Genomic DNA, 72,089 nt, shown 5'->3' on the forward strand with positions numbered 1-72,089 from the left:
CGGTCCAGCTCACCAGAGCTCCAGCGCGTCGATCCAGCGCGGCGACCCAGGCAAGGCATCGCCCACTCCGCGATGGCGCTCCAGCGCTGTGCCGCCACCGAAGCCGAGGTTCTGGGCGGTCCCCACCAGGAAACGGCGCACCAAGCCCGCTGGTAGGCCACGAGGATGGGTCGATGGGCAGCCCAGAGAAAAAGCTGCCTCACCGACCAGGTAGGGACCTAGAAGTAAGGTTACCTCCTTCCCCCCACAATAAGAAGTCCATTTCTCCGAAAAAACGACGAACAAAACTAACTAAAAACTGGAAAAAAAAAAGAATTAAACGGACGGCTGCTGGTTAGCAGCCGTTCCCCAAGATGGCTCCTCCTCCTCCTGATCTGTTCTGTATTCATGCCTACCATATTCTGTTGTGCTGAAACAAAGCAAGAATTTCATTGTCCTATCTGGGACACATGACAATAAACTCTCTTGAATCTTCTCATCCCTCTTGATTTGTCCCTTCAATCTGTTCATCACCAGGTTGGCTGTGTTGGGTTCCTTGTGAGGCCAAATATACTTGGCTGGTAGATGTATCAGCTAATACTGGGATTTTTATAAAGAAGACTTGTACTCGAAAAATTGTTCATCCCTGTCTGGCGAAAAAATAAAACGGGGAAGGCGGCTCAACCGTGGCTAATAAGGGAAACCAAGGATTGTGTTAAATCCAAGGAAACGGCATATAAATTGGCCAGAAGAAGCAGCAAACCGGTGCACTGGGAGAAATTTAGAAATTAACAAAGGAGGACAAAGGGGTTAATTAAGAGGGGGAATAAAGAGCATGAAAGAAAGCTTGCAGGGAATATAAAAACTGACACTAAAAGCTTCTTTAGATATGTAAAAAGAAAAAGATCAGTGAAGCCAAGTAGGTTCATCACAGTCAGAGACAGGCGAATTTATAATGGGAAACAAAAAATGGCAGAACAGTTAAACGAGTACTTTGGTTCTTTCTTCACTAAGGAAGACACAAATAATCTCAGAAATACTCTCCCAGAAATACTAGAGGACTAAGGATCTAGTGGGAGGGAGGAACTGAAGCGAATCCACATTAGTCAGGAAATGGTGTTAGGTAAACTGTTGGGACTGAAGGCAGATAAATCCCCAAGGCCTGATGGTCTGCATCCTAAAGTACTCAAGGAGGTGGCCCTAGAAATCGTGGATGCATTGGTGATCATTTTCCAATGTTCTCTCGACTCTGGATCAGTTTCTGTGGACTGGAGGGTAGCCAATGTAACCCCACTTTTAAAGAAAGGAGGGAGAGAGTAGTGCGGAAGATACTTGAGTTGATTGTTAAAGATGTTATAGCAGCGTATTTGGAAAGCAGTGACGACAGGATCTGTCAAAGTTAGCATGGATTTATGGTGGGGAAATCATGCTTGACTAATCTTCTAGAATTTTTTGAGGATGTAACAAGGGTGGATAAGGGAGAGCCAGTGGATTTGGTGTATCTGGACTTTCAAAAAGCATTTTGACAAGGTCCCACACAAGAAATTAGTGTGCAAAATTAGAGCACATGATATTGGGGGTAGGGAAGTACATGGATAGAGATCTGGTTGGCAGACAGGAAGCAAAGAGTAGGAATTAATGGGTCCTTTTCAGAATGGCAGGCAGTGACTAGTGGGTGCTACAAGGCTCGGTGCTGGGACCCCAGTTATTTACAATCTATATAAACGATTTAGACGAGGGAATTAAATCTGACATCTCCAAGTTCGTGGATGACACAAAGCTGGGTGGCAGTGCGTGCTGCAATGAGGATGTTATGAGGCTGCAGGGTGACTTGGATAGGTTGGGTGAGTGGACCGATGCATGGCAGATGCAGTATAATGTAGATAAATATGAGGCAAGAACAGGAAGGCAGATTATTATCTGAATAGTGTCAGATTAGTAAAAGGGGAGGTGCAATGAGACCTGGGTGTACTTGTATATCAGTCACTAAAAGTAAGTATGCAGGTACAACAGGCAGTGAAGAAAGCGAATGGCATGTTGGCATTCATTGCGAGAGGATTTGTGTTCAGGAGCAAGGAGGTCCAACTGCAGTTGTACAGGGACCTGGTGAGACCGCACCTGGAGAATTGTGTGCAATTTTGGTTTCCTAATTTGAGGAAGGACATTATTGCTATTGAGGGAATACAGCGTAGGTTCACCAGGTTCATTCCCGGGATGGCGGGACTGACATATGATGAGAATTGGTCGACTGGGCTTGTATTCACTGGAATTAGAGGAGATCTTATAGAAACATATAAAATTCTTAAAGGATTGGACAGGGTGGATGCAAGAAAAATGTTCCCGATGTTGGAGAAGTCCAGAACCAGGGGTCACAGTTTAAGAATAAAGGGTAGGCCATCTAGGACTAAGATTAGGAAAAACATCTTCACCCAGAAAGTTGTGAATCTGTGGAATTCTCTGCCACAAAAGGCAGTGGAGGCCAATTCACTGGATGTTTTCTAGAGAGAGATTTAGCTCTTAGGGCTTAAGGAATCAAGGGATATGGGGAAATAGCAGGAACGGCAGATGATCAGCCATGATCATATTGAATGGTTGTGCTGACTCAAAGGGCTGAATGGCCTACTCCGGCACCTATTTTTCTCCATTTCTATGTTTGTCTAGACCACCATCACCATCCCCCTACTCCCCATTCTACCAAGACTCTCCCTCTGTAAATGCACCAGGATATTCCCACCTCAAGCCCAGATCAATTTCTTCCACATGCGAACCTCCCAACTTCACCCCAACTAGTCTGGAGAGACCCTATCCATCCAGCCCATTTCTCAGTCAGGACAGTATTACTCACACTGTTCATTCCTGATCACGAACAGGTGCCTTCAGTTTAGCTCCAATTCTGCACTCCTTCCCATCCCACTGCCTTGTTCTGCGCTGATCCCACTTAATTCTTTCCCTAGATGTCCCATTTAAGCTAGTCCCATTTGCCTGTAGTTAGACCATATCCTTCTAAGACTTTCCTATCCATGTACCTGTCCAAATATCGTTTAAATGCAATTATTGTATCTGCCTCTCTGGTAGATTGATCCATATACCCACCACTTTCTGTGTGAAAAGGTTGCCCTCATATTCCTATTAAATCTTTCCACTCTCACCTTAAACCTATGCCCTTGATTCTACTTACCTTGGAAAACGATTCCTTACGTCCACCCTTTCTGTTCTACTCATTATTTTATACACCTCTATAAGATCATCCCTCAGCCTGCTGCTCTTCAAGGAATAAAATCCCAGCTTGTCCAACCTCTCCCAATAGCTCAGGAATCCTCGAGTCCTGCCAACATCCTCATAAATCTTCTCAGCACTCTTTCCATCTTAATGGCATCTTTCCTGAGCTGGGTGACCAAAGCTGAACACAATATTTCAAGTGAGGCCTCACCAGCTGTAACATAACATCCCGACATCTATGCTCAACTCCCTGACTTAACTGTTTAAGAAGGAACTGCAGATGCTGGAAAATTGAAGGTACACAAAAATGCTGGAGAAACTCAGCGGGTGCAGCATCATCAATGGAGCGAAGGAAATAGGCAACGTTTTGGGCCAAAACATTGCCTATTTCCTTCGCTCCATAGATGCTGCTGCACCCGCTGAGTTTCTCCAGCATTGTTGTGTACCTCCCTGACATCTTCCTTTCCAGATTGTACTTTGTTGTCCTCACTCGCACTCACACGCACTCGCACCGCCCCCCCCCCCCCCCCAATTTAGAGCTGAGGCCAATGATTTAGTGCAATCAGCCCTCCCTTATACTATGAAGCTGGTTTCAGTTAGTAAACAAAACTCATGGCAAGATGATGATGTTCAATCATGCACTAAGTCAAAACAATCATTTATTCTGACAGCTTTATTAGGAACTTCAACGCACAAAAAAAGTATTTAAAAAAAAGTCTAAGAGCATACAATCTCTAATTAGCTAACGAGGCACTTGTGGTTGAGCCAGGAATCCTACTGACTCATCCAGTATTAAGGTTGGATTGGTGTCAGGCTACAAAGGATAATCCACCTCATAGTACAGTACTGATTGTGTCAAACTCCTTGGTGATCTGTGTACTGGGAAGGGACTTCAGGTACTCAAGGTGCCGCCTGGCATCTTCCTGATTCTGGTGCACATAATACACGATGTAGGATATGACCATGGTGAACCAGCCAAACATGGTGATGAACATGGCGATGTCAGTCGTCTTCTGATGAATGTTGCAGAAGTTGATACCTGAATTGAGAATCTGAATGATTGGCTTTCCTGTGTATTCCTCCTGCACGGAGGACTGGCAGATGAAGTCGTTGACTGTCTCTGGGTCCAGTGTCAACTCTTTGATGACCTGCTGCAGCGTACATTCACAGTGCCATGGGTTGTTGGAGAGTCGGATCTTCGCTTTAATTTTACCAAAGACCTCCTTCGGTACACTCTGGATCTGATTGTTCGACAGATCGAGCATCTTGAGGCCATCTGGGATTCCTTTAAATGCTCCAGTATCTATTGACTCAATGGCATTTTTGGATAAATCCAGCTCCTTGAGTAGGTTTAAGTCCTTGAAGGCATTGTTGGGTATTTTGGTTATCCTGTTGGAGTTTAGGTGTAAGGACACAGTATCAGCAGGGAGGTCTTTGGGAATTTCTTTCAGGTTCTTGCCAGTGCAGCGTACAAACTTGCCATTCTTTGCAAAACACTGGCAGCTTCTGGGACATGTGGTGGTGGCCGCTTGAACTGAAGATAACAGCAGCAAGAGACCACTCAAGGCCAAAGATGGTGCAGTCTTGAGCTGGAGCCATGGCATGCATATCTGCAACATGGTGAGGATATCTCTGCACCGTTCATCAACGTACCTCACCCATTCTGACAAGAGTGGGTGCACTCAAAGGCCAGCTTCAACCTCCAGAAGAAAACCTGCAGACTAAAGGAAAGTAATAGCATGTTGAAAACCAAGGGCACACTGGCAACCATTCCTTCTTTCCTTTGAATGGTACCAGAGATTATTAAAAAAAAATGTTTATTTTGGTGCTTATCCACCACACAAGTGATGCCGCTGTTTCCCCATGCAACATGCCTTCACTTCTTTCCTTTCTCAAACGTTCTTTTACCGTTCATTATCTTTCTTCATAGGGTACTTCAACCACTCCATGTAGCAGCACCAAGTTTCTGCTAAATTTCATATATTGGGTATTAATAATTATCTTGTAGTTACATTTTAAATGTTTACTCCATCCACTTCCTATCCAAGCATTTTCATCATCTCAAAGAGCACCATCAAATACATTTTAACACAGCCACATAAATAGAGATTAAACCTGGTAGGTGGCTTGTAAAGAATCTTATAGGAGAAGACGTAGAGAGGTGGAAAGATGGAAAGTGTGAACTCCAGAGCTTGTAAATTCATGCAATCATCATTGCTCATCTTATTTGCATCTGTCCAGCATCAACTTGTTCTTTTGCAGCTGGATCATGAAGGGACAAACAGGAGAGATCAACCTCAGACTAATAGTCTGGTACCTAGACTGTGAACCCTGTTAGTGCCTGAGAACTTACACAGTGCCCGTACTAATGGCACTCAACCTACTTCAAATTCTCAGTGCAGAATCATAGTTAAAATAAGCGTGACCTGCAATGTCCTGCTAATTTTCAGGATGGGTCAGCTAGGTGTTACTATTGGCATTGCAATCTTGAAAGCATGAAAGACCATGATAAACCAGGCTGGGCAGTTCCATTTATCACAGCAATTCTTTGTACAGATCCTCCCAAGGTTACAAACACCCGACTTATGTATACTCTGTTCACGCGATGGAGCATTCTGGAGACTGGCAGGATGGATTTGCCAGTTGCTGCTGGGCTGCTGGTATCCTCTGTCATGTGAGAACTGGATTCTCAGCAATATCTGTGGTTAAACACTTTGATTTAATCACGCATGGCCTATGTTTCTATTTCAATATATTGCCAGATGGCCACATATCTGACATAACTGGGTTATGAACAGTTCTCAGGAATGGAAACTTGTTGTAACCTGGGGAGACAGGTAGTTAAACTGATGTGTCCCTCTAAAGCTCTGGCCAGCAGCGGCCTCTGCAGTCTGTCCACGTTTTTATTATTTTCTGTCTGTGTTTTAATGTAGTTTTTGTTATTTTTTGTTGGGGTGTGTGTGTGGGGGGGGGGGGGGTGGGGTGGGAGGGGGGGGAAACTTTTTAAATCTCTCCCTGCACTGGAGACCCGACCTTTTTTCTCGTCGGGTTCCATTGTCGTTGAGGCCGCAACGAGGAGCGGCCTCCAACAGGAAGAAGCCGGGGACTCAGGTGTCGACTCACCGTTGCCGTCGCGGAGCTGGCCGAGACCGGAGCGGTGGAGGAGCGCTGCTGCTGCTGCTGCTGCTGCTGCTGCCGATGCCGCTGCTGAGTCGGGGGCTGCTGCTGCGGGTCTGCGGACAGCGGCGCCGGGAGCCCGCGGCTCCCTGGAGAGAGACCGCTTTTCGGGGCTCCTGCAACGGAGAATTCTCCCGCCCGTGTTGCGGGGTTGGGGAGCTACTGGAGCGGGGCCTCACTACACCGCCCCGCGCGGCTGGAATGGCCGCGGGTACTTGCGAGCGCACACCGGGGGCTCCAACATCAAGACCCGGTGTGCGACCTCGCACCACCCGGCGTGGCTTTAATGGCCGCGGGACAATCGCCATCGCCAGCCGGGGGCTTTGACTTTGACTCTGACATCGGGGGGGGGAGAGTGCAGTGGAGAGATAAGTTTTTTTTGGCCTTCCATCACAGCTATGTGATGGATGTTTATGTAAAATTGTAATTATGTTGTGTCTGGGTCTATTTGTGTGTAATGTATGGCTGCAGAAACGGCATTTCGTTTGGACCTCTAGGGGTCCAAATGACAATTAAATTGACTCTAAAGGACACAAAGTACTGGTGTAACTCCACAGGTCAGGCAGTATCTATGGAGAACATGGATGGTGACGTTTCGGGTATGATCGTGGGGAAGGAGAGAGAAGAAAGCTGGAAAAGGGGAAGCAGTTCTGCCCTGGCAGGTAATACATTGACACATGCAAGGGAGTGGGGTTTTGATAGGCATCTGGTTGGAATAAAGGCCAATGCTAAGAAAGAAAGGAAGGTGTGAGACAGTTTAAAGAGTTGCAGATTGTAAAGCCAGAGGGAGGAAATTGGCAGGAATGGGGGGAGGGTGGGTGAGTGGAAGGAAATGGGTGAGAGTGCAGGTGGGGCACAGGGAAGGGAAGGGAAGGGTGGGGGGAGGGGTTAACAGAGGGGAGCAATTTGGGGGGAAATGGTGGGGGGGAAGGTCCCAGATACTACCGACTTCACAATTCCTCTAAAATCCACAATCTCCACCACCTGGAAGAACAAGGACAACAGGCACATGGAAACACCACCACTTCGGAGTTCCTCTACAGGTTACATACCCATACCAACATGGATGCACAAGTGCAAATACTTGATTATCATGAGATCGAGGCTCTGGTCCATCATCTGCTCCTCTCCCCCCTGGGGATGGGAATGCGGGGAGGATAAAATTGGTTACAATAGTTTTGGTGAAAAAACATGTGTGGTTGTCAGTACGGACATAGTGGGTGAAGGGCCTATTTCTGTGCTGTATCTCTCAATGACTCTGCGACTGTTATCTTTATGACTATATTAGGGACAGGCCATGAAAGCTAGCTGTGCTGGTGACGTACAGATTTTTTTTTTTAATTCACATTTTTATTAGAGATAAAACATGGAAACAGGCCCAATGACCCTCCGCGTCTATGCCAACCTTACCCATTCACAGTATTTCTATGTTATCCCACTATGTCTCATCTACTCCCTACACACAAGGGGCAATTTTACAGAGGTCATATCACCTATAAATCCCCACATCTTTGGGATGTGGGAGAAAACTGGAGCACCCAGAGGAAAGTGGGAGGAGCTGGCAAGGTAGACTGGCAAAGGATCCGAGCAGGAATTATGGAGGAACAGCAATGGCAGGGATTTCAGGGCATAATCCAGAAGACGCAGGATCATTTCATTCCAAAAAGGAAGAAAGATTCTAAGGGGAGTAGGATTTATTAGCATGGATTTATGAAAGGAAAATCATGCTTGACTAATCTTCTGGCATTTTTTGAGGATGTGACAAGTAAAATGGATAAAGGGGAGCCAGTGGATTTAGTGTATCTAGACTTTCAGAAAGCCTTTGATAATTTCCTGCACGGGAGACTGGTGGCTAAAGTTAGAGCCCATGGTATTGGGGGTAGGGTGTTGACATGGATAGAAAATTGGTTGGCAGACAGGAAGCAAAGAGTAGGAGTGAACGGGTCCTTTTCAGAATGGCCTGCAGTGACAAGTGGAGTGCCGCAAGGCTCGGAGTTGGTGCCGCAACTGTTTACCATATATATTATTGATTTGGAAGAGGGAATTAGGAGCAACACTAGCAAGTTTGCGGATGACACAAAGCTGGGTGGCAATGTGAACTGTGAAGAGGATGTTAGGAGGTTGCAGGGTGACCTGGACAGGTTGGGTGAGTGGGCAGATGCGTGGCAGATGCTGTATAATATAGATAAAAGTGAGGTTATAGACTTTGGTGGCAAAAACAAGGGGGCAGATTATTATCTCAATGGGGTTAAGTTAGGTAAGCAGGAGGTACAATTAGACCTGGGTGTCCTTGTACACCGGTCACTGAAAGTTGGCGTGCAGGTACAGCAGGCAGTGAAGAAAGCTAATGGAATCTTGGCCTTCAGAACAAGATGATTTCAGTATCGGAGTAGAGAGGTTCTTCTGCAGTTGTATAGGGCTCTGATAAGACCACATCTGGAGTATTGTGTACAGTTTTGGTCTCCTAATTTGAGGAAGGACATCCTTGTGATTGAGGCCGTGCAGCTTAGGTTCACGAGATTGATCCCTCGGATGGCAGAACTGTCATATGAGGAAAGATTGAAAAGACTAGGCTTGTATTCACTGGAGTTTAGAAGGATAAGGGGGATCTTATAGAAACATATACAATTATAAAAGGACTGGACAAGCAACGTGCAGGAAAAATGTTCCCAATGTAGAGCGAGTCCAGAACCAGGGGCCACAGTCTTAGAATAAAGGAGAGGCCATTTCAAAGTCAAAGTCAAAGTCAAAGTCCCTTATTGTCTGAGATGAGAAAAAACTTTTTCACCCAGAGAGTTGTGAATTTGTGGAATTCCCTGGCACAGAGGGCAGTGGAGGCCAAATCACTGGATGGAGCTCTAGGGGCTAGTGGAATCAAGGGATATGGGGAGAAGGCAGGCAAGGGTTATTGATTGGGGACGATCAGCCATGATCACAATGAATGGCAGTGCTGGCTCGAAGGGCCAAATGGCCTCCTCCTGCACCTATTTTCTATTTTTTTATGTTTCTATGAAACCCACGTGGTCAGAGGAGGAATGTGCATGCACCACACAGACAGGAGCAGAGGTCGGGATCAAATCCAGGTCTGTAGCAGCGAGGCAGCAGTTCCATCAGCGGTGCCACTGTGCCACCCTAATCAAATTGCAAAATGTTTTATTTGTCAAAAACTTTACTAATGTCCATGTAGACAACATCCACTGCCATATCAATCATCTTTTTCACTGTGTTTGCATGCAGCATGGCCATGTACACCCCTGCCACACATTGGCCAGAGACTAACCATCTCCAACAAGAGATTATACAGTGGGATATAGATCAGCTAGAGAAATGGCAAATGGAGTTTAATCCGAGCAAGTGGGAGGTGTTGCACTTTGGGAAAACAAATGTAAGGGGAAAAAAATACAATTAATGCATGCCCCTTAACTGTATTGATGAACAGAGGGATCTTGGGGTCCAAGTTCATAACTCCCTGAAAATGACAACACAAGTAGATAGAATAGTAAAGAGGGCATATTGTACGTTTGTTTTCATTGGTCATGGCAATTAATATAAGAGTTAGGAAGTCATCATGCAGCTTTATAGGACTTTGTTTTGGCCATATTTGGAGTATTGTGTGCAGTCTGGTTGCCGATTTACGGTTATGATGTGGAGGCTTTGAAAAGGGTGCAGAGGAGGTTTACCAGAATGATGCCAGGATTAGGCGGTATTAGCTGCGGGAAGTGGTGGGACAGACAGATTGTTTTTACTGGAATGATGGAGGTTATGGGGAGACCTGATTAAACAAAATTAAATGAGAGGCAAAGATAGAAAAAATAGTCATAACCTTTTTCCCAGAATGGACAAATCAAATATTAGAGGCTTTGCTTTAAGATAAAAGGGGCAAAGTGTAAAGGAGATGTGTGGGACAAGCTTTTTACACAGAGGATGGGGAGTGTCTGGAAGGCGCTGCCAGAGATGGGGGTTGAGGCGATGCCAATGGTGGCATTTGAGACCTTTGGATGGGCATATAGATATTCAGGGAATGGAGGGAAATTGAGTATATGTAGGCAGAGTTGGTCTTGGCATCATGTTTGGCACAGATATTGTGGGCCAAAGGCCCTATTTTTTGCTGTACCATTCTAAGTTCTAAGACAGAGTCAAAGCTTTTTCATTCAATGGCTTTACCATCGCCAAGAGTAGTGGATGTGGAGAGGATTTTTCCACAAGTGATTGAATCTAAAATTAGAAGGCACAGCTTTACTTTAGAAAGGAGATGAGGAGGAATTCTTGTTAGTCAGGGGGTGGTGAATCTGTGGAATTCATTGTCCAGATGGTTGGTTGGTATTTTTAAGTCGGAGATTGATGGATGGTTGATTAGTAAGGGCCTCAAGTGTTATGATTACAATATACAGTATATATAACTTTTTTTCCTTTATTATATTGTTGACAGAGTATTATGTTGAGATATTATGTTGTGCTGATGCAAGTAAGAATTTAATTGCTCTGTTGGGACACCTGTACATAACTAAAGCTCTGATCTTGTGCTCATTCGGTTTGCGCGGTTTTTTCTATTTGCGCAAAAACTGTACGCGATAGAGCTATAATTTTCGCCAGCTGACTCACCGTTCTCCTGAGCTGCAAGTGCAACAAGTTGCTTTCCGATCGGTGGTATATTGTAAAAGTTAGCGAGGTTTAAAAATCTTCAAAACTGCGCAATCTCCTCTCCTGCCAGTTAGCACCATGCAGATTGGTCTCCTCTCCTGCCACTTCCTGCGCCATTGCGTCTTTACTGGAGCTGAGGGGCGCTATGAATGGAGGTGGAGGTCTCCAATCGGACACAAATTTCGGAGGGATCGAAAGCGGTACGGTAGATGTCGCCGAACGGAAAGTGGCGAATTTGATCCCAGCGGAGAAGAGCATCCAGCACCCACTGAGTCCCAAACGCACCGTCATCACAATGCCCCGAAGATCCAGCCCCTTCCCCTCTGATCCCCCTCGATGGCTCCTGCCCCCTCCTCCATGATACCCCCCTCTCCTTCATGGCTCTTCCCCCACCTTTTCTCTGAGCTCTCCCCCCCACCCCCCCTCCCACACACACCCCTTCTGCCCACATGCTTCCGGGCCGATCCGAGGCCTGGCTCTGAAGGCGCCAAAGGCTGATGCTCCTCCGGGGCACACAAGAAGGGAGAGGAGCAGCAACCTCGAGATCCTGGGGAGGGAGAGTGGGGGAGGGGAGGGCATAGAGGGAGGAGGGTAGTATGGAGGGGAGAGGAGTTATGGAGGGAGGGAATGAGTGACTGAGGGTAGGGGAAATGAGAGGAGAGGGATTGGGGGAGGGTAGTAGGAGAGGGAAAAGAAGAGGGATCAGGTGAGGTGGGAGAGTGTGGGAGGAGGGGGAATAGAGGGAGAGGAGGGGGGAGTAGAGGAGGGGGGAATGGGGGAGGTAGGGATTGGGGAATAGAGGGAAAGGTGAGGAGTGGGGGAGGTGGGGGATAGAGGGATAGGAGGAGGGTAGGGAGGGGAGAGGAGTTATGGAGGGAGGGAGGGAGTAACTGAGGGTAAGGAGAGGTAGAGAGCAGTGAGGGAGGGGTGGGGAGGGGAGGAGGAGAGGGGAAAGACGAGGGAGGGTGAAAAGGAGAGGGGGAGAGTGCTGGGGATGAGGGGAAATGAGCTGCGCCTGTGCAGTTGGGGGCTATGGGTGAGTGGTGGAATATTGCGTTGGGCCCAGCGTGCGACAGGGAACCAACACGTTTTATATTTTATTTATTTGCTTCTGGGATGCAGATTCATTGGCAATGTCAACATTTATTGCCCATTCCTAATTTCCCCTGAACTGAGAGGCAATTAAGTATCAACCATATTGGAGGTCTTGGTGTACATGTAGGTCAAATTCAGTAAGAATGCCAAACTTCCTTCTCTGATGACATGATTTAAACAGATGTGATTAACTTTATTTTCAATAATTTAAATTTCTTAGCTGTCATGGGTGATTTGAGTTGCTTAAAATTCACTGGTCTTTAACTCTATTAGTCAAATAACTGGACCACCGCACATCCATACATTGGCTCCCCAGTCATCACTCCAAATGACTCGAGCAAACTACTCTACAGCACACTCCATGTTGACACTCCCAGTATGGATCCGAGTAGCAACTGAACGGTTGGTGACATGGCCTTTAGGTGAGACCTGCAGTTCATGTGACTGCCATTGGAGCTCTTACAACACAATGTGGATCAGTGCCTTCAAAAAAATAGGAAGGATCTACGGATTCCAACAGATTTTATGTCTCTTCTTTAGGCTTAAAATTTTGGTCACTTTATATTATGGAAGCAAAACCTCCAGCACTTAAAGCAGAAGATAATTCAAAGGTAATTCAAAGATAATTCAAATGGCAATCTTTTTGGCATATATTAGCAGGAGAGAAGTGGGTATGATAAGGGCAGATTCCAAACCACTTTTCTTCAGATGAATTGAATGAATGCCAATTTTTACACTGAGGCACAATCAGTTGCTTAGCAATCATAACAACCAGGCACTAAAATTAGCAAAAACGGAGGTTATTTAATATGCTAATGTTAATGTAATACGGGAATAAAAGTCACAGTTCGTCATGCAGACTGCATTGGAAATATATGTTGGAAAGTAACACGCAACAGGACACCAGGAGTAATTTGTATTTTCCACATGGAACTACAAAGGACATTGCTGATTTTAACTTGTTAGGTACTCTGGACTGACTGCAGTAAATTTTATGGAAAAGTTTAATATACTCAGAACAGAATACTAAATCCGATTTAAAAACAGAACAAAAAATATAATTGCTTAGCATCTGTGGAAAGAGGAAATAATGTATTCTCTTAGGTTAGTGGCCTCTGTCATTTTTGATGAAAGGTCATTGCTCCCTACCGCTGAGCATTTCTAATATTTTACATCCTGATTTATTTGAAATGCATTGCACCACATTCCTTTTTTGCAATCTTTGTTTCTTGGCTCCCCTACTTGCAGCATAAGCTTTTTGAGAGATCAGAGTCAGCGGGAACACTGTGAATGCTCACTGCACCACGACTAGAGAATGACTCTGGGCGATATCAGCATCATCAATATGATGACGAGCACAGAGAATGGAAACAAATGTGATTCTGCACTCCAGTTATTCTTATAACGTGGAAACACATCTGATAATCTGACGCAGCAGCCTCCTGCAATTAGCAATATCACACGACAAAAGCAAAATATTGGGGTGTAGAAAATCTTAAATAAAAACCAAAGACAGAGAGGAGGTACCACTTCAGCATGTCATGTAGTGCCTGTGGTGAGAAAATCTCTTAATGTTGCTGGTGGATTAATTTTCATCAGTTCTAACAAAACTTTCTTCTTTCAGTACAACACCTCTGTAAGGGAATGCTGTCAACTGACTGGCACATTCCAGGCTGCAGGAGTACATACTGAGGGATGCACGATAGCATGGTGCAACCAATGACAAGATTCTATGTTCATATATACGCTTCTTTCCGGCGGCTGTCACTCTACTAAACAACGTACCTCGGTGACTGCCAATCACCCCCCCCACCCCGGACACTTATTATTATTATTATTATTTTTTATTTATTTATTTATTATTATTTTTTTTTAAATTCAAATCGTTTGCTATGTCGCTCTTCAAGGGAGATGCTAAATGCATTTCGTTGTCTCTGTACTGTACACTGACAATGACAATTAAAATTGAATCTGAATCTGAATCTGAATAAATGATAGGAGCATCAAGTTATTTAGCCCATCAAGTCTACTCTGCCATTCATTCATGACTGATCTATCTTTCCCTCTCAACCCCATTCCCCTGCCTTCTCCCATAATCCCTGACACCCGTGCTAATCAAGAATCTATCAATCTCTGCGTTAAAAATATCTATTGACTTGGCCTCCACAGCCTGATATAGCAATGAATTCCACAGATTCACCACCCTCTGACTAAATAAATTCCTCCTCATCTCCTTCCTAAAGGTACGCCCTTTTATTCTGAGGCTATGGCCTCTGGTCCTAGACTCTCCCACTAGTGGAAACATCCTCTACACATCCACCATATCCAGGCCTTTCACTATTCGGTAAGTTTCAATGAGGACCCCCTCATCCTTCTAAAGTCCAGCGAGTACAGGCTCAGTCTCGTCAAACGCTCATCTGATGTTAACCCATTAATTCCTGGGATCATTCTCGTAAACCTTCTCTGGACCTTCTCCAGCACCAGCACATCCTTCCTCAAATATGGGGCCCAAAATTATGTGGGGAATGACTGCAATCTGAGGTCCTGCTACCACTAGACACGGAGGGACCAGACTCTGTCTGTGTATTGTCAAGTTCAAGTTTGCATTTATTGTCACTTAGCCAATTAAGATAGAGTGAAATTTGAGTTACCATAAGCCATACTAAGTGAAAAGAACACAATCCACACATAAAATGTGTGATGATCCAAAAAGGCCATATGTGTGATGATTGGTGCTTTGTACATAGAATGCATTAGCTTGATGGCACTACAAATGTATAAATTGGACAGCACTATACATGCAAAGATAGCAATGCACTGTTTCTGTACCTTTTATATATATTTTTTGAATGAGTTTTTGAATTGATTCTTAATTTTTTTTAAAGTTATTGATGTGAGATGTTATTTCTGTGTTTTTTCTCTCCGAAAATCTGATTGAACTGTTCAGTAATGTGATAATGGACAGTTAATCGCATTTTTAATGGTGATGATTTTGAGATAAATGTTGGCAGGGCCATTAAAGGCAATTCCTTATCCACTCCACTTAAGAGAGGAACTGACTGAGTGCCCATTTACAGAGAGGCACAGCCAATTGCTTAACAATCTAATAATAGTCCATTCTTTGGCATTTGATTTAACAAATTTATTTGAAATTCTTCCTCTTCTACTTTAACCTAGGTTTATGCCAGCTTGTTGCAAGATGAAAAGAAACTGAGAATTTATGGGAACCTAGGGGTAAGAGCGTTGTAAAAACAAGCCTGAAGGCTTTGTGTCTCAATGCAAGGAGTATTCGTAATAAGGTGGATGAGTTGAACGTGCAGATAGCCATTAATGATTATGATATAGTTGGGATCACGGAGACATGGCTCCAGGGTGACCAAGGCTGGGAGCTGAACATCACGGGATATTCAATATTCAGGAGGGATAGAGAGAAAGGAAAAGGAGGTGGGGTAGTGTTGCTGGTTAGAGAGGAGATTAACGCAATGGAAAGGAAGGACATTAGTTTGGAGGATGTGGAATCGGTATGGGTAGAGCTGCGAAACAATAAGGGGCAGAAAACGCTGGTGGGTGTTGTGTACAGGCCACCTAACAGTAGTAGTGAAGTTGGGGATGGCATCAAACAGGAAATTAGAAATGCTTGCGACAAAGGCAAAGCAGTTATAATGGGTGACTTCAATCTACATATAGATTGGGTGAATCAAACTGGCAGGGGTGCTGAGGAAGAGGATTTCTTGGAATGTATACGGGATAGTTATCTAAACCAACATGTAGAGGAACCAACGAGAGAGCTGGCTATTTTAGACTGGGTATTGAGTAATGAGGAAGGGTTAGTTAGTAGTCTTGTTGTGCGTGGCCCCTTGGGCAAGAGTGACCATAATATGGTTGAGTTCTTCATTAGGATGGAGAGTGACATTGTTAATTCAGAAACAATGGTTTTGAACTTAAAGAAAGGTAACTTTGAGGGTATGAGACGTGAATTGGCCAAGATTGACTGGCAATTAATTCTAAAAGGGTTGACGGTGGATATGCAATGGAAGGCATTTAAAGACTGCATGGATGAACTACAAAAATTGTTCATCCCAGTTTGGCAAAAGAATAAATCAGGGAAGGTAGTGCATCCATGGATAACAAGGGAAATCAGGGATAGTATCAAAGCAAAGGATGATGCGTACAAACTAGCCAGAAAAAGCAGCATACCGGAGGACTGGGAGAAATTCAGAGGCCAGCAGAGGAGGACGAAGGGCTTAATTAGAAAAGGAAAAATGGATTATGAAAGAAAACTGGCAGTGAACATAAAATCTGACTGCAAAAGTTTTTATAGATATGTGAAAAGAAAGAGATTAGTTAAAACAAATGTAGGTCCCTTGCAGTCAGAAACAGGTGAGTTGATCATGGGGAACCAGGATATGGCGGACCAATTGAATAACTACTTTGGTTCCGTCTTCACTAAGGAAGACATAAATGATCTGCCGGAAATAGCAGGGGCCCGCGGGTCAAAGGAGGTGGAGGAATTGAGTGAAATCCAGGTTAGTCGGGAAGTGGTGTTGGGTAAATTGAATGGATTAAAGGCCGATAAATCCCCAGGGCCAGATAGGCTGCATCCCAGAGTACTTAAGGAAGTAGCTCCGGAAATAGTGGATGCATTAGTAATAATCTTTCAAAACTCCTTAGATTCTGGAGTAGTTCCAGAGGATTGGCGGGTAGCAAACGTAACCCCACTTTTTAAGAAGGGAGGGAGAGAGAAAACGGGGAATTACAGACCAGTTAGCCTAACATCGGTAGTGGGGAAACTGCTAGAGTCAGTTATTAAAGATGGGATAGCAGCACATTTAGAAAGTGGTGAAATCATTGGACAAAGTCAGCATGGATTTACGAAAGGTAAATCATGTCTGACGAATCTTATAGAATTTTTCGAGGATGTAACTAGTAGCGTGGATAGGGGAGAACCAGTGGATGTGGTGTATCTGGACTTCCAGAAGGCTTTCGACAAGGTCCCACATAAGAGATTAGTATACAAACTTAAAGCACATGGCATTGGGGGTTCAGTATTGATGTGGATAGAGAACTGGCTGGAAGCAAAGTGTAGGAGTAAACGGGTCCTTTTCACAATGGCAGGCAGTGACTAGTGGGGTACCGCAAGGCTCAGTACTGGGACCCCAGCTATTTACAATATATATTAATGATCTGGATGAGGGAATTGAAGGCAATATCTCCAAGTTTGCGGATGACACTAAGCTGGGGGGCAGTGTTAGGTGTGAGGAGGATGCTAGGAGACTGCAAGGTGACTTGGATAGGCTGGGTGAGTGGGCAAATGTTTGGCAGATGCAGTTTAATGTGGATAAATGTGAGGTTATCCATTTTGGTGGCAAAAACGGGAAAGCAGATTATTATCTAAACGGTGGCCGATTGGGAAAGGGGGAGATGCAGCGAGACCTGGGTGTCATGGTACACCAGTCATTGAAGGTAGGCATGCAGGTGCAGCAGGCAGTAAAGAAAGCGAATGGCATGTTGGCTTTCATAGCAAGAGGATTTGAGTATAGGAGCAGGGAGGTTCTACTGCAGTTGTATAGGGTCTTGGTGAGACCACACCTGGAGTATTGCGTGCAGTTTTGGTCTCCAAATCTGAGGAAGGACATTATTGCCATAGAGGGAGTGCAGAGAAGGTTCACCAGACTGATTCCTGGGATGTCAGGACTGTCTTATGAAGAAAGACTGGATAGACTTGGTTTATACTCTCTAGAGTTTAGGAGATTGAGAGGGGATCTTATGGAAACTTGCAGAGTTCTTGGGGGGTTGGACGGGCTAGATGCAGGAAGATTGTTCCCGATGTTGGGGAAGTCCAGGACAAGGGGTCACAGCTTAAGGATAAGGGGGAAATCCTTTAAAACCGAGATGGGAAGAACTTTTTTCACACAGAGAGTGGTGAATCTCTGGAACTCTCTGCCACAGAGGGTAGTTGGGGCCAGTTCATTGGCTATATTTAAGAGGGAGTTAGATGTGGCCCTTGTGGCCAAGGGGATCAGAGGGTATGGAGAAAAGGCAGGTACGGGATACTGAGTTGGATGATCAGCCATGATCATATTAAATGGCGGTGCAGGCTCGAAGGGCCGAATGGCCTACTCCTGCACCTAATTTCTATGTTTCTATGTTTCTATGTTTCTATTTAACGTCCAAACACTAGCAATGGAATCTTATGCACTGTGGCAAATAACTGAATATACTGTAACTCGTCTTTTACCTTATGGCTTATTTTAGCCACCCCAATGAACAATCTGCTGGAGGAATTTAATGGGTCAAGCAGCATCTGAGGAGGGAAAGGAATTGTCAATGTTTCTGGTCTAGACCATGCATCTGGGTCTGAGATCTGAGAGTGTAGAGGGAAGGGGAATGCAAAGAGGAAATGGGAGGTGGTGAGACATGGGCCAATAGATGATGGATGTATCCAGGATGGCTGATGGATGATGGACAATAACTTTGAAGTTATGTCCTTAAGACCCCACTTCCTTGATCTTGCTCCAGATGTGGTATCGGAGCTCATTATTGATGAGCTAGGGTAAATCTAATATTCAACTCTTCTCTCATCACACACACTTCCCACCACCCTTCAAACTCAAATCCATTTAAATCAACACCATCTTGCATACCAGCAATGTCTTCTTCTAGTGTTCATGAACTCTTGCCTTCTGTCACCTAATTCCTGATATGGTGTGAGCTCAATATTGATGAGCTGGGGTAAATCCAATATCTAACTTTTCTCTCACTACCCACTCTTCCCACTACCCTTCAAGCTCAAATCAATTTAAATGGGAAAGAATATTTTTCACTATATTAATATTAAACAGTCTGAGTACCACGATCACCCAAATTTTGGGCAACTGATGAAAGTTGAATGAGCCATCTCCCACTGTAATAGCTATAGAATGAATTCAGAAAATGAAAGAACCTTCTGTACTATTTAAAAAAAATCTATTTAATCCCAATACCTTGTTATTTCAACAACCATTTCCATTTATATACTGTAAGAACAACTTCCAAGGCACTTCATAAGTGTGTGCAAGCAACCAAAAAATAACATTGAGCCTTCACTGGAGAATTTAAGCCAGATGGTTAAATGCTTGGTCAATGATGTAGGATCTTAAAGGAGAAAACAAAGCAGTACAGAGGGTTAGAGAGGGAATTCCAGATCTTAAGGCTTTGGATATGAAGGCAATTGTGGGAAATTATATTTGGGGATGACTGAGATAACAGAATTAGCGATATTTCTAAGATTGACAATCAAAAAATCTGTGGATGCTGGGAATCCAAAACAAAAATAGAAAATGTTGGAAACACTGAGAAAATCAGGCAACATCTGTGGAAAGAGAAACAGAGTTAACATTTCAGGTCAAAGAATTAAAAGAATGGTTAAAAGCTAATGTACACCAAGCAAATAAACTGGTTCAGTTTCAGACATTTGCCCGGGATGTGCGCTTGGTCATGGACTGAGAACATGGCTCACCGTAACTGGGAGGAATTTCTCTTTATCCAATCCTGGGCGCCAGATAAGCTGCCCAACTATTTAAATTAATGGAAGGACCTAGAGAGGAGTGTGATGAGGTATTTGGATCCTGTCAGTGGAAATTGGCCAAATGGTCTTGTTTGTTTATTACTGTTGCAAATTATGCTGCATGCTACTGACTTTCCTGTCCCAACATTATTTACTCGTCCATGATTTTCAATACCTCCATCAAATCTTTCCTTAACCTTCTTTCTAAGGAGAACAGTGGTAACTTCTCCAGTCATGCCGAGCAACTGAAAACACTCATCCCTTAGCAACACATTACACGGATAAAGAAACGTAATCGTCCATTTAATAGCCACATAATTTCATTCTATTACAGGCATTTTAGTTTAGAGATGCAGCACGGAAACAGGCCCTACGGCCCACCGGGTCCGCACCGACCAGTGATTCCTGCACATTAACACTATCCTACGCCCACTGGGGACAATTTTTACATTTACCAAGCCAATTAACCTACAAACCTGTACGTCTTTGGAGTGTGGGAGGAAACCGAAGATCTTGGAGAAAACCCACGCAGGTCACGGGGAGAACGTACAAATTCCGTACAGACAGCACCCGTAGTCAGGATCGAACCCGGGTATCCGGCGCTGCATTCGCTGTAAGGCAGTAACTCTATGGCTGCACCACTGCTCCTACCCTTCTTGGCCTCCCCACCTTCTCTAGTACGCAGACTAACTTGCTTTCTCTCTTTTTTCAGTTCTGATAGAGTCCCGGATCTGAAAAGTTAAATATTTCATTCTCCATATAGAAGCTGCCCGACTTGTTGAGTGTTTCAACCATTTCCTGGTTAATTTCACTCATCCCTGGCACTACTCCGTAACCTTTTTTTCCAGTATCCCCCTCCCTTAGTCTTTTTAAACTGTGCCATTTAGTTCATATTGCCTCCTCTAGTAGGGAAACAATAGGGACATTTTTATGCTGCTTGGAGTCATATCTTGCAGCAAGGAAGGTGATTGTGATTTTTGGAGGTCAATTGTTCAAACTCCAGGGTGTGGAAACAAATTAATGGAGCAGAAATAAAATATGCTGGAAATACTCAGCAGGTCAGGCAACATATGCGGGAGGAGAACAAATGTGACATATCAAGTCGAAGACTGGGAGACTTGTCAGAACCGGGATGGGGAGAAAGGAGACAAAAGAAGCCTATTAAACTGCAGGAAGAGTGGGAGAAGGGGAATATGCCAGAGAGGGTAAAACCAGAGTGACCATTGGGATAAACTGTATACCACATAACCTTGTCAGACGTTTTGTCAAAACTGGGAAGGAGACAAGTTTATTTTAACGTCTCCGACCTGAAACATTAATTCTATTTTTTTATGGCCAGACGAGTGAACTGACCTACTGAATATATCCAGCATTTTCCACTTTTACTTTAGATATCTAGCATCTGCAGTTGTTTAAAAGAATGGATGCAGAAATCAAGAATTCAGACACACGGAAAATTTGTGAATGTTCTTGTAAGGGCAGAAAAGATTGTAACGTGCTGACAATCACCACAGATTTACAGAAACTGAATAAAGACAAGCTTCTGGAGACAACGGAACTGCAGATGCTAAAAGAACTAAAAGCTTCTGTCTTCAGCAGGGGGAGTCAAAAAACAAGAGTCAATAATTTAAAGCAATGGATAAAAGAGCCAAGGGTGAGATAAGGAAACAAGGAGACAAGACACAACACATGGTGGTGATCTGAAAATAAAACAGAAAATATTCAGCAGGTCATATAGCATCTGTAACGGTGAAACAGAGTTAATGTTTAAGACTGATGACCTTTCAACAGCTCTTACAAGATGACATCCATTTTTCACTCAGGAGCAGCCATAATCTGGAAATCACTGCCTGTGGGAGTGGTGAAAGTAGATTTAACTATAGTTTTCATAAGGAAACTTGACAAAAACTCATGTAGGAGTGTAATATAAAAATAATTAAAATTATTTAATTGTAACGTCTGTTTTAAAGTAACATAGCTTCCAGTCAGAAGATAAATGCAAAATGCTGGAATAACTCAGCGGGTCAGGCAGCATCTCTGGAGAAAGAAAAATGGGTGACATTTCTGGTCGGAACCATTCTTCAGAATAAATGTTTGAAGTTTAAGTCTGAACAAGGGTTCCGACCCGAAACGTCACCTATTATTTTTCTCCAGAGATGCTGCCAGACCTGCTGAGTTACTCCAGCATTTTGTGTCTATCTTCAGTATAAACCAGCATCTGCAGTTCCTTCTTACACGTAGCTTTTAGTCACTTGAGAAAACTATAGAATATTGCTTAATCTCTGGGTAAAGTGGTGTGAAATCATCTGCAACAGAGAATGGGACATTGAAATCAGATAAGGACTTTGTGAAGACTGAATAAACAAGGAGAAAAAACATAGTGGGACAAGAGATGGGCACTTTGATTGAATTGGTCAAGAGGAGGCATGTATTCCTCGATAAAATATCTTTGTTCTCACTGAATAAAAAGCAGCAGACAATCCAAGTTCAGAGGGTTCCAATAAAGACAAAATCCGTGCACTCTTGAAACACCAGTACACATATTTAAACCTCAAAAATGACTGTGAATTATTAAATGAATACAAACCAGGAAATTGACATGACTGTAGTTTGGCGTCTTACGGATTAAGTAATATCATGATCTACTGCACAAAGAGAAAAGATCTGAGCAATATGATGAACTAGACAGTCAACATGGTTTATTTTTAATTTAGTTTTATTATTGTCATATGTACCGAGGTACAGTGAAAAAAAATTGCTATTACATTCTAATGGTATTCTGTATATTTCCTATTTCACCAGTCTATAACCTACTGACTCTTTTTTACTCCCCAGTATTTTTTGCTACCATAACCGATGGATTGAAACTAATCACTGAATATATATATATATGAATTATGATTAGAAAAATAATGTAAGGTGGGTGCGTTATTTTTCAGTCATTGTCATTATCCTCAGCTGGATTACTGTGTATGTTGTTTTGTATTTCTACGAGCTATGTCCATGTGTGTGTATTTATTTGAGTCGGTATTTGTTACTGTCATTTATTAACATTTATCAATATTGCTATTTCGTGCAGGTCGCTATGTACATGCGTGTGCATGTACATATGCCTATTGGAGACAACTACAGGCAGTAACACCATCTTTGATCCAATTTCGGCTGGGTTTCCATTGTTTCCCAGAAACGTTGGAAGCCTGCATGTAACGGATATCAATAATCTAAAGACCCCTCGTTGCCTGGTTGCAGATTTCAAAGGGAACCTCTGGAGGATTAGTTGCATCCCACAACCCCCCTTCTATGTTCAGTGTTGTAAACAGGACAGCTTAGGAGACAGCTATATTTCCACACTGCATTGTATACGAAGTGTTACTGCGGATAAATCTCTCACAGTGCTTTTGCTGCAGACACCAGTGTACTGACTAAGGAATTAGTAGCTGCTACAATAAATCATTAATAGCCCAATTCTGGAAAGAATTAAATGAAATCATAATTGCACTCATATACTGCTGTCACTTCTGGGATGACTGCAGAAGTGGGAAGCAAAATTTCGGGATTCACTCAGGGGGCCAAAACGATCGATCATATTAAGGGATATCATATGATCGATTGCATCCAGTTTTATCTGTTTTCAGCAGTGGGATCAGGTGAGGGATTTCATTTGAAACCAAAAATTTGTGAACATTTTAAAGAACTTCAAAAGCACTTCACTGTCAGTAAAATATATTTTCTACGAAGTTCATGTTATGTAGAAAATGCAATATTCAACTCTACATTCAACAACAAAGCAATGGTCTCCACTGATTTAGTTAGAAGACAGCCATACAATTATATATATTTTGGTTGATTCAGCTATCAGAAAATCATTCAATATTAGGCCTCTCTCAGAGGATACTTTGGTCAGATCTGTAGTTGGATAGCGCAAGCAAATGCATGACATGTGATATATATACACACACATATATATATACATATATATATATATATATATATACACATATATATATACACACATACATACACACACACACACATATATATATACATATACACACACACACACATATATATATATATATATATATATGTGTGTGTGTGTATATATATACATATATATATATATGTGTGTGTGTGTGTGTGTGTATATGTATGTATGTATATATATGTGTGTATATATATATATATATATATATATATTATGTGTGTGTGTATATATATCACATGTCATGCATTTGCTTGCGCTATCCAACTACAGATCTGACCAAAGTATCCTCTGAGAGAGGCCTAATATTGAATGATTTTCTGATAGCTACCGGATGACTCATCCATAGATGGGATATGTATAGCCTCTATTCTATCACTGATCTTCCAGTTCCCACTTTAAATATTACTCACTCTTGCTCTGTCTGCTCCCTGGTAAATTCCTCATCTCCAATCTTTTAAGTCTAAGCGACGACGTGACTGGCAAAAATCACAGTGATTAACTCAATGTTTGAATCATTCCTACCAGGTTTCTGTCACTGCCATTTATAAGGAACACCAATGATATCCAAAATAATTGCTGCAAAAATAATCTAACCCTCCCCATCTTTCTCAATCTATTGGTAACCTTTAATACATTGCACCGCCTCTCTGTCATTGTTCAACCACCATTGACTGCCAGTTAATCAGTGCCTCAATATTATAATTGTAAAACTCTTGAAGGGTCATTGACCTGAAATTTTGCTCTGTGTCTCTCTGCCTAGATGTGATGTGATATGCTGAGTATCTCCAGCATTTTCTGGTTTATTTCCGATTTCTAGCATCAGCAGCTTTTAAAAAAATATAATGTTAAACTTATTTTCCCATTCCCCATCTCCCTCACACTCATCCTCTTCCATTTCTGGTCTCTTAGCCACTCCTAAATGTAATCTCTCCACCATTAACAGCTGAGCTCGGCTCCCAAGTTGTCCATCCCTAAATCTCTCCAACTCTACCTTTTTTCAGATACTCTTAAAAACCCTAAATTAAGGGTTCTGAATTGATACATTCTTAGAACTAAGAATGTATCAATTCTTAAATGTATCTACTCTTAAAAACCCTAAACTAAGAACATCTGAATTGATACATTCTTTTGTAGCTTGACATCCATTTTTTTATAACTCTACTCGAAAGCATCTTGGAAGGTTTTTGTGCATTAAATATAAATTGTTGGTTTGTGTTGCGTAATCCTGTTGGTCTCAATCCAGCATATCTAAAAGCAATGTTTTGTTGTCCGTATACACTCATTGAAAAATTTTAATGCTAATATATAAGGGATAAATTATATTTTAAAACCAGGGATGAAAGACCAGTGTGTCAAACTTCCCTGGGGAAGTGAAATTCATCTTGAACATTTGTCCTTTGTACAATATTTCTGAAATTGGCTTCCAATGGGAAATGTGTTTTCGTTGTGACCTTCTAGCTTCACATTTGATTCATTCCAAGCAGAAATGGCTAGATAGGACCAGCTAAATACTGGCTAGAACGTTTACGATCTGTGCTCCACAACAATTTCTACGCTGTTCCAGTATAGTTTCAATTCCGGCATATACTTGGCAATGTGGAATATTGCTTAGGTATATTCTGCTCACAAAAAAAAATCTTATCTGGCCAGTTATTGCCTAATTAGTCTACTCCCAATCAGCAGCTAACTGTCGTTGGAAAGACTGTTACACCCATAGCCAGTTTGTGTTTTGCCACTAAAAAACTAAATTGAGGAATGACAAATGAAGTTTAATTCAGATAATTATGAAGTGTTGCATTTTGGGAAGTCAAATCAGGGCAGGAACTGTAGGGCCCAGAGGAATGTTATAGAGCAGATAGATCTAGGATTACAATTAAGTAATTCTCTAAAAGTGGCCTCACAGGTAGATGGGGTGGTGAATGTTCTTTTGGCATATTTGCCTTCATCAGTCAGGGAACTGAGCACAGAATTTGGGATGTTATGTCACAGTTGTACTAGATTGTTGGTGCGGCTGAACTTGGACTATTGTGATCAGTTTTGGTCACCCTCCTATAGGAAAGATGCTCTTAAGCTGGAAAAATGTACAGAAAAATATAAAGGACGGTGCCAGGACTTGATTGCCAGAGTTATAGGGAAATGTTGGCCATAATAGTCTCCTATGTTCCAAGAAATAAAGTGCTAAGTGGTGACCTTATAGAGGTGTATAAAATCATGATGGGAATAGATAGGGTGAATGCACAGATAATTTTTTTCCCAGGGCAGAGAAATAAAAAACTAGAGGGCATTGATTTTAGGTGAGAGGGGAAATATTTTGTAGGTACCTCAGTGGCAATATTTTTACTGTGGTGGGTTCAAGCTGCCAGAGAAAGTATTTGAGGCAGGTAGTATAACAGCATCTAAAATGCTTTGTACAGTTACATGGATAGGAAAGGTTGAGAGCGATATGGGCCAAATGTGGGTAAATGGGACTAGTTTGGTCAGCATGGACGAGTTGGGCCAAAGTGCCTGTTTCTGTGCACAACTCTACTAGCCAAACAAATAACAACAGGTGCATGGGCATACATCAGAGGCTCTTTATCCTGTGGCAAATGACTCATCTTGTGCAATTCAATGTGCTCCCATAGTGCTGTTGCGGAGGAGGTTCCGGGATTTAGTCCCAGTGATGATAAGCAACAAGTCAGGATGATATGCGACCTGGAGGGGTGGTTTTTCACAGAGGGTGAGGGACCTGTACAACAAGCTGCCAGAGATAGAGGAAGTGGTAGAGGTGGGGACAATTCCAATGTTTAAAAGACATTTGGGCTATTCATGGATAGATAAGGGTTAGAGGATATGGGCTAAATGCAGGCAAATGGGACAAAAAACCTTAAAGACACCTTGGTCAGTGAGAGACTGTTTAAATGTTGTATAAATCTGACTCTATGTCTCCTTGACTAAATCTTGGATGTGAAGGGAAATTCTCCACTTGTCTGGATGAGTGCACCTCCAACAACTGTCAGGAAGCTCAATGCTATCCCACCCTAAACATTGATGCCCTCCACTACCAGCCCACAGCAGTTGTAGTGTACTTCAGATAGCTAATGCATCGTAGTTACACACCTTGACTACTCTGACTGCATTTCCTAAACACGCATCCCCTACCTTCAAGACAAGGGCATAAGGTTTACCATTGACAGATTCCTTCAAAGTTGCATTTATATTGCAAAGGCTAAGCATCACTTTTTTTAAGGACGACCATAGAAGGGCAATACGTGCAGGCCTACAAAATGAATAAAACCAATTTGCCATTGTATTTTCAAAGCTACCATACAGAACTCTCAATATCAAAGCAAGAAATAAATAAGAAAGAAATGTGGGGTCAGGCAGATAAGTCATAAGATCACGTGATAGGAACAGAATTAGGCCTTTCGGCCCATCGTCTACTCCATCATTTAATCATGGCTGATCTAACTCTCCCCCCCAATCCCATTCTCCTGCCTTTTCCACATAACCTTGGACACCAGTACTAATCAAGAATCTATCTATCTCTGCCTTAAATATATACACTGACTAGGCCTCCACAGCCTTCTGTGGCAAAGAATTCCACAGATTCACCGCCTCTGACTAAAGCACTTCTTCCTCGTCTCCTTCCTAAAATAACTAAAGGAAAGGAGATTGTATGAGATTGTGGGTGGAGTATAAAGAGAAATTCAGCAAATAAGAGAAAACAGGAGAAGGCAAAAATGAAAAGAGGAAAAAGGTGAAGATAAAAAGTTAGTGAGAAAAATTAGGGGAAGGAAGAAGAGAATCAGAGAAATATGTAAGAGAAAATTTGATATATTGTGAGGCAGAAGAGATTAAATGGTAAAATTGGTAATGCAAGAAAGTAGGTAATAGTGAAATGCTCTTTCTCTAAAATAGTTGGCCTGTTTCGAGTCCAAAACTTGTAACATGTCTAATCAGAATATAACGTGCTTTCCTTAAACTTAGCTAGAGCATCACATTAGATGTGTGGCAAGCTAAGGAGCAAGAAGTCAGATTGGGAGTTGCCAAAAAATTAAATGGGAATTGCCAAAGATTTAACAAATTAAAGTGATGGCAACTGGAAGCGTATCATTATGTTTCCAGATGTAGGCAGCACAGTAGTGCAACTGATAGAGCTGTTATCCCATAGGTCCAGTGACCCACATTCAGTTCAGATCTAATCTGATGTTTCTGCAGAGTATGTATGGCCTGGGTTAACTGGCCTCTGTACTTCATAGGGAATGGTAGAATCTAGTGGCGAGGTTGGGGAGGGAGTTGATGCAAATACATGGAAAATAAAAATGGGATTGGTGTAGGATTATTGCTTGAAGATCAGTGAGGACTGGCTGGGCTGAAGATCCTGTTTCTATGTTGTTTGTCTCTGGCCTCCTTGCCATGGGTGATCAGCAAAGTGCTGGCCAAAGTGGTCCCCTCGGTGTTTATGGGACTGCAGTTGTGAGGAGTGCATACAAATGACTGGATTGAAAGATGTTCAAGTTAATCGTTATTTCAGGGGGAACAATGTTTGGCGACATTGTTGGTGAAAAGGGATGAAGAGCAAAGGTTGCAGCTTCTGTAGATGTACAGAATGGTGATATAGGAAGGTCATGTGATTATTTAGACTTTAAAGATATAGCGTGGAAGCAGACCATTCGGCCCAACGAGCACACACTAACCAGCGATTACCCCATACTCAAGCTCTATTCTGTACACTAGGAACAATTTACAAATTTCTTACCAAAGCCAGTTAACCTACAAACCTGTGTGTCTTTGGAGTGTGGTAGGAAACCGGAACCCCCGGAGAAAACCCACGCAGTTACAGAGAGAAAGTACAAACTCCGTACAGACAGTACTTTTAGTCAGGATCAAGCCCGGTTCTCTGGTGCTGTAAGGCAGCAGCTATACCGCTGCGTCACTGTGCCACGCCAGAATGAGTATTATTGGACTATAATACATAGACCTGGAATAATGATTTGGAGAATGTGAGTTCAAATCCTACTGAGGAGGTTTAGGAGTGGTATGTATAGAGAACGAGTTGCCAGAGGAAGTGGTTGAGGCAGGTACAATAACAACATTTAAAAGACATTTGGACAAGTACATGAGTAGGAAAGTTTTAGAGAGATATGGGTCAAATATAGGCAAATTGGACTAGATAGGTGGGCATATTACTCCACATGGAAGAGTTCAGCCAAAGGGCCTGTTTCCGTGCTGTATGACTCAATGGCTGTCATTTGAAGTTTCTTGTGGAAATCTGGAAATAAGAAATAGTATCAGTGATCAAAAACTGCAGGTTGTTTCAAAAATCAAATGTCTAACAGATATCTTTTTGGGAAGGATCCCTGAAAATCTTACCCATTATAGCTGATACAGTACAGTGTATAATTCCAGTTCCAATCCTACGCCAGCGTGTACTTTCCTTGGAAATCTTTGCAGAAAATATTGGGGCTGATCAAGAAATACTAATATCTCTGGAGTGCAAAGGGAAATGGAAAATACTTCATCTTGAGACTGCATAAACTGGACTCGAAAAAAGGGCAGATAAGTTGGGAGAGAAAAGAGAGGATAAGAGATGATGTAGTAATTATAGGGAGAAAAAATGGAAATATTGCAGAAGAGAATAGGGAAGGTGAGAGGAGAAGAGAGTATATGAAAGAGAGATGAGAATTGAATGAGGATATCCCCATTTCTGAACTCACAAATTTGTCATAGCATCAAACAGTTCCATTCCATGTCATTACTCTGTGTTCGATACGGCTTCCAAATGACATTGTTCGAGTCCAGCCTACACCCATTCCTTGTATCATAAGTGTGTTAAATCATAATTCAGGGTGCCACATAATAACAAGAAACCACAGAGGTCAGAAAAATAAAGACCCAATCCATATTCCATTAGTTATCTTATTGATGTTAACAAGGCTTGGGTTAATTGATTGGGATTTATTCACCCATGACTCAGCATGCTTAAGGAAAGCCCCATATCAAACCGCTGGGACTCTGTATTCAAACAGGTCAAATGAGTGGACATGCAATTTCACCACAAATATCACTGATACCTGGATAACTGATAAAGCAATTGCTAGGTTCCTAGGCCATGTAACCCCTTACTGTGAGAGTGGGCAGAGCTGTCATATGGTCAATGCAGAAGAACTGCCAGATACCACACAGTGTGTCACCTGTCTATACCGGCAATGGAGTGAATCTCCTGATTGCTATCAGACAATGATAATAGTTACTGTGTGAATGGGGAGCTTTAACCTCCCTGAAAGATAACATGTCCATCAATAATTATTTAATTAGAGGTGTCTTAAACTACAAATGGGTTTGATAGATTAAATAAAACGAAACTGTTTCCACTCGGTTGGTAACAAAAGGACTGAATAGTTAAAAAAATAAAGCCAGGGGGGACTTCTTTAACACACCGAAATGTGATCAGGTAGAAATAATTCTAGTGGAAAATTTCAAAAAGGAATTGGAGAAGTCCTTGAAGAGGAAATCTTACAGGTCTATGGGATGGGGCAGGGTGGGACCAATCCGATAACTCTCAAAGAACTGGTACAAGATCAATGGATAGGTGGACTAATTCCCTGCCTTGCCAAAGAATGTATGAAAATAGCATAATTTTAGAAATCATTGATGATGAAATTAATAGATGAAAGCTTCTCTATCTATAACATTTCTCTGCCTGTTTCTTTCATGGTGAATTATATTGGTTAATAGTTGCAGCAAAAGGGTGGCTAGAACAACGTTGGCTGCTAATGTCCACTTAAAATAATATCTGTTTTAATTGCCATTAAGTGAAATGGATTATTAGTCCTGCTGTTCGGGGAACGTCACAGACCATGCATTTATTTGGGGGGGGGGGCAGAATTTCACCTAACTGGCCTCAATAATCAATCATGAAACTAGCAACCACATCCATCAATATCACAAAGGGTGCTATTGGCATTGATCACAGTGATGTCCAAATGACGACACACTTGCCAGAGACCCACTTTTTGCCTCGCTGCTTACCGTCCAAGCTCTCCTGTCTCCATGTACCCTTCCCCCTGGAACTGTGTTTGTTAGGAGCCCCATAAACAACACCAGGGGCCCTGTAAACAACACTAAGGACCTCAGAAACAACACAAGTGGCTCCGTAATTAATACTACGAGCCCCAGAGACAACATTAGGAGCCCCAGAAACAACACGAGGAGCCCCATGAACAACAGTGAGATTTATGGGATCTGGATAAAGCAGGTGAAGGAACAGGGAACATACAATGGCCAGCGAGGGAATCCTCCCATCAGGGGATTCCCTTCCTTTACACGTATTCCAGAGTGACAGGACCAGATGTCAACATCTGTAATGACGTATGTAGATCAGTCACAAGTGCACAGGGAGCCCCAAAGGGGCCATTTATGCACAATAGGAAGCATGCCTGCTTCTTGCTGGCAATGAATATTTCCGGGATGCGGATATAGCAGCAAGCGCTCCTTTAGAATTCATGCTAACAGCTTTTATTCTCCCTTCCTCCAAGACTATGCTCATTCCATCGTCAGAGATTAAACCAAACCAACAAAAACATTTTTGATTGCATGTTTTTTTTAAACTGATGCCATTTGACAAATTAATTATTCTCTGTAAACCAGCACTAATAGCACATAATTCACTTTAAGATATAAATAAGTAAGCAAGAGAGCTTACAAGTCGCAGTGCAGAATATCTTGTTAACAGCAGCTGTTAACTTGTTCACATTATCAGCAAAAAAGCAAATTATAGAAGCCGTAATATCCAACATAAAGATTTCCATCCGGCAGCATGTTACAGTACCTGTACAAGATTCCAGTTGTTTTCACTGAGATCCAATTCTACTTGTTGCAGCTGTTTATTTTATTTCAAATCCTATTCTCTCTGTTGTCCTCTCTCTTCTCCATTCTCACACTCCCTCAGTCAAAGACCTTCACCTGAATGTCCCTTCTCCACAGCTCTTAGCATTGGACAGCCCCTTCTCTCTTCTGTCCAATGGCAAGATCCCCAGATTTTGACTGGCATATCTTTGTGCCACTGAGAGTTATGAAGTACCGTGCAGTTTGCACTGTATTAATAAGTGTATCTTATTTGCAGCCTGTCGCATTTATCTCTGTCGGATGTCTCTCCTTTACCCCCACCCTTCCTGTACCCTGCATTTCGTGTCTCTTTTGGTGACACTAGAGGTTATCTATTTCACCGGAATCTGCCACGAAAACTGCAGCATACCCAACTTGTTGGCAGGGCATCAAAGATGGTAATTTAAATCATTTATTCCCTTTGCCTAAATCAAACCACACTGCTGAATTAGAAAGCTTCAGTTTAAAAATGCGAACAAAATGCGAACAAAATGAATCATTATGTAACACAAGAGGAGACAGTTTAGCCCATTGTGTATTCAGAAATCCAATTAGTTCTACAATCCCTGCTTTCTCTCTATAGCCTCACAAATTTCCATCAACCAGCAGATTTCATTTTTCTTTCCAACGAGGCTCACATTGATGTCAGAGTCCAAAATTAAACTTAGAATTGTCCAACACATCCACTTATTGTCTATTCTGCAAATAAATCAACAACCTGAATGTCACAGATTATTTTCCTCATAAATGGCATTTAAAATAAATCAACAAGCAGAAATTGTATCACAAATAAGAGTAGAAAAAGTTGCATTTATATTGCTTTTCATGACCTTAATACATTTATGGTCAGAGATAGTTTTAAAATGCAGTCACTATTGTGCTATCAGTAAAGCTGTGATAATAAGGCATTCAATTGTCCGGTTATCCTGATGGTTCATCATCACATTTCTCTAGAAAGAGAGCCGGGGTTGGTATCTGGAACATCAGGAATGTAGGCCAGAGTCACAGAGTTATACAGCATGAAAACAGGCCCTTTGGCCCAACTTGCTCATGTTGACGAAGGTGTCTGTCTGAGCTAGTCCAATTCGTCTGCATTGGGCCCATTAACCTCTGCTTTTACTACCAATGTATTTTAAACATAATTGTACTGGCCTCTACCACTTCATCTGACAGCTTGTTCCATCTACCCACTAGGGGAAAACACTGTCCCTCAGACCTCTGTAAATCTTTCCCCTCTCACCTTAAACCTATGCCCTCCAGTGTTAGAATCACCTATCCTGGGAGAAATACTTTCCCTCCCCCTTATCTATGCCAGGGTAAGTAATTAGCAGAAGGAAAGAGGAAAAAAACAATAAAGGATCTTCTGAATGCATCCTTGTATAAGTAATAACGCCACCCGCTCCTGGGAATCCCTGACCCATGCTCATTCAGTTTGAAGAGAGTAGTGAGCACCTCCAGCCTCTTAGCTGGGAACACATAGATGCTATGCACAAATGGTGGAACACAATACTTAAAATATAACATAATAAACAAACAAAAAAAGTTCAATAAATAAAAAAAGAATATTAGTGCAAACAAAACAAAAGCCCAAAGTCCCTAGTGCAACCAAGGCAGTCCCTGGTTCATAGTTTAATTGGTATTGATGGTTGACGGGAAGAAGCTGTTCCTCAACCTGGAGATGACAGTTTTAAGACTTCTATACCTTCTTCCCAATGGCAGGAGTGATATGAGAATGTGGTCAGGGCGGTGTGGCTCCTGTCTGTCTAGTTTAGAGATGCAATATGGAAATAGGCCCTTTAGGCCACCAAGTCCACGCTGACCAATGATCACCCATACACTTGTTCTATCCTACACGCTGGGGAAAATTTACAGAAGTCAATTAACCTACAAAACTGCACATCTTTGGAATGTGGGAGAAAACTGGAGCACCAAGAGAAAACCCATAGGGTCAAAGAGAGAACGTACAAACAGCAGGGGCTGAAGGTCAGCACCATGAACATCTTTGAGGCCAAGATTAAGCTACTAAGACAATCCGAAGACTGCCACCATGTCCTCTTCAAAGCCAAGACTGAATGGCTTGGACAAGCCTAAGACTGCTCGACCCTCCTTTTTGTGGACAAGACTGAGTGGTCAGGACTAGCCAGGGATTGCCAGTACCTCCCCTTTTAGGGCAAGACCAAACTGCTGGGACAAGGTCATCAGTTCCTCCTCTTCGAGGTAAGACTGAACCGCCAGAACAGGCCTGAGACTGGCAGTGCCCCCCTACTATCCCACAGACGATGAGGAACTGTGCCCTCACATGGACCTGGACCTCCTCATCTCCATCGTCCTTCACTATAAATAAACCTTTTCACATTAGTTCACCCTACCATGAGTGTGGCAGTCTAGTCATTGTCCACATGGCGTCTTCTCTGCACCACACTGGTGAAGAAGGCACGGGCGAGGAATGACTACATAGGCTTCTCACACAAAGGGAGAAACAATTGTTGGGTGACCAGATAATTTTGTTTTACAAATCCTGGATCGTCGTCCTCGGCCTTCCTCTTCTAAAGTCAATAATCAGCTTTTTGGTCTTGCTGATGTTGCGAACATGGTTGTTCTGGCACCATTCAGATGACCGATCTCCCTCCTATACTCTGACTCATCATTATTAGTAATTAATTCAACAATGGTGATGTTGTCGTCAATTTTAAAGGTATTGGTACTGTGCCCACCTAGTTCAAGTTCAAGTTCAAGTGAGTTTATTGTCATGTGTCCCTGTGTAGGACAACAAAATTCTTGCTTTGCTTCAGCACACAGAACATAGTAGGCATTTACTACAAAACAGATAAGTGTGTCCATATACCATAATATAAATATATACACACATGAATAAATAAACTGATAAAGTGCAAATAACAGAAAATTGGTTATTAATAATCAGAGTTTTGTCTGAGCCAGGTTTAATAGCCTGATGGCTGTGGGGAAGTAGCTATTCCTGAACCTGGTCGTTGCAGTCTTCAGGCTCCTGTGCCTTCTACCTGAAGGTAGCAGGGAGATGAGTGTGTGGCCAGGATGGTGTGGGTCTTTGATGATACTGCCAGCCTTTTTGAGGCAGCGACTGCGATAAATCCCCTCAATGGAAGAGCCCGATGATAGACTGGGCAGTGTTTACTACTTTTTGTAGTCTTTTCCTCTCCAAGGCGCTCAAATTGCCAAACCAAGCCACGATGCAACCGGTCAGCATGCTCTCTACTGTGCACCTGTAGAAGTTAGAGAGAGTCTTCATAACATCATAGGAATAGAGTGAATGGAGCAGGGGACTGAGCACACAGCCTTGAGTGCCCATGTGCTGATTGTAGTGGTTCAGGTTCTTGTTAAAGTAGTTGATATTATTATTACTTTGCATGTATTTCATAATCAACCATTCAAAGCACTTCAATATCTTAACTACAACTGTGACTATCTTGCATTCCCTCAGTACTGCACTGGAATCCGTAGAGCTGGACATGAATTATAAAGTCTTACGACTCAGTTACAAGACAGCAAAACCTGACACTGGAACAAGTGATCAAGGAACTTGCTCATTTCTCCAAAAGAATTGTATTTCTGACACTATGGCTAGAAAATTGTCTATATAGGACCAAACAAAACAGCCTCTGTGTTATCAAAAATCATATTAAGACAGTGTTAACCTACTGTATTTCCACAAGATTCTGAGTAAGGTAATGCAGGTTGATGATAAAGATTGATGAGCTGCTGTAAGAATTTCGACTACCCCAGAGTTATGTTACTGGTACAGGTATCCAGTAGTGCAACACCAAAATTCATTCCTGATCAGATTTTCAACTGCATTGGTCTGAATCATGACCACCGCTGTTTCCTCACAGAAAACCAAATGAAGGTTCAAAGCGAGTGTTATTTAACAGGTTAAACGCATCTTGTCTGCAATCATAGGCAAAGCCTTGTATAATTCTCTGCCAAGTAAACTTTCAGTAGGCTGAGCCAAACCATCAGTGCCAAATAAGCACAAATGCCAGCACCGCTCCCACACAGTAACCCTTGCTCTCATAAAATGTGCCTCAAGATCCTCTTGGGAGGTTTATTCTGAGATGCTCCTCACATGACACGTGGCTGCTTATGACTGCATTGTACGAGTCAAGAAAAGCTCTATTGGACATCCTTCCATTTTTTATATCTATCATAGAGGGGCACTTGGCTATGCTATTAGGCCCCCAAAGTGCACTCTTATGTGCACTCATACCTTTCCAGACACCCTGAATACTTCCTACAATTTTCGGTGATGGAATATTTTCAACTGAGTGAGAAGTTCTGCACATGGGTTAAGCTTTTATATACTAACCCAACAGCTAGAATATTGACAAACCAAATGTTATCACCTAAATTTAATTTATCTAGAGGTTGTAGACAAGGATGCCCATTATCTCATTTATTATTCACCCTAGCTATTGAACCACTGGCAGAAAGTGTTAGAGTCCACCCAGAAATATATGTGTATAATACTAAAGATACAGTCAATAACATTTCTTTATACGCAGACCAGCATTCCAAACTTGTTAAATCTTATAACTCAATTTGGCTCATTTTCGGGATTATAGAACCTACCCCACTGCTCTCCTCTCCCTCTATCCCGCACTCCCTACCTCCTCCACCCTACCCCCTTCTCTTCCTCAATCCTCCCATATTCCCTCCTCACCCCAGGATCTCGATGTAAAGCATCGTTTTATCCACAACGTTGGTGATGAAGTTGTACTTGAGGCGGGGGCTGTCAGGGGGGACGGACCAAGCGGCGCGGAACCGAGGGAGGGAAAAGCTGAGTATGCGGCCTAGTCCTTGCCCCGGGTCCCGCTCCTCTCCCTCTCCGCACTCTCCCTCCATGTGGGCCCGGAGCAGCAGCCCCGGGTGCCACTCCACTCCCTCCCCGTGGGCCCGGAGTAGCAGGAAAATGGAACTTACACATGGAGCTGTTATGTCCCCCTTGTGAGGCGAGGCAAGTACAGGCGAAAGGAAAAAAGGTGGCGGTCTGAAATTGTGCAAAGGCCGAAACTGCTGCTGAGGACCCGTTGGGTGTCCTTTGTGACGCCAGTCAAGTACAGACGGCAAGTGTTTATTTTTTATTTTTTAATGTCAATAACTTGTAAAATATATCATCAATCTGAACAAAACTTGCCACAGCACACCACAGGACAATGATGAGTAAGGTTGCCCAAAAGATTTAGCGCTATTACATCCCATTTTGGTGTAGTTTCAAGATAATACGGACACACATAATAACAAACAAGATGAGAGTTTTAGTGATATACTAGACCAATTGGGACCCGTTGGGTCCCTGACACACGGGAGGCCTGGTCGCTCAATGCAACCCGTTCCCCAATGTAATATAGCACCACTAACCCATAGCCCCCACGGGAGGCAAGGTCCCCCAACTCACCCGTTGCTAAATGTAAGATTCCAGCACTTTCCTGCCTTCCCAGCACTGGACTTTAAAAAAATTCCAATTAGACTTCCCCAATTGCAATACCAATTCACCCTTCCCCTCCTGTCCTGCCAGGAGCTGGAGTAAGTGTTGTATGATGGCAACATTATCCTATTCAAATGAAAAATTGGTGGAACCACAGAGTGTTCCTGTATTGCAACTTTGTATCAAAGTTTGTTGGAAGCTGGCAGGCAGTAAATTTTAGCAGTAAAAATCCTGTTAAAGTTGGCTTTTTTAAACGTTGAAATATCAATAACGTGAAGAAACTTGATACGAGCGACCACGGGAAAAAGCTGAGTAAGATTCTGCAAACATTTTTTACGCTATTGTGTACCGTTTTGACATAGCTCCTGAGATCACAGACAGACAGACAGACAGACAGACAAACAAGTTGAGATTTTAATAGTACATAGACTAGACCAAATGGGATTCGTTGAGCTCCTTCCCCAACGCAGGGGGGGGGGGGGGGGGGGGGGGGGGGGGGGGGGGGGGGGGGGGGGGGGGGGGGGGGCGGCGTCACATGGGACGGCTGGTCCCCAAATACGGCATTGGCGCTCACCCCAGAGACAGGCGCCCCCTGGAGCCAATCATCCCATCACCCATTCCCCAACGTAACCCGTTCGCCCAACGCAATATTCCAACACTCACCCATAGCCCCTAACTGCGCAGGCGCGGCTCATTTCCCTTCATCCCCCTCCATTTCACCCTCCCTCTTCTCTCCCCTCATCTCCCTCCTTCACCTCTCACTCCCTTTCCCCTACCCTCAGTCACACTTTACCCTCAGTCACACCCTCCCACCCTCCATAACCCCTCGCTACCACCCTGACCCGTTGGGCCCCGTTTCCCCAATGCAATAATCCACCATTCAACCGTTCCCCCAACGCAACCCATTTCACCCAACGCAATCAATCCTTCCCACGTGGGGGGGGGGGGGGGGGGGGGGGGGGGGGGGGGGGGGGGGTCCGTGGACGCTTCCCGGAGCCAATGAAGTGACTCGTCTTTTGGGCCAGCATTCCCTTGAGCCGATCAATCCATCCCACTTGGGGTGGGGGGGGGGGGGTGAGCAGTCGGCGTTTCCCAGAGTCAATGAATGGACTCAACTTTTTGGTCGGCGTCGGCGCTCCCTTGAGCCAATCAATCCTTCCCAAGGGGTGAGGGGAGGGGCAGTGGGCACTTCCCTGAGCCAATGAATTAACTCGACGTTTGGGTCAGTGTCAGCGTTCCCTGGAGGCAATGAATCCTTCCCACGTTGGGGGGGCAGTTGGCGCTTCCCGGAGCCAATGAATGGACTCGACATTTGGGTCAGTTTCGCCGCTCCCTTGTGCCAATCAATCCTTCCCACGTGGGGGAGGGGTAGGGGGGCAAAAATCTCACTCTCTCCTTTCTCCCCTTGAAGCTGCTGATCCCATTGTCTCTCTGTTACCTCTCCCTCCCACTCATTTTCCCTACCCTCAGTCACTCCCTCCCTCCCTCCCTCACTTCTCTCCTTTCTCACTCCTCCACTAAAGACAATGTTTAAATAACATTTCTTCTCCTCCCATCCCGCACTCCGTCAACTCTCATAGTTTCTGTATTGACAGCAGAGTGATGTCATTGTGATGTCATTTTCGGTTTTCAGAATCTTCACAGCAGCTTGTGTAAATGAGATCCCATTGTGATTGAATGACTGTGACATGCTAGTGTGACATTATCATTGGAAGCTGGGGGGTCAGGGGGGGGGAGAGACTGGGCGGGCCGGTGCTCCCCCACCCCACTCGGGACATCCGGACCGACGGGACACCGGCCCCCAGATCCAGCGCAGAGAAGCGCCAACGCCGGCGCACCTCCGCCTCTCCCGCCGGGCCAACCGACATCCCGGACCGACATCCCGGACCGACAACACCAGCGGCCCCAGACCCACAGCCAGTGCCAATTCCAGCCCAACCCCGCTCCAACTCCAGACGAACCCGCTCCCCGATGGGCTGCTACGGCGACAAGTGCCAGTTCGCCCACGGCCTCAGCCGCTACCCCAAGTACAAGCCGTACCCTGCACACCACCGGCTTCTGCCCCTACGGTACCCGCTGCCACTTCATCCACAACCCCGAGGAGGAGCGAGGGCCCTGGCCTCGCCTGCGCCAGAGTGCCAGCCTGGGCTCATTCCTCCTCCGGCCCGGCGCTTGAGTCTTATATTTGAGTGTATTCTTTGAATACTTCACTCCCACACTGCCTCTCCCAATCACTTCTGCTATTTTTTTGTCCAACGTCCATTTCTCATCAAGCACCATCTTCTGCTCAAATTGATAGTCTGTCAAGTAGTTTTCATGAGGTCTAACCACTAAACAGAATTGTTTAATAAAAAATTTAAATCATATATTTCCCCTGCGAATTACCTCCAGGATTACTCAGACGTGTTGATGAGATTGTTCACAGCCTTGAAATCACGGGATAATGCAATAAGAACACTAGAAAACAGGAACCGCTGATAGCCTCCATGACCCTCAAGCCTGCCATTCAATATGACCATGGCTGATCAATGCTGGCCTGAAGTCCTCTTCTGTGCTGATTCCCCATCAATTTCTCAAATTTTCAAATATTTATCTATTTCCACTTTAAAGATTTCTAATCGTTCACCGCCATCTGGAACAGGGAATTCCAATGTTTCAGTACCCTCTGGGAGAAATAATTTCTATACACCTCAGTTTAGAACGACCATATCCTTGTTTGTGACTCTCCCAGACTGGCAGTGCTAAGAGTGGTCTGGATCTGTTCCCTCTGGTTTCAAGGTTGGAACTGAACTAGCAGCACAACCAATGTCTTTATATTTGGTTTTAAATTAACTCAGAGGGCAGAATGGTGTTCACTATACCATAGTCAACACCAATGCCCTCAATCCATAGTACAAAAGATTGAGAAACAATACTGTTTGAGAAAGTTTCACTCCTTTTCAATGGAGTTTAATGTTAATTTACATGTCAACTGCTTGTGCAAAGCAAATGATTCTGTTGTGAAAGTATTCTGAAAGTCCCCAGGCATCTTGAATCAGATTCATCATGATTATTTTCATTGTCACTATTCCCATGGGCAACAGTGGACTTTATGATGTAAACTATTGATTATGTTCCCGTATGAGTAATTTACTTTACTTTTTTACTTTATTACTTTATTGTCATTGTAGTGATGCATACAACGAAATTCAGGTGCCCTGCCTGAGTGGAGCTCAAATGTACAAGATAATAAATAACAATAAACAACAGCAAAAAAGTGAAAAATAATTTGTTCAAACACTCACGTGCACATACTTTGACACATACACACAGATTCACACACGCATACACATTATGCCTACGTATGCACCCTAACCAGAATAATTTGATACAAATACATCGATAGATGCTCCTGAACACATCATCAGTGACGTAACCTGGGGTCATTGGGTGTTTCGGGTCTTTCAACATCAGACACCCTCACCCAGGCGCCCCAGCCGTGGTTGATCAGACCACGACTTGTGTTCAGGTGGCATTCACTCCTCCCCATGGACCTCCTCTCCTGATCCAGAGCCATCTCGAGGCCTTCTCCACTGCCTCTGTGGTGTTCTTGATGGCCTTTCTCCTCGCCACTCCGTTTATGCCCAGTGCACTCAAGGCTTTGTAGAGCGATTGCCCTGCCAAACCTCTGCAGCCAACCTCGATGGGCATACACCTTGCCTTCCAGCCCTGCTTGCGACAGGCTATGACCAGCTCTTCATACTTGGCCATCTTCCTCTCGTGGGCCTCCTCCAGACGGTCCTCCCACGGCACTGTCAGTTCCAACAAGACGATGTTTTTGGTCGCCTCTGAGACCAGGAGGATATCTGGCCCCAGGGTGGTCGTGGCAATGTGCTGTGGGAACTTCTGCTGTTTCACCAGGTCTTCGGAAAGCTGCCAGTCGCCAGGATTCCTGACGGATTCCTGGCTGCTGTGGTTCTTGGCAGCTGCACTCCAGCCTTCACGAAGGTGATCATCTGGGTGGTGGGGCGTTCTCATCTGCAGCTGCTGATTCCCATGCTGATGGCTTCTGCAATGGGTTTGAGAACCTGGTCGTGACGCCAGGTGTACCGGCCCTGCCAAGAGGCTTTGGGCAACAGCTCAGGATGTGTTCCAACGTCCCCTTGCCTGAGCATTGCGGGCAATCTGGAGATTCCGCTTTGCCCCAGATGAAGAGGTTCGATGGGCTGGGCAGGACATCATACACTGCCTGGACCAGGAACTTGATGCGCTGTGGTTCAGTCTGCCAGAGCTCAGTCCATGTGACTTTTTGGTCCATGGCCTGCTCCCACCTTGTCCAGGATCCCTGCTGCCTCAATCCAACTGCTCTGGTACACCTCTCCTCCTCCACCACTGCCCTCACTTCCACCTGGACCAGCCTGCGCCTCTCCTTCCCCTTGGCCTTGTCAAACTGGGGAGTTGGGAAGATTCCTAGGCCAGCTCTTCCCTGAGTCACTGCTCCCACCAGGACTCTGTGGCGTATCCGAGACTCTGCTTGCAGCACGGCTTCTCCACTTCCTCCCAGTTTTCACCTCCACCGCTGCTTGGATAGATAAGATATTGCACTCAGAAGGTCATTGTCAGAATATAAGATATTGCACAGAATAGTATTATAAAAATAAATATTATGAATGAATATATCAGTATTGCACAAAGGTAGGTATTCTACAATAGACAATAGACAATAGGTGCAGGAGTAGGCCATTCGGCCCTTCGAGCCTGCACCGCCATTCAATGTGATCATGGCTGATCATCCCCACTCAGTACCCCGTTCCTGCCTTCTCCCCATATCCCCTGACTCCGCTATTTTTAAGAGCCCTATCTAGCTCTCTCTTGAAAGCATCCAGAGAACTTGCCTCCACCGTCCTCTGAGGCAGAGAATTCCACAGACTCACCACTCTCTGTGAGAAAAAGTGTTTCCTCGTCTCCGTTCTAAATGGCTTACTCCTTATTCTTAAACTGTGGCCCCTGGTTCTGGACTCCCCCAACATCGGGAACATGTTTCCTGTCTCTAGCGTGTCCAAGCCCTTAACAATCATATGTTTCAATGAGATCCCCTCTCATCCTTCTAAACTCCAGAGTGTACAAGCCCAGCTGCTCCATTCTCTCAGCATATGACCGTCCCGCCATCCCGGGAATTAACCTTGTAAACCTACGCTGCACTCTCTCAATAGCAAGAATGTCTTTCCTCAAATTAGGGGACCAAAATTGCACACAATACTCCAGGTGTGGTCTCACTAGGGCTATGTACAACAATAATAATAATAATAATAATAATAATAATAATAATAATAATAATAATAATAATAATAATAATAATAATAATAATAATATATTTTATAGTCATTGCACATAAGTGCAACGAGATTTGGTATGCAGCTTCCATCCGATGCCATATCTTAAATAACTAATAAAATTTAGATTTAGATACCCCAAGAACAAGGTTTGTAAAAAGAACATTACAACAGTAAAATAGTCAAAACAGTTCAAACAGATTAAAGTGCAGATGTATCTGTGTGACGTGACCATCCGAGGAAGACAGTCCATGGGGGGTGGGGGGCACTCAGCAGGGCTGGTTCAGAACCGCCCCGCTATAGCTCTGGGAATGAAGCTGTTCCTGAGTCTGGAGGTTCGGGCGTAGAAGGCCTTGTCTGCCAGAGGGAAGTAGTTCGAACAGTCTATTACAGGAGGTGTGAGGTGTCTTTATGGATGCTGACGGCCTTCCTGAGACACCATGTGCGGTAGATACCCCCAAGGCTGGTAGCTGTGTCCCAATAATCTTCTGCGCTCTGTGGACAACGCGCTGAAGAGCTCTCCTCTCTGCCTCCGTGCAGCTGAGATACCACACAGTGATGCCATACGTTAATATGCTCTCTGTGGTGCAGCGGTAGAAGGTTGTCTGCAGCTGTTGGGGCAGACCAGTCTTTTTTAATGTTCTCAGGAAGAACAGTCGTTGCTGTGCCTTCTTGACCAGCGCAGTGGTGTTGGTGGACCATGTGAGGTCCTCTGAAATGTGAGTGCCAGGAAACTTAAAGCTGGACACTCTCCACACTGTCCCCGTAAATGGAGATTGGGGCGTATTCTCCATTATGGGACCTCCTGAAGTCAATAATCAGCTCCTTGGTCTTGGAGGTGTTTAGTGACGTTGTTACGTGCGCACCAGTCCGCCAGGTTCTGCACCTCCGCTCTGTATTTTGTTTTATCACCGTTGGTGATCAGCCCAATCACTGTTGTGTCGTCTGCAAACTTGACGTGGTGTTGGTGTCGAATGCAGGAACACAGTCGTGTGTGAAGAGGGAGTAGAGCATGGGGCTCAGTACACAGCCCTTTGGTGTGCCGGTGCTCAGGGTGATAGTGGAGGACAGGTGCGGGTCCAGTCTCACTGCCTGCGGTCGCTCTGTCAGAAAATTCAGGATTCAATCGCATATCGGCGAGCTGAGGCCTAGCTGGTGGAGTTTGATGGTGAGCTTGGTGGGGATGACCGTATTGAAGGCAGAGCTATAGTCTATGAAGAGCATCCTCACGTACGTGCCCTGTCTTTCCAGGTGAGTCAGGACAGTGTGAAGAACCAGAGAGATGGCATTCTCTGTGGATCTCTTTGTCCTGTATGCAAATTGATGAGAGTCCAGTGAGGCAGGGATGCTGGATTTGATGTGGGAGAGGACCAGCCTTTCAAAGCACTTCATGGGTATTGGAGTTAGGGCAACTGGGCGGTAGTCATTCAGGTTGGTGACTTTAAACTTTTTCGGCACCGGCACTATGGTAGCTGTTTTCTTGTAGTCAGTGATGTCCCTGACACCCTGCCACATGCTTCTGGTGTCAGCGGTATTGAAGTGATCTTCCACCCTTTGCCTGTGGATGTCTTTGGCCTTTTTTATACCTTTTTCAGGTTCGACCTGGCAGCACTGTAGGCAGAAGTGTCCCTGGATTTAAAGGCATTGTTGCGTGCCCTTAGCAGACTCTGAACCTCCTTGTTCATCCAGTTTCCGTTTTGGGAACATCTTTATTTGCTTGTCCACTGTGACAGTCTCCACACAGCAGTTGATGTAGGAGAGCACAGTGGATGTGTACTCCTCCAAGTCTACCTCTGTACCACTGGTAGCCTGTTGTGCAAACAGATCCTAGTTGGTGCGATCAAAGCAGTCCTGGAGTTGTAGGGTGGCGTCCTCGGGCCATATTTTGACCGTCTTTATTGCAGGTTTGGTCTTGCGGATGAGGGGTTTGTATGCAGGCAGTAGAAACAGTGAGAGGTGATCGGATTGTCCCAGGGATGGGCAGGGGAGAGCTCTGTACGCGTCCTTGATGTTGGTGTACACTTTATCCAGCGTGTTTGAGCCCCTGGTAGGGCACTGCACATGCTGGTGGAATATGCGGAGTGCAGCTCATAGGTCGACCTGATTAAAGTCCCCTGCAACAACTGCAGAAGGACCTCTTTGCTCCTATATTCGATTCCTCTTGTTATAGAGGCCAACATGCCATTCGCTTTCTTCACTGCCTGCTGTAGCTGTATGCTTACTTTCATAGACTGATGTACAAGGACCCCCAGATCCCATTGTACTTCCCCTTTTCCCAACTTGACGCCATTTAGATAGTAATCTGTCTTCGTGTTTTTGCTACCAAAGTGGATAACCTCACATTTATCCGCATTAAACTTCATCTGCCATGCATCTGCCCACTCCCCCAACCTGTCTAAGTCACCCTGCACTCTCATAGCATCCTCCTCACAGTTCACACTGCCACCCAGCTTTGTGTCATCTGCAAATTTGCTAATGTTACTTTGAATCCCTTCATCCAAATCATTGGTGTATATTGTAAATAGCTGCGCACCCAGCACCGAGCCTTGCGGTACCCCACTAGTCACTGCCTGCCATTCTGAAAGGGACCCGTTAATCCCTACTCTTTGTTTCCTGTCTGCCAATCACTTCTCTACCCATATCAGCACTCTACCCCCAATACCATGTGCACTAATTTTGCCCACTAATCTCCTATGTGGGACCTTATCAAATACGTTCTGAAAGTCCAGGTACACTACATCCACTGGCTCTTGCTTGTCTAGTTGCATCTTCAAAAAATTCCAGAAGATTAGCCAAGCATGATTTCCCCCATCATAAATCCATGCTAACTCGGACCGATCCTGTTACTGCTATCCAAATGTTCGGCTATCTCATCTTTTATAATTGACTCCAGTCTCATCTTTTATAATTGACTCCAGTCTCATCTTTTATAATTGACAGTATAAATATTAACTATGGGGGGTGTGCTTTCAGTGCAGAGTTCAGTGTGGCGATGGCCTCAGGGTAGAAACTGTTTGAGTGCAGAGGGAATCTATAAATAGTGAGCTCAAATCTCATCAAATTAGATTAAAATTTGAATGCATTAGATGTCACTATTTAAATAAGAGGCACTGATTTTGCAATTGATAAAAGGCATTGACAGCCCAAAATGAAGGGAAGTATTGATGTCACAAATTAAATAGAGGAAAATGTTGATATCACAACTTAAATTGTGATATTGATGTTGCAATTTAGGAGAAGATATTGATGTCATAATTTCAATGAAGGAAGGCATTGATGGAAGGATGTCAAATAAATGAGTTTTAATGATCCCCTTTTTAATTAGAAATATGGTTGTAGTTTACACAAAGGAAATGCTCGGCCACAGTTTAAATGAATAGAGAAATTAATGTTGCTTTTATGACACTGATATTGAAATTATAATGAAGCAAAGTATCAAGGTCCCCATTTATTTAAAGGCATTAACATCATACGGAAAATGGGAAGCATTAATGAAACACTTTAAATATTCTGCCGTTTATTTAATTCTACAGCCTAGATTTTTGTAAATAATGTTAAGTTTTAGTACTGGGTTAACAAATAGGATAATGCTTTTTCCTGTTTGATTAAAATTATTCTTAACATCCTAAGATGTTTATTTAGACACTTTAATTGCCTTACTCCAAATGTTTTCGCGAGCAGTCCTCCACAGCATAGAAACGTATTAAGTCTCCTAATCTACCACTACTGCAGCTTAATGATCCTGAGCCACTTTCGGAGAACCTTTCGTGTCTCTTTCATGGACTGTCGGATGCAGCAAATATTACAAAAAGGGTTGCTGATTGTAAATGTAGCAGATAAGGGAGATGGGTTTAAGTTAAGGATCAGCATAATAGGCAGCAACATGACTTGGAAGCATGAAGCATGGCACAGTCTAAAGAAAATGGACCCCCTCCTTGTCCAATGGCCTATTGAACTCAAGCAAATAACCCCTTTTAAATGAGCCACTGTTTATAAATGATTAATCTGCTAATAGTGCTATGCTGAAGATTCCTGTGGTCTGCTTATCTGGAGTGTGCAGTTGGTCGCTATGACAATGGCCTAACCCCTTTTATTAGAAACAATGACCCTTGGTATAAATGGAACAAGCTGCCAGCTGAAGTAGATGAGGTAGGTATAATAACAACATTTAAAAGACATTTGGACCAGTACATGAATAGGAAAGGTTCACAGGGATATGGGCATCGTGGGCACATATATGGGCATCGTGTTCAGTATGGACAAATTGGGCCAAAAGGCCAGTTTTCATGCTGTATTCGTTTAATACCATGACATTTCTAAATGGTTTTTTTTAACATTGCAGAATATTATAACATATGTTTTTGTAAAACAGGTAAGTTAAAGAGATTGTATGACCTGTTGAGTGGGTAGGGAACAAGGGAACCGGGACCCAAATGAGTAGGGAGCGCAGCTAACATAAACTGCTGATCCAGATGCTGAACCATTGGGATTTCAAAATCATCATTGGATTATTGGAGAGACAAGGAACTGCAGATACTGGTTTACAAAGAAAGACAATCCAGCAGGTCAGGCAGCATTCCTGGTGAACATAGATCGGTGACATTTCAAGTCGGGACCCTTCTTCAAATTTTTCAAACAAGATTATTGGAGTTTTACTGTATAATCTCCGATTGCCAAGATATATTTATCCATAATTTCTAAGCAGGTAAGTCATTCTGCTGACAGATACAAAAAAAAATGATTTTTCTGATACTAATAAAGTGGCTGTATTTCAAAAATGCTTCGTTATCTGTAGTTCTTCTGGAATAGAAACATAGATAATAGGTGCCGAAGTAGGCCATTCAGCCCTACGAGCATTCAACATGATCATGGCTGATCATCCAAAATTAGTTCCCCGTTCCTGCTTTTTCCTCATATCCCTTGATTCCATTAGCCCTAAGAGCTAAATCTAACTCTCTCTTGAAAAACATCCAGTGGTCTCCACTGCCTTATGTGGCAGAGAATTACACCGATTCACAACTCTCTGGGTGAAAAAGATTTTCTTCACCTCAGTCCTAAATGGCCTACCCCTTATTCTTAAACTGTGACACCTGGTTCTAGACTCCCCCAACATCGGGAACACGTTTCCTGTATCTAGCCTGTCCAATCCCTTAAGAATTTTATACGTTTCTATAAGATCCCCTCTCATTCTTCTAAATTCCAGTGAATACAAGCCCAGTCGACCCATTCTTTCATCATATGTCGGTTCCGACATCCCAGGAATTAACCTGGTGAACCTACACCGCACTCCCTCAATACCAAGAATGTCCTTCCTCAAATTAGGAGACCAAAACCGCATACAGTAGTCCAGGTGTGATCTCTCCAGGGTCCTGTACAACTGCATTAGGACCTTGCTTCTAAACACAAATCCTCTCGCTAAGAAGGCCAACATGCCATTAGCTTTCTTTAGCTTACCTTAGTATACCTCACGTTGTACAGGAGCTACATAAATGGACATTTTCTGCAGTGATTTCTTGGCTGCTTCGTACAATTACCGGCATGAGTCTCAATATGTCTTTTCCTTATCCCTTGAATACGTATCTCTTTAACCCTTTAAAACCAAATATAAAGATATTGGTTGTGCTGCTAGTTCAGTTCGAACCTTGAAACCAGAGGGAACAGATCCAGACCACTCTTAGCACTGCCAGTCTGGGTGAGTCACAAACAAGGGTCTGATTCAGATTCAGATTCAATTTTAATTGTCATTGTCAGTGTACAGTACAGAGACAACGAAATGCATTTAGCATCTCCCTTGAAGAGCGACATAGCAAACGATTTGAATAAATAATAATAAGTGTCCGGGGGGGGGGGGTGGTGATTGGCAGTCACCGAGGTACATTGTTGAGTAGAGTGACAGCCGCCGGAAAGAAGCTGTTCCTCGACCTGCTGGTTCGGCAACGGAGAGACCTGTAGCGCCTCCCGGATGGTAGGAGGGTAAAAAGTCCATGGTTGGGGTGAGAGCAGTCCTTGGCGATGCTGAGTGCCCTCCGCAGACAGCGTTTGCTTTGGACAGACTCAATGGAGGGGAGCGAGGAACCGGTGATGCGTTGGGCAATTTTCACCACCCTCTGCAGTGCCTTCCGGTCGGAGACAGAGCAGTTGCCATACCATACTGTGATGCAGTTGGTAAGGATGCTCTCGATGGTGCAGCGGTAGAAGTTCACCAGGATCTGAGGAGACAGATGGACCTTCTTTTGTCTCCTCAGGAAGAAGAGACGCTGATGAGCCTTCTTGATCAGAGTAGAGGTATTGTGGGTCCAAGAGAGGTCATCGGAGATGTTGACTCCCAGGAACCTGAAGCTAGAAACACGTTCCACCTCTGTCCCGTTAATGTGGATGGGGGTGTGCGTGCCGCCTCTGGACTTCCTGAAGTCTACAATGAGCTCCTTGGTCTTCTTGGAGTTAAGGGCCAGGTTGTTGTCAGCTCACCATGCTGCTAAGTGCTGGACCTCCTCCCTGTAGGCCAGCTCATCGTTGTTGCTGATGAGGCCAATCACCGTTGTATCATCTGCATACTTGATGATGGTGTTAGTACCATGTACAGGTGTGCAGTCATAGGTGAAGAGGGAGTAGAGAGAGGAGGGGGCTCAGCACACAGCCCTGTGGAACGCCTGGTCATTCTAAACTGAGGTATATAGAAATTAATTCTCCCAGAGGGTACTAAAACATTGGAATTCCCTGTTCCAGATGGCGGTGAATGATTAGAAATCTTTAAGGTGGAAATAGATAAATATTTGAAAATTTGAGAAATTGATGGGGAATCAGCACAGAAGAGGACTTCATAGAAACATAGAAACATAGAAATTAGGTGCAGGAGTAGGCCATTCGGCCCTTCGAGCCTGCACCGCCATTTATCCTCATTGATCAGCCATGGTCATATTGAATGGAAGGGCACGCTTGAGGGGCATGAAGGCTATCAGCGGTTCCTGTTTTCTAGTGTTCTTATTGCATTATCCCGTGATTTCAAGGCTGTGAACAATAAGCTCATCAACACGTCTGAGTAATCCTGGAGGGAAATATGGAAAATTATGATTAAAATTTTTTTTTTAACAATTCTGTTTGGTGGTTAGACCTCATGAAAACTACTTGACAGACTATAATTTGAGCAGAAGATGGTGCTTGATGAGAAATTGATGTTGGACAACCAATAACAGAAGTGATTGGGAGAGGCAGTGTGGGAGAGAAGTCTTCAAATACACTCAAACATAATAAGCAAGTTTGGTATTCCGACTGCGCATGCCCAGGTCATAGGTCACTAGCTATAAAACAGTCTTGGCAATGGTGGTGCTGGTTTCTTGGTTTCTACACTTGATCTTAGCCAAAAGGCTGAGAAGCTGCATTGTCTGCAGGCTTGGGCTTCGTCCATAGTTGCCGTCAGGGTCGGCTCTCTGTCGCAAACAATTCAGTGGCAAACGTAGACAGGTTTTGCATAAATGCATCTACAATAATACTCTGATAATCCTTGCTTACCCTGCCTCACAATGAGCTGGCAGTTAGATTCTAACAAGGCTTGCAGGTTTCCATCACCCAAATCCTGTCTTCCCGTTATGCAACATGTTCATCCTCATGAGATGACACACCATCATCTTAGTTCAACTGAGAAACGCTCTACTAAACTGAATTGGCAGAATTTTTACTTTGAAACAGCCATTTTTCCTGAAACTCATTAGGCTTATAACAAATAAATGAAATATATCAAAAAAATAAAAAAAACATACTGTGCCACTTCTATTTTTGCTGGTTTACATTGTCCAGGATATTCATTTCCTGCCTCTTTATTGGGTAATCCTATAGCACTGGCAACCCCAAATCTGGTCACTGGAAGCAAAAGGACATCTGAATCGCCATAATGTCATGGCAAAAGTATTGGGGAAAGGTGTAGAGGGAAGGGAGAGTGTGTGGGGGAAAAGAGTGATGACAATTAGCAATAAGATATAGGAACAATAATCCTTACTGAAACCTTACTCACCCAATGAGAGTAGAGTGGTCTTAAGTCAGTTGCTTACTCAACCCTCTTCCCCACCTCCAATGCAAGTGAAACCAAGTGTAAAGAAGGTGTTCCAAGGTTTATAATATGGGTGGAATATGATGAAAGATCAGCTTCTTTCACTCCACCCAATGCAGTTAAGACCTCCAGCCCACTGGAAGGAAAGGCCCTGCATGGCAACTATACAAAGTGATGCAGTTGAGGGCCGCAAGAAGTGGACCCTGCTCTGCAAATCACCATCTCACTCCCAACCTGTGTCAATCTGCAGAATGACACTCAATCTTTTATATGCCTTCACAGGTGCACTGTCAGTCCAAATCAGACACCAAGCCACAGAAGGGAATATTGGGACCAGTGCACAACAGCTTGACAAAACTTTTAAGTTTTAAGGATCGGGGCATTTTCAGTTTCGAGAGTAAGTGAAATTTAGGGAGGAATTCGAGAGTAAAGTTTACCTAAATGAAAAATTTCCTCAATATCAAAATAGTAAATTGTTGACATTTATAATGTTTCAGTTAGAATATGTTATTCACAACTCAGAGATCCAAACACACATTGCAGCTAATGAAACACTTTTGGACTGCAGTCAATAGAACAGGGAACACTACAGCAGAGAAACAGGCCCATCAGCTCACAATCCACTCCAAAAAAGATACTATGTTAAACTAATATCCTCTGCCTGCACATGCTCCATATCCCTCCATTCCCTGCACATCCATTTGACTATCTTTGTCTCTCTTTGTAAAAAATCGTTATATACATATCTTTTAAAATTGCCCCTCTCACCTTAAAGCTATGTCCTCTAAAGTTTGACATTTTCACTCTGTGAGAAAGGTTCTGACTGTCTCCTCCAGCTATCCCTCTCGAAATTGTATATACAGTGAACCCTCACAATAACGGACCACGGTGGGGGGGTGGGTCATGTCCGTTATTACCAATTGTCCGCTATAATCCGGTGTGTGGGGTAAATAATGTTTAACCCAAGGCCGGGAGATAATAAATGATGGGTTACACCGATTAGGGAGGATGTGGGGGGGGGGGGGGGGATGGTGTTAAATCAGCAGGAATTCACAGGCCGGAGAGTTCCCGACCCCACACATGGTGCGCCGGGCACAGGCCCGGTACTCACACCGCCTTAATGCAGCTTGCTCCCGCATCCGGAAGCATACCATGTGGCGTCAGCTCATTGGGTAACCTGGCAGAAGTGGGGGCTAGTGCAACTGGAGCCTCGTGGCATTACCACGCAACTGATGCACCCACCGCCAGTGTGACACAGGTGTACTGGCGCGCGCTTCATCTGCAACCAACACCCTGCGACCATGTTTTGTGGCAGTTGCTGCATACCCGTGCCCAATGTACGATTGTCAAGGGTGTTTTACAGTTCACTCTCACCTCATCGCTGCCTTTCTGTTGTGCTGCATGCCACCTGCCAAATGCCTACACGAAAGGACGTCTCGTTCCAATCACTGAAATTCGTTATATAGAGGTCCGTAATTGTGGGGGATTACTCTGCTTCTGATAGGTTAACCCTCATCCTCTGATGCTCCGGAGAGAACAGTCCAAGTTCCTCTAACCTCTCTTTAGAGTTAATACCCTCTAATCTCTTCTGCACTCTCTCTAAAGCCTCAACATCCTTGCTGCAATGGGGCAATCAGAAATGTGCACAATATTCAATATGCAGCCTAACCAAAGTCCTATAAAGCTGCATAATGACTTCTTGACACCTATACTCAATGCCCGAACCAATGAAGGCAGCATACCATGTCTTACCAACCTGTAATGTCACCTTCAGGGAGCCATGACTCCCTGTGCCCCAAGATCCCTATGTAAATCAATGTTGTTAAGGGTCTTGCCATTAACTGTTGAAATGTAGGAAATTTGGGAGACAATATGCACACAGAAAGGTCTCCCATAACAACCAAATGATAATGTCCAGATAATATATTTGTAACATTTAACTGAAGATTGACTATTGACCAGGATGCCAGGGAGTATAATCTTCTTTTCTTTCAAATGCTGTTACATGTTTGAGAGATGTCAGGGCTTCAATTTTACATCTCAGCTGCACAGATTTGCACCTTAGCTTTACATTTTATCATTAAGTCCTGAAATGGGATTTAAACTTACAACCTCTGGCTCAGAGATTGGCACCATCACTGAAACATGACTGTACATTCACCCAGATTCTATGCTTCTATGCAGCGGCGGTGGAAAGCATCTTGTCCGGGAACATTACCATCTGGTTTGGGAATTGCTCTGCCAAGGAGAAGAAGGCTCTGCAGAGAGTAGTGCGTTCGGCCAAACGCACTATGGGAACTTCACTCGCCCCCCTGCAGGAACTATACAACAGGAGGTGCAACTCCAGAGCAAATAAAATCATGGGAGACCCTTTCATGATTTTGAATTCACCCCAGCAACGGACTGTTCCAGCTGCTATGGTCAGGCAAACGCCTCCGTTGCCATGCGGTGAGAACGGAGAGGTTGAGAAGGAGTTTCTTCCCAGAGGCAATTCGGACTGTAAACGCCTATCTCACCAGGGACTAACGCTACTGAACGTTTTTCCTTCCATTATTTATTATGTAAAAGAATATGTGTGTTATGATTGTGTTTATAATTTGTTTGGTTGTTTTGTTGTTTGTCTTTTGCACAAAAGTCCGCGAGCATTGCCACTTTCATTTCACTGCACATCTCGTATGTGTATGTGACAAATAAACTTGACTTGACTTGACTTGACTTGACTTGATTCATTGTGGGTCTTTAGAACCAGATATGTCAGTATTTTGGAAAGGACAGCATTGCATTTTTACAATTTGATTAATATTCAAAAAATATTTGCACTTGCTGTAACATCATAATCATGGAAATATTGAGGCCATCTCCATGACTCCCTGAACGTGCGGGGTGTTAAAAATAGAGATCAGAATGCATGTTTTGACAATAAAGGATTCCACTTCCTCACTGAAGGCTCCCCAAGGCATTGCACTTCAAAAACAATCAGGAATGAATTGATTCTACCAATGAATTGTAAATGAAGTACAAGGGATTTAATTTGTAATGAAATTATTCCTTTTGCATGTGTTTTTTTTCCAAAATAATTGACAGTGTTGTAGACAGTACAGAGGAGATTTATAAATATTTCCACGGATCAGGCATTCATTTATATTGAGAAGCCAAAGAGGGTGGCGTTGTCCTCCGTACAATAGTAACTTAAAGGAACTTTTAGCAGAAAGGTGCAAAATCGTGATGTTTTCACAGTTATTAAAAATAAATGCTTCCACTGAGAGGCTCAATACTCGGAGGACTCAGACTAAAGGCCATTGGTAAAAGAACTAGGAGAACGTCAGAAGAATCTTTAATGCATTGGCAGAAAGGTTAATTATAGCATGTTTAGTATTGATTTTTATTTCTGATGACAGCAATGATGCACTTACAAATTTGGTGCCAGAGAGTCACTGTACTGCAATGTCATTGAGGAGAATCATTAAGTTAGTTTGAGTTATTGCTCACTATAGTACTAATGTAGTCAGAGGATGGTGGGTGCGCCCCAATCTAGAGACTGTAGTTTAATTTTTGGTTTCAATGGGTGCTTTAAACTACCTGACCCGTAAGCCCTTCTTTGATGACTGTTCCAATTCAGATTGTTGCTCAGAGGACTGAATGATAGCTGGTTGATGTAAATGCTAGTAAATTGACTCATTTTTAAAGTTGCCATCTGCCGTCCTCCACCAGCCTTTGAAGTTAAGCAAGTCTTTGAATCCATGAATGCAATGTATTTTAATTTATTGAAATCCACGAATGTACAGCAAGGCAATTTTAACATAATGGAACTTGAAACTTACAAGAGTTTACGAGAGTCCAAAAACATGTTTTGACCTTTCATATATCTAATGGCTATTTCTAAATCAGGTCTGCAAAAACCTTAGCAGATGGAAATAATCAATTAACAAAAGGAAATGAATCAATTCAATAGGTGACAGCTGCAAACAGACAACAGTGGAGATGTCCCATATATGAACATGAAGGAGGTATAGTAGTGATACCCCATGTCACACCACATGCAATTATCTAACTTCAACATCTAAGTGTAAGTTATAGTTGAAGATCTGTTTTTACACCAGAGAGCCATACAAAAGAGAAAGAATACTCCCTTATATCTGTTAGTAAATCAGTCCAAAATTTATCGGAATATAGCCTTGGGAGGTGGGAGTGGGCAGCGACAGGCGAGGAGCAAGGCTAGTAGGAGAGGAGAGGGAACCGGGGTCTGGCCTACTGCGCCCTCAAGGTCAGGTGCAGGAGGGGATCTGAGGAACGAAGGTGGACGGGCGAGGAGAGAGACATCTATTTTAAGGTCGACCCGCATGACCCACTGGAGGCCCACAACAGCCTGGTGCTTGCTTGGCTCATAAGATCTAGAGCGCATGGTGAACTTTGGAAATGGCACCTCTTACATCAGGTCGCCCTAGACTATTTCTGTACACTTGCTATTTGGGGATTGAGAGTACGGCTACTGGGCCGTTTGTAAGAAAATAATTTCACTGTGTGTTAGCACTTTGCACATGTGATCATAAAAGCACCATTGAACCATTGTTGATCCAAGTACTCAGGCTGTGTATTTTTCGGATGAGATATTAAACCGGTGTTATTTTGGATGAGTTATTAAACCAATTGCCCTCTCAGAATGTAACGGATCCCTTGACACTACTTTAGAGTCGAGCAGAGGAGTTCTCCCAAGTGTCCTAGCTAATTGTTACACCCTACAAATCGTATTTAAATAGTTCATCTGAATGTTGTTGCACACCTATTTATAGGATTTTCCTGTGTGTACAATGGTTGCTGCTTATGACAATGATGACACTGCTTGAAGTGGTGGGGGCAGGGGGGTGATGGGGTGGGGGGGAGGGTTAGGTCACATGCCAATAGCAACTAAAGAGCAACATTATGTTGCCATGGAAATAGATGTTGGAGCATGGGGCCAGTGTGCACTCACCAACCATGAATTATTGAGCTAAACCCCATGAGCATTCATTAAGGACTCGCCAGGAAGCAAAGTTTAAAGAGCAGATAGGGCACCAGTGTAAAAGCCTTTGAGACCTCTTGATGTGAAATGGCTGGTAGATTATTCATGCAAACCTGCATCATAGTGCCTTGTGGTTATAACCAAGGGACCCAATTAAACACTGACGATGTGCTAGCTTCCCTGAGTGCCTGCCAGAGCCCACCTCTTCACACTGTAGTGCCAAATTGTCATTGCTTAATAAGATTCACATAATGCAAGTCCCAGACAAGCAATGAAAGAATGAGTTTATTTTCTCATCTAGCATTCTTTATAAGAAGATAAATTCTGCTAAAATAAATGAAACAGAGTTTAATTTGCTCTATGTGCTGTATATCTTAAACCAAAGTTGGGGAGGGGGAGGGGAGATGGTGAAGATGTACATTTTCCCCAATAAATTAATTATTAAGCACACTGAGAATATGCGCAAGTGTGCATATAAAACACCCCCTCCAGAAATGGTCAAATTTCCATTCTTATGCACATCCATGCTAATTTATTGTTTCAGTCATTTTGACTCATTTCCTACCAATTTATAAATAAACCAGTTATTGTTAACTGAATACTTTTAATATTCCAGGACAATAGACCTCATGTCACATAATTCTGCAACGGGGAATGGTGGCTGACTGAATCGATGTCTTAAAATGCTGGCACACAAATCCAATAGTTCAAAGCTCTGGCAGACTTCCAAAATAAACAAGTTATATTACTGATCTCAAAACGGCATACACAGTATGTTTAATATCAGTATGAATTTAAGGTACAAGCTGAAAGTAACAAAAAATGATGTAATGTGGATGCACAATTTGCTTTGAACAATTTAGTGCACTTCTCTCTGCAGGAATCAGTGGCAGCAATCACATCTAAAGCTCATCAGTATGGAAAATTATGCACTAAATTTAGAATACTTCAGACTTGCTTTGTTGCACGTGATTTAGTCCAGAGCTGAAAACTATTCTCTCATTTGCTACGTTAACCTCTGGTGGGACTTATTTTTGTATTTTCTTTCCATTTTCATCTTTGTAGTTTATTTCGCCATCCATCTACCCTGGAAGAGAAAGTAGTTACTTGATCAACATTTACAATTATAGGACAACTTTAACATAGTAAGATTTCAGGCATTTCTTAGCAGGAGTATTGAAAAACAAAACAGGGCATTAATATGCGAAGGTACATTTCTAACTTGACATACCCAAAGGGACCATTCCTTACCACCGTTGGGGCCTTTCTCCAGCCGAAACAGGGCTCAATAAAAAATGATTATCTTTAGTCAGATGTTGCTACTCTTGCCTTTATTGGTTCAAGCCTCAATCTCGTCTGAGGGATAACTGCCTTAGTTATGACTATTGGGAATAATTTGTCCAGGCATTAAGAGTCTCATGGACTGTTTCTTTCTGTTGCTGGCTCATAAAATGAAATAGCGTGTTCATAGAACATAGAGCATAGAAAATGGGGCCTTCGAGCGAGCACCACCATTCATTGTGATCATGGCTGATCATCCCCAATCAATAACCCATGCCTGCCTTCTCCCCATATCCCCTGATTCCACTAGAGCTCTATCTAGCTCTCTCTTAAATCCATCCAGTGATTTGGCCTCCACTGCCCTCTGTGGCAGGGAATTCCACAAATTCACAACTCTCTGGGTGAAAAACTTTTTTCTCACCTTTGTCTTAAATGGCCTCCCCTTTATTCTAAGACTGTGGCCCCTGGTTCTGGCCTCGCCCAACATTGGGAATATTTTTCCTGTGTCTAGCTTGTCCAGTCCTTTTATAATTTTATATGTTTCTATCAGTCCATTATTCAGTCCATTGTTTCTGCACCAACTGTAATCAGTTCATCCCACGCTCTTGCTCTTTTCCATGCAAGTATTGATGCAATAATGAAATCCACTTTTCAAAAGTTCCTCTTCAAAGCTTCTAAAACCTTATCAGGTAGCTCATAACAATCTGCCAAGTAAACAAGATTCTCTTCATGCCTACCATGATACATTTGCCAATTACCTTAAATTTGTGTCCTCAAATTGATGATCCATCTGCCATAACTCTCCTTTTGTACACCAGCTAAACACTGTTTGTTGAGCGAGATTTATAGAGGTTTGCTAAACACTGGCAAAAATCCTATGGAATCTTTAATGTCTACCTTCAAATTAGTATCCAGTGAAAGATAGAAGTCTCAGGTGAAGAAAAGGTTGTCTGATATCATCACTGTATCTTTTCAAATATGTATTGAGAATTGAGAACAGAAACAATTGGTTTTACCAGCAATTGTTATTGGTTTTGAATTTAGTATGAATTTATAACCTACATTTCAGGATTTGGGGTGCGTTGTTACTTAATCTTCATTATCAGAGAAAAAGTATTAGATAAACTAATGGAACCAAAGCCTGACAAGTCCCTTGGACTTAATGGCTGTTGTCCTCTATGAACCCAATAGCAATGCCTGTGACACTTGCCAGACTGAAATTGAACCATTCATACTTAATTATTCTTCCGTCTATGCCAATATTTTACCCTCAATACCATGAATTCTTATCTAGTGGAGTAAGTTTTTAATATAGCAATTTTCTGATATCTTATGGAAATTGAAATATACCATATTTACAGGTTCTTCATTTACATAGGGCGCATTGTCCCAGCTCTGTTACAGCTAGCGGCACCTTCTCTTTAGTTATTATCAACTACAAAAAAAGACCCAGCTTCAAATGCATCTTATTTCTGAATCTCAACAACAACATTTTGGAATGTTCCCATTTATTGAAAAGAAAACCATAATAATAATGGCCTAATGGCCTACTCCTGCACCTATTTTCTATGTTTCTAAATGGAAGGAATTAAAACAGCTCATCTCTGTCACTAGTACAGCCCTTAAGTGATTTATACACCCAAACAGCCCATTTGTTCTGTGGTGGACAAATATCTCTCTTCCCAGAGGTGAAGAAATCATTGAACTATTAGTGATGCAAGTTAACGTGTTCCAACATGTCCTATGAGCAGTAGACTGACTTCAGATAGAAACTGATACAGAGTTGGTTCCAGAGGATGTTTCTTCTCTTCCTCCACATAGTTCTATTATTCTTCCTGCCAAAAATATCTTGCAGCAAAAGTGCTCCACTCATAGTTCATAAGGTAAAATATGTTTTTAAATGTAATATTGATCCATAAATCCATGGATGGTCCCAAGCTTTCTTTGCTGCTACTCAACCTCTGAAGAATGAGTCTCATCCAAGAGGTCTGAGCACAACCAACTAGATAGATGCTCCAATTCAATAAGGGCCGGGTGGAGGGGGGCACCCTGGGGGATGCCAGATCCCCTTGCTTGCTATTTTAAAAGAGGAGAGGGAAGTGCTATTTTGCAACAATCATCTCTCAATTGCAATTGCCTGGTCTTTATCCCATAGCTGTTTGTGGGAACAGCTGCGTGCAAAGTGCTTAGAATTTCAAAAAAAGTTTTTCATTGGTGTAAATCACTTTGGCCAGGTTTGGACTTTGAATGTATTGTAGATTACTTCTGCCATTTGATATTTAAGTTTATTTATTCTTGTTGGACCTCATGCAGGATGATTGGCTGCCTGTACTTTCCATGAAAAGTGGGCGTAATGCTTCCCCTGCCTAAGACCAGCATAGTTTTGTTGCAAGGTGCTCTCAGTGCTCTTTCCCATTAACATTCCCATGATGCATATATGATATGGATTAAAATGTAGTGTGCAAAACTCCAATGTCTAAAGATTGGTTGGCATGCATAAAGGCATGGCTGTCAGCCAATTTGCAACAGGCCAACCAACATCTTGTTTGAATGCTTGCCACTGGTAAATTCATTAGCATCTGAGGTCTAAGTTGTCCACCACTGAATGGATCTTAAACAAAGGCCAATCTTTCCTTATCAATTATCCTCTAATATAGAGATAGAACAAAGACATTTCAGGTAAGAACGTTTGATTTCTCTCACCCCTTCCATCCCCCACCTCTCCCTCTACCTCTGTCTCCCCCCCCCCCCCCTTCCCCATTTCGCTCTTCCTCCCACCTACCACTGCTCTAACTCTTCTGCTCCCTCCCTCTTTCCCTCCCCATTCTCCATTTTTTCTCACTCTGCCCTCTCCAGTCCTTCTCTTCCCTTACCCCTCTCTCTCCCTTCCACCATGTGAAAAATGGATACTGATATGCAGTGGTAGGAAATATAGAGGGTTTAACAGTAACAAAAAAAAACTAGCAATGAACAGGGCCAATGCCAAGAAACATGGTATGAAGTCAAAATTAATCTTTATCTGCAATGCACAAAGTATCTTTCACAACATAGATGAATTGATGGTAAAACAGAGGAAAATGAGTAGAATCTATTAGTTGTTATAGAGACAATTTTGCAGCTGACTGAAGTCAGAAATATAATAGTATGGTGCATTTACATTTTGGAAGGATATTCAAAATGGAATAAAAAAAGGGGAGCTCTTATGATGAAGTAAGGTCAGTGGTAGATAATGACTTTGTCTCAGAAAATCAGCAAATTCGATCAGATTAGGTGGAGATGAAATAATTGGTGATAATCTATAGGCTCTCAATAGTGGTTATACCACTGAAGAGAACATCAAATGAAGAATAAAGTGGGTTGTATCAAAGGTCAGGGATTGGGGGGGGGATTTGCTTCTGATCAGTTGAAAGGGATGGTTAGAAGGATGGAATTTGGCTGGCTGATTGGTAGATGTGAGGATGTCAGGCATGTGTTTCAGGTTTGGTGAGTACTGTATGGATTGCTACAAATTTGGCAGCATAAGGGAGGAATCTGGAATTCAAATAAGGCCTACCTGAATGTGGATCACTGCATCAACCATGACCTTTTTGTTGATTGTGTGTTTTTGTCATTTTTTAAATTATATGTATGACTGCAGGGAAACAAAATTTCGTTCAGACCGAAAGGTCTAAATGACAATAAACAAATCTAATCTAATCTAATCTAACCTGCACAGATAGGTTGCCTTTAATTAAATCACACGGTCCCAGTCACACGAGAGGCCTGGTCCCCCAACGCAACCCATTCCCCAAGGCAATATTCCACCACTCACCCCAATGCAACGGCAGGAGCGCTCTGTAGCCAGGGGACGGGAATGGCTTCAAGCGGGAAGCATCCTGCAGTCAGGGGAGGGGGACGGCTTCAGGCGGGACTGTCGGGGGCTGGTGGGAGTGTGTGTGGGGGAGGGTATGGGGGAGGGAGGTGGGGTGTGAGGGAGGGGGGGGGTGTGAGGGAGGGGGGTGTGGAGGAGGGGCAGTGTGGGGGAGGGGGGGTTGTAGGGGGAGGGGGTTTTGTAGGGGAGGGGGTGTATAGGAGAGGGGGGGTGTAGGGGAGGGGGTGTGGTGGAGTGTGGGGGAGAGTGGTGGAGTGTGGGGGAGAGGGGTGTGTGGGGGTGTAGGGAAGGGGGGTGTGGGGGAGGGGGGTGTGTATGTGGGGGAGGGAAAAGGAGAGCGCGGTAGGGGGTGAGAGATGGGGAGAGAGATGTGGGGGAGGGGGGATGGGGAGGAGGGAGGGATGGGGAGTGGTGTGGGGGAAAGAGGGGAAAGAGTCGGGAGGGAGAGTGGAGGGGGAAAGGGGAGAGAAGTGGAAGAGTGGGGATGGAGGTGGAGAGGATTAGCGGGAGTGATGGAAGAGGGACAGGGGGAAGGGGGTGGGGGGAGAGAGGGAGGGGGTGGGGTAGCCAGGGAAGGGGGGTGGGGAGAGAGAGAGGGGATGGGAGAGGGGTGAGGAGAGGGGGAGGAGAGAGTGGGAGAGAAGTGAAAGAGTGGGAGAGAGAAGTGAAAGAGTGGGGAAGGAGGGAGGGGGTTAGCGGTAGCGGGAGTGGTAGAAGAGGGACGGGAGAGTGGTGGAAGAGGGACAGAGGGGTAGGGGATGGGGTGGGGGGGGGAGGGGAAGGGGAGGGGAAAGAGAGAGGGGTGGGGGTGGGAGAGGCGTGGGGTAAGGGGATAGAAGTGGAAGAGTGGGGAGGGAGGGGTAGTAGGGGGAGTGGTGAAAGAGGGACAGAGGGGTACGGGGAAGGGGGGTTGCGGTAGCGAGGGAAGGGGGTGGGGGAGAGAGAGATGGGTGGGAGAGGGAGAGGGGTGGGGAGAGGGAAACATAGAAATTAAGTGCAGGAGTAGGCCATTTGGACCTTTGAGCCTGCACCACCATTCAATATGATCATGGCTGAACATCCAACTCAGTATCCTGTACCTGCCTTCTCTCCATATCCCCTGATCCCTTTAGCCACAAGGGCCACATCTAACTCCCTCTTAAATATAGCCAATGAACTGGCCTCAACTACCTTCTGTGGCAGAGAGTTCCAGAGACTCACCACTATCTGTGTGAAAAATGTTTTCCTCATCTCAGTACTAAAGGATTTCACCTTTATCCTTAAACTGTGTCCCGCTTGTCCTGGACTTCCCCAACATCGGCAACAATCTTCCTGCATCAGACAAATGCAATTCAGGACTTTTCTCTTCACAAGCAAAGTCAGAATGACGGTTAGTGAAGAATTCGAACAATCGCTGAACGTTCAGATGCTGCGTGCGCCTCCTGCACCAAAGGGGGGGGGGGGGGGGGGCGTGTGTGTCGTCACGCACAAAGATCTTGTAGCGGTGAGCTCCGCTATAAGATCTTTGGTCACACACTAAGCTCGCGCCTCCACAAACAGATTAGCGTCTTCTTGAATGGAGAGCGCGTGGCTGCCTCCGCAAACAGTCACATGCACTGTGGACCCACCCCCACAAAAAATATTGTGTGAGGAAGGGGAGGAGGAGGGTGGAGAGGGGGAGGGAGAGGAGAAGAAGAGGGGGAGGAGAAAGAAGAGGGGGAGGAGAGGATGGGGGAGAGAGGAGGTGGGGGGGGGGGGTTGGAGCGGGTGTGCATGAGTCGAGAGAAGAGAGAAGGGCAGAGAGAGAGAGAGAGAGGCTGGAACAACAACAAAAAAAAGCTGGATAAACTCAGCGGGTGCAGCGGCATCTATGGACCGAAGGAAAAGGGCAACGTTTTTGGCCGAAACCCGGGAGAAGGGTTTCGGCCAAAAACGTTGACCATTCAATTCGCTCTATTGATGCTGCCGCACCCGCTGTGTTTATCCAGCTTTTTTATGTTGACCATCGATTTTCCAGCGTATGTAGTTCCTTCTTAAAGGCAGAGACTGTGCACGGTAAGGGAATGAGGATGGAGAGAGGGAACAGTGTGGAGGGAGGGGGGTGGGGTGGGATGGGTGGGGGAGAGGGGTGGGGGGGGAGAGAGGGGGGGAGGGAGAGGGGAAAGAGTGGGGGGGAGGGGGGGGGAGAGAGTGGAAGAGTGGGGAGGGAGGGAGGGGGAGAGGGGGAGAGGGGTGGTAGCAGGAATGGTGGAAGAGGGACAGAGGGGAAGGGTGCGGGGGAGAGGGAAGGGGTGGGGTAGAGAGGGAAGGGGTGGGGGGGGAGAGAGGGATGGGGGAGAGGGGTGAGGAGAGGGAGAGGGGGAGGAGAGAAGGAGGAGAGAAGTGGAAGAGTGGGCAGGAAGGGAGGGGTAGCGGGAATGGTGGAAGAGGGACGGGGAGTGGTGGAAGAGGGACAGGGGTAGGGGAAGGGGTGTGGCAGGGAAGGGTAGAAAGAGGGGTGAGGGAGGGAGAGGGGTGGGGTAAGAGGAGAGAAGTGGGAGAGTGGGGAGGAAGGGGTAGAGAGACCGGTGGAAGAGGGACAGAGTGGTAGGGGAAGGGGGTGAGGTAGAGAGGGAAGGGGGGTGGGGGCGAGAGAGAGATGGGTGGCAGAGGGAGAGGGGTGAGGAGAGGGACACATAGAAACATAGAAATTAAGTGCAGGAGTAGGCCATTCGGCCCTTCGAGTCTGCACCGCCATTCAATATGATCACGGCTGATCATCCAACTCAGTATCCCGTACCTGCCTTCTCTCCATACCCCCTGATCCCTTTAGCCACAAGGGCCACATCTAACTCCCTCTTAAGTATAGCCAATGAACTGGCCTCAACTACCTTCTGTGGCAGAGAGTTCCAGAGACTCACCACTATCTGTGTGAAAAATGTTTTCCTCATCTCAGTACTAAAGGATTTCACCTTTATCCTTAAACTGTGTCCCGCTTGTCCTGGACTTCCCCAACATCGGGAACAATCTTCCTGCATCAGACAAATGCAATTCAGGACTTTTCTCTTCACAAGCAAAGTCAGAATGACGGTTAGTGAAGAATTCGAATAATCGCTGAACGTTCAGATGCTGCGCGCGCCAACTGCCCCAAAGGGGGGGGGGGGGGGGGGGGAGCGTGTGTTGTCACGCACAAAGATCTTGTAGCGGTGAGCTCCGCTATAAGATCTTTGGTCACACACTAAGCTCGCGCCTCCACAAACAGATGAGCGTCTTCTTGAATTGAGAGCGCGTGGCTGCCTCCGCAAACAGTCACACGCACTGTGGACCCACCCCCACAAAAAATATTGTGTGAGGAAGGGGAGGAGGAGGGTGGAGAGGGGGAGGGGGAGGGGGAGGAGAAGAAGAGGGGGAGGAGAGGATGGGGGAGGGGGAGAGGGGGAGGGGGAGGAGAAGAAGAGGGGGAGGAGAGGATGGGGGAGAGAGAGGTGGGGGGGAGGGGTTGGAGCGGGTGTGCATGAGTCGAGAGAAGAGAGAAGGGCAGAGAGAGAGAGAGAGAGGCTGGAACAACAACAAAAAAGCTGGATAAACTCAGCAGGTGCAGCGGCATCTATGGACCGAAGGAAAATGGCAACGTTTTTGGCCGAAACCCGGAAGAAGGGTTTCGGCCAAAAACGTTGACCATTCAATTCGCTGCATAGATGCTGCCGCACCCGCTGTGTTTATCCAGCTTTTTTTTATGTTGAACATCGATTTTCCAGCATATGTAGTTCCTTCTTAAAGGCAGAGACTGTGCACGGTAAGGGAATGAGGATGGAGAGGGGGAAGAGTGTGGAGGGAGGGGGAGAGTGGGATGGGTGGGGGAGAGGGGTGGGGGGGAGAGAGGGGAAAGAGTGTGGGGGGGAGGGGGGAGGGGGAGGAAGAGTGGAAGAGTGGGGAGGGAGGGAGGGAGGGAGGGGGAGAGAGGTAGCAGGAGTGCTGGAAGAGGGACAGGGGGAGTGGTGGAAGAGGGACAGAGGGGTAGGGGAAGGGGGTGGGGGAGAGAGGGGAAGGGAGGGAGGGGGACAGGGGTGGAGGAGGGAGAGAGGGGTGGGGTAAGGGAGGGGAAGGGGGAGTGGTGGAAGAGGGACAGAGGGGAAGGGGCGGGGAGAGGGGAGGGGGTGGGGTAGGGGTTAGAGAGGAAGGGGTGGGGGAGAGAGGGATGGGAGAGGGGTGAGGAGAGAGGGAGAGGGGGAGAGGGAGAGGGAGAGGGGAGGAGAGGGAGGAGAGAAGTGGAAGAGTGGGGCAGGGAGGGAGGGGGTAGCGGGAGGGAGTGGTGGAAGAGGGACGGGGGAGTGGTGGGAAGAGGGACAGGGGTAGGTGAAGGGGTGTGACAGGGAAGGGTAGAACGAGGGGTGAGGGAGGGAGAGGGGTGGGGTAAGAGGAGAGAAGTGGGAGAGTGGGGAGGAAGGGGGTTAGAGAGACGGTGAAAGGGAGGGACAGAGTGTTAGGGGAAGGGGGTGGGGGTAGTAGAGAGGGAAGGGGGTGGGGGAAGAGAGAGAGATGGGTGGGCAGAGGGAGAGGGGTGAGGAGAGGGACACATAGAAACATAGAAATTAAGTGCAGGAGTAGGCCATTCGGCCCTTCGAGTCTGCACCACCATTCAATATGATCACGGCTGATCATCCAACTCAGTATCCCATACCTGCCTTCTCTCCATACCCCCTGATCCCTTTAGCCACAAGGGCCACATCTAACTCCCTCTTAAATATAGCCAATGAACTGGCCTCAACTACCTTCTGTGGCAGAGAATTCCAGAGACTCACCACTATCTGTGTGAAAAATGTTTTCCTCATCTTAGTACTAAAGGATTTCCCCTTTATCCTTAAACCGTGTCCCGCTTGTCCTGGACTTCCCCAACATCTGGAACAATCTTCCTGCATCAGACAAATACAATTCAGGACTTTTCTCTTCACAAGCAAAGACAGAATGACAGTTAGTGAAGAATTTGAATAATCGCTGAGCGTTCTCTATGGCAACAATGTATTTGAGCATTGGGCATTGTGACATCACACGATGGAACGTTCACCAGGGGCTGGGCTCCTGCAAAGGCATATGTAAATGAATCCATTCCGATTGGCTATCTGTGAGCATTGGGCATTGTGACATCACACGATGGAACATTCACCAGGGGGCTGGGGCTGGGGCTGCTTCTATGGGTGAGAAGCCTGTTTATTTTTGAAATATTGTGGTGGGGGGGTGAAGGTTTTGATTAAAAAAGTGTACTTAAACACGACGAAATGTAATGAGGAGCAGATACTTAGAAAGAAAAGCGAAATCTCTACCGAAATGGAAAAGATGTCGGCGATTCTGCGTCCGGTTTCGGAGTTGCCGGGAATCAAAGGAAGAAACGCGGCCGGAAGCCGTACATGCAAATGGATCCATTCCGATTGGACGTCTGCGAGCGTCGGGCATCGCGATTGGATGTCCGCGAGCATCGGGCATTGTGACATCGCACGGCAGGAACGAATCGAAAGGCAGGAAGGGATCCGTACGGCAGGCGGTCGGATGGGGCGAGAGTTTTAATATTATACTAGACCAAGTGCAGACCCGTTGGGTCAGCTCCCCCAATGGTGTGATCCCCAACCCAATATTCCACCATGCACCCGTCTCCTCCAATGGAACTGAAGCCGTTCCCAAAAGTAAGATTCCAGCACTGCCCTGCCTCCCTCAGCAGTGGATTAAAAAAAAAAATCCAATGGCATCTTCCCTGCCTGCTGCAGCAGTGAAAAGTTCAGAGTGTTCCTGTCTTGCAACTTTGTTTCGAAGTGTGTTGGAAGCTGACATGTAAATGGAGAAGCCAGTTAATTTTGAAATACTTGGGTGTGGGGGGGGGGAGAAGGATTTGATTAAAAACGTGCACTTCAACACGACGAAATGTAATGAGGAGCGGATACTTAGAAAGAAAAGCGAAATCTCTATCAAAATGGAAAAGATCTCGGAGATTGAGCGTCTGGATTGGGCGTGGCAATGAATCAAAGGAAGAAACGCAGCCGGCAGCCATACATGCAAATGGATCCATTCCGATTGGACATCGGCGAGCATCGGCCTTTCCGATTGGACATCTGCGAGTATCGGGCACAAATTGAAAGGCAGGAAGGGCGCCGGACGGCAGTCGGTCGGATGGCCCCAGAGTTTTATAGATATACTAGACCAAGTGCAGACCCGTTGGGTCTGCTCCCCCAATGGTGTGATTCCCCCAACCCAATATTCCACCATGCACCCGTCTCCTCCAATGGAACTGAAGCCATTGCCAAATGTAAGTTTCCAGCACTCCCCTGCCTCCCTCAATTGCACCTCCCCTGCCTGCTGCAGCAGTGAAAAGTTCAGTGTTCCTGTCTTGCAACTTTGTTTCGAAGTGTGTTGGAAGCTGATAGGAAGGAGCAGCCGTCAACGAATCAAAAGGCAGGAAGGGATCCGTACTGCAGGCGGACGGATGGGTTTGAGTTTTATATATTAACTAGACCAAGTGCAGACCCGTTGGGTCTGCTCCCCCAATGGTGTGATTCCCCCAACCCAATATTCCACCATGCACCTGTCTCCTCCAATGGAACTGAAGCCGTTGCCAAATGTAAGTTTCCAGCACTCCCCTGCCTCCCTCAATTGCACCTCCCCTGCCTGCTGCAGCAGTGAAAAGTTCAGTGTTCCTGTCTTGCAACTTTGTTTCGAAGTGTGTTGGAAGCTGACAGGAAGGAGCAGCCGTCAACGAATCAAAAGGCAGGAAGGGATCCGTACTGCAGGCGGACGGATGGATTTGAGTTTTATATATTAATAGATAGATAGATAGATAGATAGATAGATAGATAGATAGATAGATAGATAGATAGATAGATAGATAGATAGATAGATAGATATAGATAGATGAAGCAGGCCCCAACCGCTGCCATTTGCTTGGGTGAAACATGGACAGAATGGGATACATTGCACAAAAGAAAATTAAACAAGTGGCATCCAAGAATACTTTGCATTATCATTTGATGCATGTCCAGACAATTCAATTGCTCTTCTGATGCACAGTCCCAGAATCCATGTGATAAGTTTCCAATTTCATTGAAATCAAAATATGTAAACAACCCAATGTTATCCTAACAATGTCTTCATCTCAGATGATCCTTCAGGATTGAGGGTGACTTGCTTATTTTTCTGTTTTGAGATCACCTACTAAGGCCAATGACAGAACAGCGAACTCTACCATGAATGGGTGGGTAGTATGTGAGATGGTCTGCTCCATTCACCATTTATGTTGGGCTTCTGTGTACCTCCACATAGACAGTGTTCTCAATACCAGTCTGAATGCTCCTTCAGCACTTTGAACAGTCATTCAGAGATTCCCATGAATTAGTAGAGATGTTCAATGTCTTCAAGTAAACTTTGAGCATCCACACAATGAACCCACAGTCTAAATTCTATGTAGTATCTTATTTTCCAATCCCTTTATCAACACTTGCCTTGAATGAAGATGATAATTGATGCTAAGTAATCTCTTCCTCCTAGATTTCTATACAGTAAACCCTAGTTTTAACAGACCTCTTTATAACGGATTTTGGTTATAGCGGACTGACCTACCGACAGCTGCCCGCACCATCCCCAGAGCACTGGCTGCCATCTGGCGAGACCTTCTGTCACCACCGCCAACACACACAGTTTCCTTGGCTGCTTCCAGGCCATGTCTGCTACCACCACCATCATCATCGCCCCTCACCTGCACTCCGGCTGCCTGTGGGCCACGTCCATAGATTCTGTCAGTTTCTGTCTCTTCCCCAGCCGCCAGCCTGTCAATGCACTTGGATTACAGGACCATTTTCTGACTGAGAGCATGAAGAAAGGTCTCGACCCAAAACATCACCTATCTATGTTCTCCAAAGATGCTGACTGTTTTGCTGTTACTCCAGCTCTGTGTCCTTTTGTTTATTAACCATCAACTGCAGTTGTTTATTTCTACTACAGTTACAATGATAATCTCTTACTCGGTTATAGTGGACAATCAGTAATAATGGACACCATTATCCCCTCCTCCCCGCCTTTGATCCGTTATAACGAGGGTTTACTATAATTGCGCTCACAATAACATATTTGAACTTCCAGCTTCCTGAACGACGGGATAATGAAACATGCAACAAAGCCTCTTGCCTTTCTATTTCTGTCAAGTGTTTCAGTTATAGCCAGTTATATGCCCAGTTCGGCATAACGTCAGGGCACACTGCCTAGATGTCACTGGTACACATTCCACATGCTTCTTCAACCTGTGACATTAATTGACATGTATACATTATTTCACGCTGTATTTTATGAGTAAAGCTGTATGTATTTCTTGATCAAAACATGGGCTTACAGCTCCAACGTCCTGGGTTCAGTCCTGACTCAGTCTGTGTGGAATTTACATATTCTCACTGTGGCTGTAGTTTTTCCCAGTCACATGTTTCCTTACACATCCCCAAAAAGTGCATATTGATAGGTTAAGTGGCCACTGTAAATTGTCCCTGGCATGTAGGCGAGTAGTAGAATTTTGGGAGGGTGTTGAATATGGGGAGAATAAAAATAGTTTAGGGTTGCATTAATGTAAACATGAGTGTTTGGTGTTCACACTGACATGGTGCACCCCGGAGGTTGTTTCTGTGCTACATTTCAAAATACGTAAAATGATAAAATATTTTTTTCCATTACACTTTTCATGACTTTAGAATATTCCAATGATTTTCAGTTCTTGGAATAATTTTGTCACATCATTAATGCAGGAATTGTAAAAGGTTGTGATTATGATCGGATCATCAATTTTAATAATGTCAGGTGAGTAAAAAGTATGGGCCAAAGTATTGAGGAGAACTCTTCTCTTTTGAATTCTTAATTTCACCCATTACTCTTGTACTTGCTGACTAGGTTTTGAACACTTTGCAAAATAATTAAGCAGACAACAAACTATTTCAAAACAAAATCAAGGAGTTGCATATAAAGTTGGATGGGAGGAGATCCTTCTCTTCCTTGGCGTCTAGCTTGACTTGCTTTCACTCTAGTTTTGTGAGTTCTGGTATGCCTCATGAAGCCAATATAGCGATTTGCAGATTCAGCCACATGAAGGGCAGAATGTGACATGGGACAGATCGGTGGGTAGTTTGGAAGTGGTACTCTCCTATTATTTATGTTGGGTTTCTAAGTGCTTCCAAAGGACAGAACTGAGAATGGTGCAACACAAGAACTGGCCTTTCGGCCCACAATGAGTGAGTCGAACATGATCGTTCAAGTTTCAGTTTTATTTGTCATATGTAGGTTAACACAGGGTCAACGGTACCAGTGTTTTGTCAAGACAACTGGTCACCTCAGCAATAATACAACATTGATAAAATAAGATAAAAATGACATTAAGGTAAAAAGACAATAATAAGATAATCAACACAACAACAAAAACACATGTGCTAACAAAAAGCTAGTGAGCAGATATATGATGTCAAGTTAAACAAATGTCCTCTGACTGCACATGATCCATATCCCTCCATTCCTTGCATATCCATATATAAAAGTCTCAAATACTAGTATTGCATCTGCTTCCAATGAATGGATCCAAAGTTCTCAATACTCCTCCATTTTGAACCTTGTGTGCTAAGGATTCCTAAGAGTCTGAAGGATTCTGTTTTCGGCCATGTTAATGATGAGACCTACCCTACAGTTGACCTGGTGAGAATACTGCCTATGGATTTGGGGAATTTTGTAGAAACAGCATTGGTGGTGTCCCTCCAGAGCTTTTACGTGCTTGCTTAAGGAAAATCTACAAACATTTTATAAATATATTAAGAGCAATTCCATAACCAGGGAAATAATGGGATCCATTAGAGGACCAACAGATGTGGAAGAGCTCTTAAATGTACAAGGAAAAAGACATTTCAGTAGGATGGTGAAATTCTAGTCAAGGTAAAAAAGGAGGAGGTATCAGATGTCCAAGCAGGAATAAAGATGGATAAATCCTTAGGGACTGATGAGATATATCCCAGGCTGCTATGGGTGGCAATGGAGGAGATTGCTGGAGCCCTGACAGAGACATTTAAATCTTCACTGGCCACAGCTGAGATGGCAGATGACTGGAAGACAGCAAATGTGATACATTTATTCCAGAAAGGCAGCAGGGATATGCCACATAATTATAGGCCAGTGAGTCTAATATTAGTTATTGGGAAACTGAAAAATCCTGAAGGAGAAACAAAGTACTGGAGCAACTCAGTGGGCCAGGCAGCATCTGTGGAAGGAAGACATTGTTTGAGATCAGGACACTTCTTCAGATGAAGAGTCCTGACACAAGGTGTTGTCTCTCCACAGATGCTGCCTGACTCGCTGAGGTTTTTCAGCACTGTTTCGTGCTCAAAATTCCAGCATCTGTGGTTTGTTATGTCTGCAAACATCCAGAGGGTTAGGGTTAATCTACACTGGAAAGGCATGGATTGCTCACAGATCATCAGCATTGATTAATTGGTGAGAGATTTTGTCTAACCATTTTAACTGAGTTTTTTTGAAGTGGTAACTAACTATGTTGAGGAGAGCAGTGCATTTGACATAGTTTACATGAACTTCAATAAGGCCTTTCAGAGGCTGGTCCAAAAGGCTACAACCCATGAATCTAAGGAAAGTTGGCAAATTTGATAGAAAAGTGGCTTGGTACTATGATACGGAAGGTGATAGTGCAGGGTTGTTTTTCTTATTATCAGTGTTGCTAATAGTGAGGAGGATATAGAATGATATTGATCAGCTAGTAAGCTGGGCACGCCAATGGCAGATGGAATATAATCCCGATAAGTGCGAGATAATACATTTTGGGATGTCTAGTAAGGGTAGGACATATGACATGAATGGTAGGGCAAGAGGGTATTAAAGAACAAAGGGATGTACAAGTTCTGAAATTTCTGAGGGTGATAGGACAGATTGATAGGGTGGTAAAGAAAGCATTTTGGATGCTTGTCTTTATTAGCTGGAGCATAGGTTAGAAGAGCAGCAAAGTTTTGGCACAACTTTGTAAAACATTGATTTGGCTACGGAGGGAATATTGTGGTGCACTTCTGATTGGCACACTATAAGAAGGATGTGATTGTATTGGAGAGGGTCAGAGGGGATTCACTAGAATATTGCCTCCGAAGGAAAATTCAATTATGAGGAGAGAATGGACAGGCTAAGTTTGTTTACTTTGAAGCAGAGGAGGCTAAGGGGATAGACACAAAAAGCTGGAGTAACTCATTTGGTCAGACAGCATCGCTGGAGGAAAGGAATAGGTGACAAGACCCTTCTTCAGACCCAGGCTAAGGGGATACTTGATAGAGGTATACACAATTTTGAGAGGCATAGATAGGGTGAATAGTAAGGAACTTTCCCCATGGCAAAGATGTCTAAAACTTGAGGGTACAGGTTTAAGATCAAGTGTAAGAAGTTGAGAGGGAATATGGTGAACATTTTTTTTCACAGAGGATGGTTGCAACTGAGAACACACTGCTTGGGAAGGTGGTGCAGGCAGGTACTCTCAAACATTTAAGATGCATATGAATTGCTGAGGCATAGTAACCAATGGACTAAGAGTAAATTAGATCATTATATATAGATACTTGATGATCAGCATGGATATGATGGCTCAAAGTGAACATT

At 44.2% G+C, this 72,089-nt stretch overlaps 1 protein-coding gene across 1 annotated transcript; it reads right to left on the minus strand.

The window, feature by feature from the left end:
• Positions 1–3,832: 3,832 nt before the first annotated feature.
• On the minus strand, positions 3,833–32,975 carry lrrc3 (leucine rich repeat containing 3). Its single transcript, XM_055638360.1, has 2 exons — positions 31,456–32,975; positions 3,833–4,919 (listed from the first exon to the last, which is right to left on the minus strand). The coding sequence occupies exon 2, from the start codon at positions 4,815–4,817 to the stop codon at positions 4,032–4,034; it is 786 nt and encodes a 261-aa protein (XP_055494335.1). The 5' UTR covers positions 4,818–4,919; positions 31,456–32,975; the 3' UTR covers positions 3,833–4,031.
• Positions 32,976–72,089: the final 39,114 nt, after the last annotated feature.

Source organism: Leucoraja erinacea, chromosome 7, assembly GCF_028641065.1.
Source record: "Leucoraja erinacea ecotype New England chromosome 7, Leri_hhj_1, whole genome shotgun sequence".
In the NCBI taxonomy this organism is placed as follows: domain Eukaryota; kingdom Metazoa; phylum Chordata; class Chondrichthyes; order Rajiformes; family Rajidae; genus Leucoraja; species Leucoraja erinaceus.

Bases quoted from the DNA above. Each gene is read 5' to 3' on its own strand.
- lrrc3 (XM_055638360.1), bottom strand. From the start codon at position 4,817: ATGTTGCAGATATGCATGCCATGGCTCCAGCTCAAGACTGCACCATCT.